At 46.8% G+C, this 72,089-nt stretch overlaps 1 protein-coding gene across 1 annotated transcript; it reads right to left on the reverse strand.

The window, feature by feature from the left end:
* Nucleotides 1–7,147: 7,147 nt before the first annotated feature.
* Nucleotides 7,148–39,394, reverse strand: LOC126518185 (uncharacterized). Its single transcript, XM_072285192.1, has 9 exons — nucleotides 38,350–39,394; nucleotides 31,923–32,310; nucleotides 29,437–29,580; nucleotides 23,635–23,863; nucleotides 20,141–20,339; nucleotides 14,803–15,057; nucleotides 11,825–12,040; nucleotides 9,097–9,331; nucleotides 7,148–7,320 (listed from the first exon to the last, which is right to left on the reverse strand). The coding sequence occupies exons 2-9, from the start codon at nucleotides 32,284–32,286 to the stop codon at nucleotides 7,148–7,150; spliced, it is 1,815 nt and encodes a 604-aa protein (XP_072141293.1). The 5' UTR covers nucleotides 32,287–32,310; nucleotides 38,350–39,394.
* Nucleotides 39,395–72,089: the final 32,695 nt, after the last annotated feature.

Here is a 72,089-nt window from a genome sequence, read left to right on the forward strand (position 1 = left end):
GTGCAATTTATCAACATTTTGCATCTCTGCTCCCGATACATGCAGTAATCTTTTCCAAGCATTTTGTAACTAGTGTGCGCCGCAGGAACTCGGTGGCTACGCAGTGTGATCGAGATACGCGGTTTCTATTCTTAGCCACGGCAGCCGAATTCTTTCAGGCTCGGAATGAAAAACGTTCGTCTACCACACTGTCTATACTCGTTAAGGAACAGCTTTCTGATGCACATGGACGTAGGTTTAATAATTCCCAGAATATTCTATATCTCACTGTCAAAAGATTGTACGCACAAGCCCAAAGTATATTTACAATTACCACTACAGCAAGGAGGCTATGTCAAACGCTGTAGCTAATGAATAGTCCCCAGTAATCTTTCCCGTCTGGCGTAGTATTCACGGACAACCTATTTCATTTTCTATACTTCCCGTTCGTTGTCATTGGTTCCTCGGGCGTGGCTCGAAAAGCCCCGTTATCGTTGGGATTGGGCGCTTTGGACGCATAGGAATACTGGGAGAGGAAAACGAAATGGAACGTCACAAAATACGCGCCCGGGAAGTTGCACCCGAGGCTCATTACATGAGCGTATTCGCATTCGGCTCCCGTCCCAATGCGACTTCCACGGCTGAACTCGCATGCCATTGCCCGTTCCCAACTCCGCCACAACAATGGTTACATATTTTGGTAATTTAATGGTAACGATTGTGACATATTTTCACCCAAGCCTTCCTCATTCGCAAGCCCCCGTCACCAGCTGAGCAACCGCATAGAAGCCGAACTCCTGCGTCACCCTCCTACCATCTGGAGAGAGAGAGGAAAGAGGAAACGCAGGGAGGTTAACCAGAGAAAAAGACCCGGTTTGCTACCCTACGCTGGGGAGAGAGGGGAGGGAGAGGTAAAGTGGTAACAAAGTAGAGATAAGGAAAGAAAGGAGCATAGACACACAATCACAATCGGTCACTTTCACCGAATACTGTCATCGCACAGCACAGTGACACTTGCAGCACTATCAACATCTGTTCAGGCTACAGGCGCTTGTCCAATTCTGTCGCCCTCAATAACCGCAACAGTGCCATCGTCGCCCTCTGCTGCGATGGCTTGTGATGGTGGTATTTTAAATAAAGTTCCTCTGTGAGAGGAACCGTCTAGACACTTCCCATACTTCTCAGCCCTCTTCCAAGACCCTTCTGGCGAAGCGCGGACACACGACAGCAGAAGCATCCGTTAGAGAACCTGACAAAAATGTTTTTAGACCAACCCTCCCTATTCAGAGCAACAGAGTGAGAAATTTCGAAATATTGCTTTTATACACAGAATAGGTCAAGTAACGTGTAAGACAAGTCAAGAACAACATACATGAGTCACCGAGGTGAAGCTCACCTTTCCGAGAAAAAAACTCGCTGTGCTCTGCAGATGAATTCAAGCCTAAAACGGAAGGAACTGCACCTGGGCCGATCGCGTGCCTGCTCGCGTGCTCCCTGTGTTATGCTGTGTACCCACTACGCGGGATTAACCAAGAGGCCAGCGGTTACACGGGTGAAGGGCGAGAAAACGGGAGAGAATATGTATATGTCAATGTAAAGTTGAATTTGTACAATGAATTAAAGTAGACAAACTAACGTTATAGGCTTTTTTTTTCCTCAGGGGAAACCGCGTGCTTTACGAGAATATCGAAAATATGAAAGTAGTAAATACTGATCAAATTCAAATTGGAATGTTGAGCAATAGCTAACTCAGTCAACCAGGTGTCACAAATGAAGTCGAAGACAGCCATGCATACGTTCATGTGGCAAAAACCCAATAGAGATTCCCAAAGTAGAGAATATTTTCGTGTTTACAGCATTGCCTAGTTTTCAGAATTGCATTTCGAATTTTTTTTTTCTCTATGGATTGTGAAGTGGCGGCAGGTTAATAAAAAAAATAAAAATTGCATTATATTCTTTGCAGGTATGGCATAGAGGGAAGCGGGCTAGACCAGACCTGCGTAAAGAAAGATTTTCTGATGGACTACGGGAACGTAATTTTTTGACGGCAATTTCCAATTTACATGTGGGACACCATCGATTCTACCAAGGAAGAAGCAGTTGGTTAAACCCTGTCTGCTATTTGGAATCTCTGCTTTGCAATGTATTTTAAAGGAGAATGATTTCTAAATCTAGCCCTGGTGATAAAAGGAAAGATTAGCAAAACAGCCAACAGAGGTCCATCTATGGATGTGCGCGCCAGTGTGCGCGCCATTTTATTCAGGAACAAACCACGGTGACTTGGTACCCATATGAAAGACTCTAGATCGACGGAATTAATGTTTCCAGTGCATTCAGAACTGTACTGTCTTGGTACAGTTCGGCGTGCTGTGTACATTACAATGAATGGGTCACTAACACAGCTGCCGAAGAATTTCCCGGAATTTCTCCAAGAGCTAAGCAATTGCTAATGATACCGCCTCCAATATGGGTGTAAAATAAGAAGGTAGCAATGAATAAGACCAGGATAGCGACTCCGAAGAAACTGTCTGGAGCCGCTTTCTCCTAACACACTGATGCACCCGTCTCTATTAGATTGTTTGTTTTCAATTGCGCTAAATTATTTTATAATAGGCCGCCGAAATATATATATATATATAGTGGGCAGGAGTTTAGCATTGGAAGAAAATATGTCATTGACTTCAATCTTAATATATTTACGGATGTTTTGGGGAAAATAATCTCGGGTATCTGAACTTTTAATGGTTCTATATGTGCTTGCATAATATGTAGCTGCGGATTGCATAAACGGGACCAAGTTATAGGCGCCTGCATGTGACTCATACCCACAGTGGGGGATTGGCCACGAAGAGGGTGGCTAATTAAGCGAATGAAAACAAGGGAATTGTCAATTTGAATGTTTGAACTTATAAAGTAAAATTTTTGTGATAGTAGTAAAAAAGCAATAAAAATATCATGAGCCATTCCACTCTGTGAAGCTGGTTGACAATCGAAGCTGTTTAGCACACGACACGGAGGTGACACATGATTTTGAACAAAGGTACGAACTCATTGTTTTGGTGGGTGGTCATTATTTTCCTCGCAACTGCAATCACCATTCTTTAATAATGTTAAATTGATGGACATTTCGATTGGGCGGGGTCGGTGTGGCATCGCACAGAATGTCTGCAACACGGAACGCGTAAACCGCTCCCTTTTCGGCACCGACACATGTACATTGAGATCACCGAGAAGGACAACATGTGTCGACAGTTGTGTCATCGCAGATAATTCACTCAAAGTGAGTATCCGTGAGCCGTACAGGGCTGTGTATGCGTGATTAGAAAGAATTTAGGCGCTGTTCTCTTCCCTCTGCTGAGTGCTTGTAGCCTGTGCCTAACGGGCACGGCAAAATTCACTGTATGAATGAGAGTATGAATGCTTTCGGGTCTTTGAGCCATTTTATTTATTTTTTGTGCATGTAGAACAAAAATGCATGGAACCCTAGCCGTATACAGCTTCGCTGTAAAAGGAAAGCTCTCAAGGAGGAGGAATGAACGTTTATTGTGTGAAACAGCGAGAAAGTGTTCTTTCTTCGACCTAGGTAGGCGGCTCTCTTAGTCCAGAAAGCCGTTGGCTAATTCCAACGTCAATACCAACTGTCAACTAAAAAATTATTAATACGTAAATCCCATTTCGTTTACTTCACTTCTTTCGCCACTCCTGTTACCGACTTAAATTTTCTGTTCACTTATTTTGGGGAGCAGACCCCAAAACAATCAGAGGCCGATACAGAGTCCGTAATTGCGAAGCGGCGATTCTTTGTCGTCACTGGTTGGCCCAGCGTCTCATTGGGGCGCACGTAACACAAGGGTGTGGCACTTCGCGAAGCGTCTTTAGCACTCTATTTTGCCAGCGTCACTACTGCCAATGCCAGGATTGTCGCCTGTCACCGACACTGCAACGCGTTTGAAAACAGAATTGCGGCGCTTTCGACCTTAAAATGTGCAAATAGTGGCGAAACTTTAATAACGCAACAATATTTCAAAGAATCAGCAGTACTTCAAAGGAAAAGAAAGTCGATCCAACAAGAGAGTTGAACTGGGGACCTCCAAACCATGAGCGCCATGCTCTTGCACAACGTCATGGAACATATTACGAGAGCTTATTACGAGATCGTGGTCTGGTCCACAGAATGAAGGCAGGGGTTATCCTGCACTCTGGTCAACGGAACAGTCACCACCAAAAATCTGTCAAAATTGTACCCGTGCGTGGTCGTCATGGCAATAACACATACACAGCCGAGGATTTTAATATTTGCACACGGGAGTGCTCAGGGGCACGGGGATTGAGGTTGCGTTCGTGTGCTTCTCGATGGAAAGGGAAGAAAAAGAATCGCTATTTCTTGCTGGGCTAGTTGACCCACACTTGTACTTTATTTCGCATCCTGAGTCATCGTTGGAACTAAAACGACGGGACAGCGTTTTACTCCTAAAAAAACATTTTTTTTTCGGGATAGTATCCGTGGGTGGTTGTCATGGCAACGTGAAGCCGTGCATTTCATATTCACGAACCAAATCAGGCAGGCCAGCGGGGAGGTTACGTCCATGTTCATACCACGAAAAGGACCAAATAAAAAAAATCCGTAGTCGAGCAGGCTTACGACGTTGCAAATGAATAAAACTAAGTAGCCATGATCATGCCCGTGGGTGGTTGTCATGGCAACGTGAAGCCGTGTATCTTACATTTACGCACCCCTCTGCGCAGGCGCACGAGGAGATTATGTCGGTGCGCGTATCGATGAAAAAAATAAAGAAAACACAAAGACAAGGGCCGCTAGCGATCAGGTACGAGTCCAGCCGCATCCTAAGCCGGAGCCGGATCCGCAGCTGGCATTTAAGCGCCTGGTTCTGCCGCGTCGGGCACGGCAAAAAGTCCTCCCGGAACCGGTTCGCCCGCGGCCGGTGCGAGCGCTCCGGGCAGCGGCGGTGATAGTTCGGGCGCTCCTGGTTCAGCAGCGCCTGGTTCAGCCGCTGCTGGTTCAACAGCTGGTGGTTCCTGCAGATAAATGAAACAGAACGGCCACTTTAGAAATCACGCTCTGGATGCAGTAAAAGACCGCAACGGGCTTTGCAAAGAGAATGGTTGCAGTCCGTGGCGGCGATTTCCCTTTTTTTTTTTCGGATGCCAGACTACTACGTCAGCGGTGACAGCTGTAGGAAAAGCGGGACCTCTATAAGAGCGGAGATGTCCATGATGTTACCGGAATTTGGGACAACCCAGTTCGTGTGCTAGTTACGTCCTGCAGACAATAGCATCGAAGCTTCGTTGCACGAAATGGAGTTCATGTTAACTAGACGCTTCATTTTGTTTACTATAGGGCGATGTCTCGATATTCTTTTTTCTTTAATTGTGCGCTTGCCATAGTAGTGTTTCTGTACTTCAATAAGACAGGCACACGTAGTTGGCGTAGGCAAATCTCAAGCGGCTCCACGCACGGTGGGATGCCGGCACACACTGTGCTTACCTTGCTACTGATGAATGCACGTCACCTCGACGAATAAGTGCACCTCAACGTCGCCTCAAGAAGAGTAGCTGCGAATTGATTAGTGGAAATGCGTGCGCTAGTTAACGAAGTCACCAAACGCACGGGTGAATTATTAGGCGCGAGTTAGCGCTGCTCCGCCGATGCAATTCCGCTGCGCACGCCGACGAACTGTCCTTCCCGCTGCAGCTTTCACAATTTCAAGTTCCCTTTGTGTCCTGCTTCGAAAGGTACAAAGCTCAAGTATTACAAACTTTTGGGCATTTCCTTAATGCTACGGAAGAAAGCAGACACGCGATACATATAAAGGTCGAGCAGCGCCGGCGAAGGTGTATCGGCCGTAAAAGATAATCAGGAAAAAAAAAAAAACAATGGAGTACAAAATTCACACGCAAGAGGGGCGACCGGAAACAAACAAAACACGTGGTGCGTGCTAAGTCTGCTCAGACATCATCAAGGTATAATGAGCTCACAAATAGGAAACAAATTTTTCAGCGAGAAATCGAACGACAAAACCGTATGCAGCAGCTAACAGCAATCCTCGCCCTGAGCTACACATCTCTAACTGTTTTCTAAACACTTCCCAAGCAACCATAATGTCGAACGTATGCTCGGGTGAAAAGAATAACTCTGTTCAAGAGTGTACTTGCCGGCCATCATTCCGATAAAACACAGCGTGATTAAGCCCTCTTACAAGCGAAGTCAGAAAAAAATCATTATCAATTGTTTACGAAGCAACTAGCAGCAGTTAAACATGCACAAAGCTACACATGAAATAGATCCAAAAATATGAAGTGCGTAACAAACAGCCGGTGTGACGCTTTAAAGGGCCGCATAAACCTAAAAAGATCAGCCCTCATAAGATTCAGCAGCTTTACCACCCAAAGCAGTCGTGCATCCCATCTAGAGCTACACGATAAAGATGCGGCAAACGGTAGAAGGACAAGTGGAATTCAGAACCTAAACGAAATGCCTTTAAGCAACATGCTGCACTGCGGACAAACCGAAACAAAACAAAAGTAGGCTGTGATCAATTTCGTCGCTTGCCCGTGTAAACGTGATCGAGCACAACAAACATCGGGTGACAAAAGAAAGCCCCCCGTGAGAGCAAGAAATTTCCCTCCGAACAGCGGCGATCCGTTGTAGCTGTTGCACCTACTCATGAAGCTTCGAGGGGAATGATTAGAACCTTGTCGCTGGCAAGTTGTTGCAGGTATTTCAGTGCCCCAGCGCGCGAAAATTCTACTTCAACATGCCGATGAAGCTTTGGCCACCGCACAAGTGGGACGAGTGTTTCTCATCTCGCTCTGAAAACGGGATCCCAACAGAACCACGAGCAACGACGCAGAAAACTACCGCGGGCGGCTGCTTCCTTTCCCGAGGGCACTTAACAACACGGCCACCAGGGGCGCGTTCGTCGGCGCACACTTGAGAGACCCTACGAGCACTATGCGTATACTTTGCCGGGATGCTTTGCAGCAGCAGCGTTGTAGCGCAACTCATGAACAAAATAGGCTCCGTCGGAAGAAGCACTCGTGTCGCGTCTTGCCGTCCTCCCCATTTTTATAGAAGGAAAAAGAAAAAAATTCCTGAAACCGTAGCTCACGAAGATGCCCCCCAAAGATAGCACCTATACAAACCTTATTAGGCGCTTACGTTTCTTGGGTATGCAGACGGCGGGAGGGTCATCCTGTCTCTGGCCTCGTCCATCTCCTTCTTGAGACCAGGGAGCCAGAGGGTGCCGGCAATAATTGAGAAGAGCCCGGACAAGATGAAGACGATCGCGTAGGACTGCGTCTCGCCGTCCAGGAACACCACTGTCGATTCGAAACGACCGCAAGGCTCGCCTTGTAATACACGGCAACGAGGTGCACGTATTTCTGCATTGCGAGAAGCGCCTATACACGAAACCTTCCACTATGCCCAGAATTGAGGGATGCAAGACGCATGGATGGATGGATGTTATGAGCGTCCCCTTTGGAACGGGGCGGTGGGTTGCGCCACCAAGCTCTTGCTATTATACTGCCTAAGGTCATATCCAGGTTAAATAACAGAGAAAGTAACATGAGTGGGCACGACAAATTAGAAATGGGATTTCTCGGAAAAAAAGGCTGTTAACATTAACGTTTTAGTGATATATAAAAAAAATTGCTATTTGGCGAGCAGCTGCAGAAACTTTGAGCAGTGTGGTAATAGGTTTCCGATTAGCCTGATGATTTCGGTGGGACTTCATACTAGCAAATAGCCGAGCTGCCCAGAAGCCTATATTGCCGAAACTTTCCAGAGATGTTCCCAAATAGGTCTTCTTCAAGTATCAACCAACCACTAATTGATGGCAACGTTTTTTTCTCAGACATCTGTCTGTTTGATTTGTTTTGTTTTGTTTTTTTTTTTATTGCGGAGGCCATTCAGTTATGCAGGGCCGAGCGGACGTTCACCGAAAGGGAGCGCCTGGCGTATATCGAGCCTGATGTCCCGCTATTCTCGGCATAGACCGGCTACTGCCACAAGATCGCAGGAGACGCACCGTGATTTTCGTGTTAACGCCCTTACTTAGGAAAATACGCAGCACAAAAGGCCTGCGGTATCCAATGAGGCCAGCTTGTATAGTTAGCTGCCGATCATGTTCGAGTGCTCTCTGTCGGAACCACAATAACAGCACTGACAATTGTGAACAGTAAGAACAACGGGTTGACAGGATGATGCGCCATTGACCCGTTTCCTTATTTTTGTCACACGCGTTTGGCAGGAAGCACGGTGTCGCGACGCTACATCGTTGCGGGTAAGTATGAAGAAGGGAAACGGAGAGGTGCAATACACCCTACGGAAGATCGGTTCATTAAAATAAAGAAGCTTCTCGATATCTGTTGGAAGACCAGCCTACACAGCAGGCCTCACTCAGTCCTTGCAGGCCCTTGCCATTTATCGTGCCCCCTACATTGACCGCCGACTAAACCGAGATACAGCACTCCTAAACAGCGGCTTAGCTCGGCTATGCCAGAATGTACGTAGCGAAAGCTAAGGCATAGCATGGTTAGCCTTGGTTAATCTTGATTGCAAGTCCAGGTTAGTCTGCTTGTCTAGCTATGTTACGGCGTTTAGCTAGTCGTTCGGCGCGCTGTTCGTCTGTTTCCTGGGCGATTCGTTTCCTCTTCATCTCGTTCCGATGTCGATTACAGGCTTCCTCCTCCTTATAAGAATTGTCGCCGTCCATACTGCCGCCTCAACTGTGGTTGCGGCGCACGCGAGCTCTCCTTTTCAAGCCTCCGACATGTTATCAGGCATGCGACGCACCTGGCGAAGCGAGCAGAGGCGAGTGCAACGACGAGGAGCGCGGTGGGACGTCGTGTGCATCTTCGGAGTACGTCCACGGCGAAATCGCAAGTTCGCGGCCAGTAAAGCTTTCGCTTTAAATAGTTGGCGGGAGTGTCGGCTTATGTATCCTACCACCTGCCTCCGCCAAGTAATGTCATCAGCCGCTATCTCACTCCGTGGCTGAACAGAGGTCATCGTCACACTGCCTGCTTCTCTTCCAGAGCTTTTTACAAGCTGAATGCAGTACTGCCCATGCTGTTACGTATATGTACACTCACTGACAAACACCGGTCCGAGCAGGCATCCGATGCCCGAGGCGGCCCGGCATATTCCCAGCTGGCGTTCCACGGCGTCCGGTTCGCTGTAGCGCTGCAGCACCGGCACTGGCAGCAGGTCGAGCGCGCTGCTGATGCCGCCCAGGCCGAAGCCTACCGGGGCCAGCAGGAACACCTCGTTGGTCATCGCCATGAGAAAGAGGACGCCGCCCTGCAGGAACGCCTGCACCGCCATCACCTGCACCGGTGACGGGCGCGTTCACGTTGGACGCGAGCATTTCGGCCATGTATCATCCGTATGTCACTCTGTGCTTTAAGACATTTGTATCGCCTTACAGACGTCGTCACTGGCACCGGCGACGGGTATGGGTTGGACGTTAAAGGTATCTGCCCAGCATTCATATAAGTCGCCTTGTATTCTTTAGTGTGCTCACATTGCCTGAAGCGCAAATACCTGCTGCCAAGGAAGCGCGAACAGGAGGAGGAGGCAACACATGCGCACTCTTTGTCCACGTTTTTCCCCTATCTTTAACGCGACAGCGTTAAGGAGCTCGTGCTGCAGAAAAGCCGGTGTCCGCGGCATGGGCCGTGAGCGAAAAATTCCAGAAGGCAATTCATAAATAAAAACAACTTGCAAGATAGGCTGGGCGGTGGTCGAACCAGGGTCTCAGGAGTGTGAGACGGAGACGCTACTACTCAGCCATGAGTTCCATGATTCAAACCGCGACAAAAGCGCCTCTAGTGAATGCGGTCTTGCCTTAGAAACGTGCCATAGAAAGTTATACTGCGGTGTATATCGGTAATTATGAGCATGTAAATTGCAGATGTCGCAGTTAAACGAGTAGTGAAGTACGTTTCCGCTACATTTCTTCTGCGCTTGACGCACACGCAGAGCCATCTTGCGGCAAACACAAAAGAGCCCCTTCTCGCAGTGTACGGTGCTGCCCTGACAGGTGGCGCGCCACTCGCCCGCTTCTCCCCTTCGTCTCGTCAAGAGCCTGCCGAGAGAATGAGTGGGCGGTGCGAACGGGGTGCCATAACGCTATCGCGTTCCGCTCTTGAAGGCGAAGCTTAAGCGTCCTCCAATTTCATTTTCTTTCCTTTCTTTGTTTGCCTGCAGTATGTCGTACAAACAAGGTCGAATTTCCACCCTTCTCAAGCAACACCTACCCCGCGGTGCAAGGCATGCAAATATTTGCAAGTGAACGTTGGGGCACAGCATCTATGCGTTACTTTGCGCTTTAGCATCGTTACATTGCCTTCGAAACGTCATCACTGGCACCACTGACACTTGTAACAAGCTCTTGTGCGTATATCCATGCCTCACAGCGTCGCGTTGCTTTTATTGACATAAACGCCGTTATTTTTGTTGGAAACAAACGTGTACGTGCTGGACCAGGACAGTCTTGTATGCACACAGTGTCTTCGGACGTATACATTATATTTTGTTCCCAGTGCTTCCCGACTTCTGACATAAAAAAATATGGAGAATGCTTAAGAGTGGAACGCGATACCTTTCAAAGATGCCTGACTGTTTCTCACGCTTCCCGTAAACTACAACTTATGTAACCATAACGTTTACCGGCAAAAGCTGGCGGCGAAAGCTGTGCACGAAGGCGACCTTTCTGGTAGAAACGCGGCCTCTTGCGTGAGCCGATTCCAGAGGTAGTGTACAGTCGCGGCAAAAAGAAAATTAGGTCATTATCCCGTTTCTGTTATTGTTTCGCAGTTTTAATATTTAAATATGAAACGATTTAACATGAAAGCCATGCGCTGTCGGTGTTTTGTTCATGACATTTGTTTGTGGGCTGTCATTTCAGAATTCCAAGGAATAACTTTGTCAAAAATGTTAAGACAAGATATGAGTAACTTTATTGATAGATATGGTGCGGCAATATACCATCCCCATACCGCATGTCACATGCCTAGGTATGGCATGTATACAGATAGCTAAATATACACGGAAATTTTCGCTCACAGAAAACTTCTCCGAAGCCGACACCGGATTTTCTGCCACACTATCACACGAGCATCACGGCCACACGGCCCTGAACGCTAACGTTATTTCCCGTCGTTCTTCCCTTGACGTCCAATTCCGACGCCAAAGGGTAAAACGAAATAATAATGCAGCTGCATTTCTTTTTCTTAAGAAATCCGTATGAGGTTTAAAAATCTTTGTCTTACATTTTCATTCTAGCATACCGTGCTGCTAACCGACTACTCGTGACAGAGTACTGATGCTTGATGACTCGCGCGTATCACTTTCCGCAATTTGCGTTTTCCGAAGACACACAGGCCTTCACAGTTTTTACACCTCAGACACTTCAAGAGGCCCTCACTACAATTGTAAACTTAGCACGACAGCGTTAAGACAGATGCAGCAGACTGACGTAACCTGGTCGTTCGTTTCCGTCACCCTGGGGCGTCACAGCGTGCATTGCAACGAATCGATTGCGAGTCATCATTATCATTTTCGATGCTCGCACGTTGTCCTAACTACTTGTGCTAGCTTTCAAAAAACGGAATGGCATGACGAAGATGACATCATTTAGGCCACCACTCCGACTACGATAAAGAACGGCGACGGCCGCGAATGCAGCAGTTTAAGGCCTCACGTGACTGCTACCGCTGTGTTGCTGGTTCGTTCGCAAACAGTCACTTATGGTACAGACGCGAGCCTCGTCCTCGCCGCCTTCTGCAAGCGTATGCACGGTCGAGTGTTCGTGTTTACCTTGCGGTGCTCGCCGTCGCCAAGAAGGGCCTCGTAACACAAGCGTCCGACCAGGTCGCCAGCGCCGTACGAGAGCAAAGCGAGGGTGGCCGAACGAGAGCGCGCCGGGTCCCCGTCCATGGCGTAGTCGTAGATGAGCGCGCCGGCCGTGACCGACAGCGACGTGAGGGCGCCGTGTGCAGCCAGTGTTTTGGCCACCGCACTGTCCAGAGTGGTCTTCATCATAGATAGATAGATAGATAGATAGATAGATAGATAGATAGATAGATAGATAGATAGATAGATAGATAGATAGATAGATAGATAGATAGATAGATAGATAGATAGATAGATAGATAGATAGATAGATAGATAGATAGATAGATAGATAGATAGATAGATAGATAGATAGATAGATAGATAGATAGATAGATAGATAGATAGATAGATAGATAGATAGATAGATAGATAGATAGATAGATAGATAGATAGATAGATAGATAGATAGATAGATAGATAGATAGATAGATAGATAGATAGATAGATAGATAGATAGATAGATAGATAGATAGATAGATAGATAGATAGATAGATAGATAGATAGATAGATAGATAGATAGATAGATAGATAGATAGATAGATAGATAGATAGATAGATAGATAGATAGATAGATAGATAGATAGATAGATAGATAGATAGATAGATAGATAGATAGATAGATAGATAGATAGATAGATAGATAGATAGATAGATAGATAGATAGATAGATAGATAGATAGATAGATAGATAGATAGATAGATAGATAGATAGATAGATAGATAGATAGATAGATAGATAGATAGATAGATAGATATCGCTCTTTTTATTGGGATGGGGACAAGTGCTGCCTTGACACAATTGAAAATTTCGTGACCTTACGTATTTCTTGCATGTCATGTCAAAACTGTTTATCCCCTTTCTTCGTCGAGTTTATTACTGCGCGTGACGTCGCATACTGCGTCACACTACTCGTGTCACTATCTTGCACCGTCATTCGCGCCATCACTTTCGCTACTCGCTCGCATCACTCGATCGCACGCACTCACTCCAGCAATTTTTAATGCATAAGCATTCCTCGGAGAGTACGCCAGCAAAATCTGTCTGTCACGCTAAAAGTGTAATGCCTTATATCTGCATAAAAATAGTTTACCTTGCGACGTTTAGCCATTTAATCGTTATAATAGTGTTAATGTAGATGATTAGTAGCTCTATAAGCGATAAGGCACAATTTATAGAAAAAAAAGTATTGATCAGAGAAAGAAAAGTTTTCGTCAGGCCGCCTTGAAAGCTTACTTTCCCGTGTTATATGCGTGTGTGCAAAGAAGCCTGCTTTGGGGCAGTTAGGTATAAGTATAACTGATTGGTACATGTGATAATAGTTTAATAGTAATATATTAATAAATAATTGATTGCGGTAAAAAAGGAGCAGGTGATGCTGCCGTCGCCGCGTACACGAGGTAACAAAAAAGTAACAAGAGAAAATAAAATGAAAACATCACGGCGACGCCGATGGCGATGACAGAAATGCGCCTGGAATGTCCATAATTTTCATATAATTATATAATATATATAAGTCCATATAATTGCTATCGCAATAAAATAGCTAGAAGAAATTGGAGGATGCTTAAGCTTCGTCTTTAAGAGTGGTGCGCGATAGCATTCAAAGATGCCCGACTGCTTCTCACGCTTCCCAGCAACTGCAGCTTGTAAACGTTACTTTTACAGGGAAACGCTCGCGGCGAACGCTATGCAAGAAGATGAGCTTTCCGGTAGAAACGCGGCCTCCTCCGTGGGCCAATCCCGAAGTTCTTGCACAGCTGCGCCAAGAACGTTACGTAATTTTCAGGTTTGTGTTATTGGTTCCCGCTTCTATTTCTGTCTGAGAAGACCTAACATAAAAGGCATACAGGTGTCATCTGTTTGTGGGTTGTCATTCTCAAAATGCCGAGGAATAACTTGTGAAAAATGTAGGACTACGTATGAGCAACCTTAGCGATAGAACAATGTCGCAACTCGCATGTACCGCGCGCCACATAGCAAGGCGTGGCATATGCATATAAGTAAATATACACGGGAATATTCAATTACGGTGACGCAGACGCTGGACGCTAACACCGACGCCGGAATTTACGCGACACGGGGCCCTTAAAATAGCTGAGATGAAACCGGTTGTAACGGCGTTCCGGCTCAGTTGATACGATAGCTTGAAAAGGCCTTGCACCTTCCTGGCAACTCATCATCCCACCGTTCAGTACACAGATTTCATTTCTTTGGCACCGGAGAAGCGCCGAGTCGCTCCGCAGTCGTTGACTATGGGACCTCCTAGAGTTACTTCTTCTGTAAAAAATTCCAAGCACATCAATAAACTGAAACTGAAACAAACTAAACATGCGTAAGCTAGGAAAAGCAAGTAAGGAAAAGCGAAGTAACAGCCGAGCGAAAGAATGCCTGCGCATAGACGATTCTCGGAATTTCTGTAGCATTTCTTTTTATAAACCACCTTAGTTGTGGGACGCTCATGGATAACGACGTGTTGTTACACGAGAGGTTTGGGGCGAATGAAAGTCTGGAATCAGTGGCGGTGCGCGCGCTCGTTGAGTTCGCGCTGATGCGAGACGCAGCACGAAGGTCAATTCGCTCGCTGCTGCTGCCGCACTTCTTCCCTCCAGCGTTTTGACAGCCAGTTTCCGCGGTCATCGAGCGAGATGTGTATGTGTTGGCTTGTGCGCGCGTGGCAGCACGCTTGTTAATTTACTTAGTATGCCTATGTTGACGAGTTTATACGGCTGATAAAACTGCTATCCCTAATTCGCATAGCTAGCTGTCGACCAATCTTCCATCGCAGTAGATGCTTCGCCTTTCGGGCGAAATTGCAACTTCTTTTAGTTCCTCCGCACTCCCGTGACTTGGCGCTGCGCCTGCCGCTCTCGGAGGCCACGTAACAAACCATATGCTCACCCCCCCGACTCCGGTATGCGACGCCAGCTTAGGCGGCTCCGCTGCGGCCCCCTCGGGCTGCTGATCGGCGTTGGCTTGGCCTTCGAGCACCGCGGCGGCCTGCTCTCCATCGGCCTGGGCTGCCGAGGTGGCCGCCGTGCCGTCACCTCCGGTTGTACCCATCGTGCCGGGATCGACCGACGTTGCTCCCGAGACGCCGCCCGAAACCAGTCCGGGATTCATCGCGTTCGACAGCTCTTCGGCCGCCACCAACATCTGTTTAATATGCATAGACCAGCGGTTTCTTGAACAAGGGCATATGCCAATTAAGAATGATCGATTCCGCAGTAATGCATTTTATTATTACAATGGCTAACAATGAAATGCCTACTAATAATAGAATACCTACTTTATGACGTGACGTGTGTTATCGATGCACTTCACATTCAGCTAAAGACAACATAGCTGAGTGGTTCAGATTCTGTACATGGAATACCGTGCCCAATATACAAGGAGCGAGGAGAGCGTAATATATCCACTTCATAATAAAGAACGTACAGTACGAAACTGGAGGTATATACCTATGCAAGAACACAGATAGGGAAGTCCTAAGGGTAGCAAAGATCGCATGCAATCCTGTGTGCAATCAGTGTAATGTAACGTAGCTTCAACAATGCACACACATGCAGTGCGTTTAAATCAATGCGGTATGCATATGTTTCGATGTCGGCATGTGCTCTCGCAGCATTTACCAAAATAGGCTAAAGAAGGAAGACAAAGAACGACGACCAGAGGATTTAGTCCGAGGATTAGACGTTTCGTATTACACACGTAAGCCTTGTTCGCTGTGGGCTAATTAGGACTCCTATCCCCGGACTCGTATCTAAATACATGCAAACTGAGAAATCGTTTTTTTCAGCAACCACTGCACTGATTTTTTATGAAGTTCGTTGCATTTAAAAGAAAACGCTAAAATCTGTAGTGACCACAGGAAGCCATATACTGATTTAGGCCGTCAATGTTTTCTAAAAAATTTTTGAAAGCTACAATATGCAAACTATCTATCAAGCTTACAAATATAATTCAGTTACATAAGCATGTCACAATTCTGTAAACTTAACTTTATACATCTAACGCGCACAAAACTGATGTATCATGCAGCGCTCTGAAATATGCGACCAGTTCGGGAACAGACTTTTCAAGCCGCCTGTAAACATTGCAAAAAAAATTTTCGTTATAACTGTAAGTTCCTGCTTCACACTTGTCTCCATTATATATGCTCTAAAAGTTGCAGTTTACAGAAGTGAGACATCCGTTTCTAGTGCAGAGTTCCAGATTTGTAAACTTCGTGCTTTAATGACTTTCTTAAGCTTACTAGTTTGGGATGCTTTCGTAAAACATTCGAAGCTCTAAATAAAAATTCTGCTTACTGAAGTTACTAGAAATTATATTTCTCTTCTCAAATCCAGCAAGTGTTATTCAAATCGGTTCAACAGTTGGTTAACAAAAATTTCTACGTTTTACATCCAGCCTGTCATACCTTTGTATACCTTTATGAATAATCATACGTTTAATAAAATTTATTGACCGATTGATTGATTGATTGATTGATTGAAACATGTATTCGAATAGGGAAATCAGAGTGGGCCCCGAACTAAATCTTCTGCAATTTGTTTCACTATTATATTCAGTTCCCATGCGCAGGCATGCAGCACGATTACCGTCGTCCTGGTTCAGCCTGTATTATAGCAACGCTTTCGTGGCGTACCCCGTGTCCTGCCCAATGGCTCATACGCCAGACAGCACCAGCATATTTACTACCCTTACAGGTACCCTGACTGCTGACTTTGTTTTCTACAGAATTACTCAGCGATAAACCGCATGGGGCGTAACATATCTTCACCGAATCAAGTATACGTCATCAAGAGCCCAATCTTTTTAATAAAGCAAACCTTCCTATAGGCCTACTTTTCTAGGGTTTGTGGTTTGGCAAGTCTGCTGCAGCGGAGAAAAGTGCATTTTGGCTGTTGCACTGTCTCGAGCACCCATCCGCTCTAGTGAGCGGATGCACCCTGGATACAGTGTAACAAAGAGGGCGGATCCCTGAACAGTATAACGCGCAGTCACGTGAGTCACGTGGTTGGGGTCGCCGCGCCTTGCTGTCTTCAATGGCAGGCAGGTAATTGCTATGTGGTGCTTTGTGGCTCAATGATTCAATGCTTTGTGGCTTTAGAGTAAAGGTACGTAATACTATTTTAGAGTTATGGTAGTTATGGGAGTAATGATAATTTTGACACCACACCGTCGCCCATAGCGGTGCTGCAACTACACTGAAATCAGTTGCTAGGCTGGTTATTTTATATATACGAAAGGATACAGTGACGTCACTCCCCACGTCGCAAGCTGCCGTCGCCGGTTCAGCTTGCGCAACAGTAATATTTACCAGGAAACGTATGCGGGGAACGCTACGTCCTTCGCATTGTTATGAGGAGCGCCTTATCATTAATTATGTGGTTTGCATATTTTTTTGTTTGCTCTTTATTAAAACGCATGCCGTTTTTTATCTTATATGCGTGAGTCCAAAGAATGTATGTACCGTTCGCTGCACTTTGCTTAGTGCTTGTAGCATCTGCGTTACGGGGATATGATCCCTTACATTTTTGCTTGCTTATGCTAGTATGAACCGCTGATGAATCTGAGCACTGCTTGTAGCCTGTACCTTACGAGGGTATGAGAGAGAGAGAGAATAAACACTTTTACTGGGTGAATGCAGCTTTGGAGAGGCGTCCTCATTCCAGAATGCCTTGAGCTCGGGCCGCGTCCTGGAGCCTATCAATTAGCCGTTGCTGATCATCGACGTCGGAGCTGGCGAAGGCTCTCTCCCAAAGCTCCTTGGTGGGGTAAGGGTTCGGAGGATTTAATGGTGCCGCTCTGCAGCCCCCTACTATGTGCCTGAGCGACCCAGGCTCTGCGCAGAAGCGGCATTGCGGAGACAATTGTGTAGGGGCTACGAGGTGATTTCTGGTTGGGTGGGGGAATGTATTAACCTGTAGAGCTCGGAGGAATCGCTCCTGCTCTCTAGGTAGTGACTTGTGTGGCGGTGCATATGTTCTGCGGGTTAGCTTGTAGTGTTGCGTGATGTCTTTGCACGAGACTAGAGGGTGCATGCGCTCGGATTCAGATTCCTCGGCGTCGGCTCGGTGGGTCAAATCTCGAGCCACGTGGTTGGCGACCTCCTTGCCAGGAATGCCGTGATGAGCTGACGCCCAGATGATCATGACTGATCTCGTTGGCGGCTTTTGATTGATGATCTGGAGCGTAGTATGAATTCTGCCGGCAGCAAAGTTGCGGCACGCCTGTTGGTAGTCGGTCACTATGACTTCAACCTCTGTTTGGGAGAGGGCGAGGGCTATGGCCGCTTCCTCGGCTTGGAGGAGATTGTTTCATGTGAGCGAAATGCTGCTCCGATGTTCATTGTTGACGACTACGGTGGCTGTTGTGGCAGCGCGTCTGGGATAAGAACCCGCGTTCGTATAGGCTGTAGAGGGAAAGGTCCCGTATCGCTTGTGTATGGCCAGGGCCAGGTCCTCCCTTTGCTCAACGTGGTGCACTGGGTGCATGTTGCGAGGTAGAGGACATACGGTGATGTTCCTCCAGATGGTATGGGGTAAGCTCACATTCTGAGGCGGCGGATGGCTGAGAGGGGCAGAGAGCCCCAGGCGTAAGAGGATGGACCTCCCCGCTTCCGTAACCACCAGCCTTTTCGCTGACTCGATAAATATGCCTCGATCAGCTCCTCGGCCGTGTTCTCCACACCTAGTCGTAGTATGCGTTGTGTGGACGTACTGATCGGCAGGACCATCGCCTGCTTATATGCCTTTCTGGTCATTGTGTTGATTTTACTGAGTTCCGTAGCATTGAGTAATGCGTATGGAATAGCGTAAGTTATTCGAGACACGACGAATACTTGGATAAGCCGAAGTGTGTCCGCCTCCCCCATGCCTCTTGTCTTGGTTGTTATTCGCCGGATCATGTGGGTAACTCGGGCTGTTGTATTCTTAAGCTTGTGAATTAATACTTCATTGGTGCGATCTGACTGGAAAATCATTCCTAATATATTTACGCTCTGAGACGGAACGAGTGTGTGTCTCTCTCCAGTTGTATCTTGATAGTGGGCGAGTCGATGCGTGCTTTTTTCGCGGTGAGTCCAGGAGTAGCTCCGACTTTTGGGGGGGCGCAGCTGAGGCCGCATGACTAAGCATAGTCGCTCACCACGTCTGCAGCTGCCTGCAAGCGGCTCTGCATTTCCCCGATGGACCCTGTGGACGACCAGATGGTAATGTCGTCGGCATATAGGCCATGCCTCATCCCCGGGATGTTATCGAGGAGCCATTGTTATCGAGGGTATGATGTTATCGAGGGTATGAGCCATTGCTCTGCCCTGCACTGCGACCGGCATCGGCCCGCCATTGTTTTCTGGCGACGTTACGCCACGAGGAAATCCCGGGATCCTAGCCATAGACAGCTAGCTTCGGTGTAAAAGCGCAGGTTTCGGAAATCAATCCGAAGGCCGCCCCCTTGCTTCCCTACGGCGTGCTTCATTATCATATCAGCGTTTACACCCGTCAAATACCACATATGTTTGACTAATTTTACCACATTATGCATGCAAACGTTCTCTCTGTGACATTTATGTTGCGAAGGCCGGTAAAACTGAATGACCCCCTCCCCCCCTCCCCTTGCATGCTTCGCAATAAACCGTAGTTCGAAAGCTGTAGCTCGAGATCTTGTGATCGTGCCGTTCTTTGTCTCTTCATTGATTGTTCACTGATACCAGCCACCTAGCAGAGAAAGGTGCACGGGGCGAAATTGACATCGATAGCAAGGTATTGTAATGTTACACGGACTAAGGTTCGTACATCTATAGGCATTGTAAATAACAATGAGCACTCGCTTGCTAAGTTAACATATGTGGTACACGTCACGCGCCCAAGAATGCCGCTGAACAAAGTTCACTCTAATAACAGCGAGCATCCCAGGACTGAGGGCTCCCTAACCTAGCGGCTCCCATTTATTAACGATAAAGTTTTTACTCATTTCATCCACTCATACGCTGCCACAACAGCTTGCATGGGGAGGAGCGCCGGCAACGGGAAGCGCTCGCGCTTCTCCCAAAGCGAACGTTCCCTCCTACAATCAAGCGTACCACACGCCTCCGATACTAAGCATGTCACGTGACCTCCAACACTTGGCACGCGGAAAGGGAAGCACCGCATAGAGGCGCCAGCCTTCGCCCTTGCCGTCACCCTCTCCCCGTCACGCGACACTCGGAGCGCGGGCTCGCGGTCACATGGGCTACGCAAGAGCTGTCACACCCGGGGTCAGCATTGAGACGGGCCGAGCGCGCCTCGAGTGCAATGCAAAGCACCTTGGATGCATCCTGCTTCTCGGAGGCGTCTGCCTTGGTGCCCTGCTCCAATTCGGCCGCAGGCTGGGCATCCGCGTTCTCTGGCCGGTGTATCGATGGCACGGGGTCGCTCGGAGACATCCACGGAGGCCTGTGGAGGGCGGCGCAAGAGAGCAGGGAAAAAAAAGAAAGTTACAGAAGGAAAGTATTTCTCGTGCAGTGCCTAGATTTGTGTCACGTCACCTTAACTGCGCATGGGCCAGTGATGCTCACTGCCGAATTTTAACACAGGGGACCGCGCTCAGTCGAGCTGCAGTGAAGCTGCTTTTCCCCGCCACACACTTGATCTTATTAGATTAATAAACAATTGATTGATTGATTGATTGATTGATTGATTGATTGATTGATTGATTGATTGATTATTTCGCAGTGGGTCTTAGCAAGCGTTCACTGTTCCCACTGAATAACGAAGTACTGACTGATACTATGGAAGTTGCAGAAGCTCTGCCACGCGCTTGTCACGGTAAAAGGATGACACTTTGCAAGTACGAAGGCTGGTATGCACTTATAAGCTACTTTAATTTGACAGGTAAACTGCAGCAAGGTATGTGACCGGGCTGTAGTTGGTGTTCCATCTTGTTAAAGAGTACGAAACCAGAGAAAGGACGCCAAGAAAAAGAGAGGGGACGCAGACAAGCGCTGACTTCCAACTGTGGAAGTCGTCGTATACCGTGCACTCCATCCACGTTAAAGAAAAACCATAGGGGGTCGAAATTCCAGAGTCCCCGAGTACAGCGTTTACATGCCATAATCATGATTATGGCACGTAAAGCCCCCGGATTTAACTTGTTCAACTTTGGAAGTGAAAGTTGCAAGTAAGCGCTTGTCTTCGTCCCCCCCTCCTTTTCTCTTTCTCGTCCTTTGTCTTGTTTGTATAATGACAAAGGACGCAACATGATGGTACTTGAAGTTGTAGGTGTGTCTCAAGATACCCAACCTGGGGTCATTGATAATATCGTGACGTCACAACACAGATTACAAATCTGCTGACGTCGCGAAGCAATAAGGTTAGTTACAAGGGCATTTTTCATTAAAAAAGAATGAACGATAACAAAGCATGTCTTTTCTGCCTGCGCTCAAGTGTAGCAGCCGCTGCGATATCATAAACCGAGCGAGCCAGTGTATCATAAGATTGTGGCTATAGTGTTCTAGAAGGTTTCTAGAACACTAGTCATGACCCGTCGACCTACTGGATACCGAAACAGAAGTACGCTCTTAGAAACGAGTACTCATTTTTTTTTTTCAGCTTGCGCTGACGTTTCCGAGTATTCCTTTCAGGATATGCGTCTTCATTTACCCCAAAATATGGCGAGTTGGAGATATTATGCCGGTACTCTTTAAAGGCTCGCAACAATGATGTTCATCATGCTGGAGCTTGTGGATGCAACCACATGGGGGATGCAATAGCATTGTTTGCAATAAAAAGGTACGTAGCCAGATGTTCGTTCTCTTTTTCTTTTATTGTACTAGTGTTCTCTCAGTCTTTAGTTCCTTACTCCTCGCATGGTCGCACTGAGCGTACTTCAATGTCGCCCGAATATAAGTGGTAGCCGATTACATGCATCGCAATAATCAGAAGGGTTGTTGTTGGGATTTTTCATGGGACAGTAGCCTCAACTTCGGCAGCTATAGAACATTTCTTTTTTCTGATAAAGGTAGCACGTCTGATAAAGGTAGCACGTGGTAACGGGGCATAAACCATTGAGCACGTTGCGCTTGGTGTTTGCGCTGAATTTTTCACTTTAAAATACTATGTACTAACTAGCCCCAACCAATGTTTTGTTCTAGCATTGAGAGGCGGTTGGAAGGTCGGTTTCGCAAAGGGAGTAACAACGCCACGTTGAGGCGACATTAAGTTCTCTTCTACTTTGATTATGATCTCTTTAGCGTTTGAAAGCATTCATATGAATTTAGAAAGCTATAAAAAAATAGTTTCCGTGACACCATCCACAGGGCGGCTCATACCATCGTCATCATCGTCGTCTGTCTCGGCAGTAGACAGCTTTTCTAGTGGCAACAGCCATAAGCGAAAACAACTTCAATGTTGCTTTTTTTTTCTTGGGGAACCAGCACATAACAGTGCCAAGTTTTATATTGAACGATAGGGTCGAAGACTTGTGATCTTGTGATGAATGTTTAGCAAGAATGGCGCAGCGGGAAACGCAACATACTTTGACTTCTTAACATAAGAATGCTACAGGATTGCTGAAAATTGTTTACTAATGCGTAAGCATTCTTTGGTTCGGCTGTTACTTCGATTTGCTAACTTGCTTTTCATAGCTTATGCATGTCTACCCAGCGCTTCTCCGGTGCCAAAGAAATGAAACCCGTGTACTGAAAGGTGTAGAATGAGTTTCCAGGAAGCCGCATGGCCCCTTCAAAGCGTTCGTATCAACTGAGCCGGAACGCCGTCACAAACGGTTTCGCCACAGCTGGTTCTACCTTTTTTTTATAATTTATACTTTTTCTATTTTTTATGTTTTGTTACGACCTTGCCTCGGCGATGGCGACGTCACCAGTTTCTCTAAGCACCACGAATTATTATTATTAATAATAAACTATTATCACATATACCAATCAGTTATATTTATACTCAGCTGCTTCAAAGCGGGCTTCTTTGCACATAACCCCGTACTGCGAAAAAGTAAGCTTTCAAGGCGGCCCGACAAGAATGGTTTTCTCTTTGATCAATATTTGTTTTAAATCGTTCCTTGTCCCTTTTAAAGCTACCAATTATGTACATTTGCAATACTATAATTAATAAATGACTTCACTTAGCAAATTAAAGGTAGAAGGCATTACATATTTAGCGTGACATACGGATTTTGCAGGAGTACTCGCCAAAGAACGCTTACACATTAATATGTCACCGGGTACAGTGTCGCCCTAAAGAGGATAGCAGTATCAACGTACAGCTATCAGTAAACATCGGTTAAAATATGCTGCCAAGTACTCTATATATACATATCGTAAAGGATAGACATGAAGACAGGGGGGGGGGGGGGGGATCAGAAAAGGTTGTAACATCACTCACCACGAAGCCTCCTGGGACCGGCGCCTGCAAACTTCAGGTGAATTCCTCCCCTCTAATCTGGCCCTTTCTTCTCGCATCCTAATGCGCATTCGCGCCTCACGCCGCGCCGAGAAAGGTGACGTCAGAGAGAGAGAGAGAGAGAGTAACTAGCGGCGTTATAGTAGCCGTAGATAATACTAGCGCACTCCCGTAAACGAAGAAAACTGCGAAGCATTCAACTGACATGTGACTTCCGGCACACTTTCTTTTTTGCAACCTCACTTCTTCCTCCTTCCTGCGTCAATCTATATAGCCGACTGGTACGTGCGAATACACCCATCAGCGGCGGAGGTACACCGCGAGGCGACCGTACCTGGCCATGAGGAGGGAGCCGGCCAGGGCGTTGAGCGATATGGCGCCTGTCACGAGCAACGCGCCGTCCAGTCCGTACTCGCTCACGAGCAGCCCGAGCACCAAGGGGTACGCGATGGCCGACAGCGAGAAGGCCGCCCGGTAGATGGACAGGGCCTTGCGACGCTCCGCCTCGAAGTGGAGGTGCACCACCGTCTCGTTGACGACCATCGACACGGCGGCGCCAAGGCCTGCGACGACATACACAAGGCACACACGTCGTGTGCGACCATGCATACAAGCACGCATACGGATAGAATTACGATTCCGTCAAGTGCCGCTCTGATCGCCGCAGCCGGTCACGAAGAGCATTCAACGGGTTCCGCATAGATGTATTCCTAAATTTAGCTTCGATCCGTTTTAAATGCAGGGTGCTTAAGAAAATTGCGGTCGAAATTGCTTGAAACAGAAGATGCCCGTTTGTTTCGTTCCACACTTTGGGAAACAATCTCGAAACTGGTGCTATCCGGGAAATTCATTTAAAGTGGATAAGTCTTGCAAGCTCATCGGCTACATTTTGTATTACATTATGTGCTATGATGTAATTGAGAAGTGAATTAGTGAATTTTTGTAAGTTACTTGAATATGTGTTTCAATTTGGCAGCAGCGGCGTGAACAGCACTGGATGATTCGCATGGATTGACAGCAGTATCTTTTTGCTGCAGGTTCGGCAATCAGTTCACTCTGATCATCCGTCTTCTATCTACGTCCTGGGCCTACCTGCCACGTGCGGTCAAATTTCGCCCTTCGGCCTCTACCCCGAGCAAAGCGCTGACCCCAAAACTATACGTGCGGACTGTTCCTAGCTGCTGGTTCGCTGAAACATTTTGACGTCATCAGCGAAAAGGCTACAAATACCGGGACCTTGTCGGGCACCATCCAAATCACAGCAGTGGCGTGAACAGCACTGGATCATTCGCATGGACTGACAGCAGTATCTTTTTGCTGCAGGTTGGTGAAATCTGTTTACTCCTTTTGTAACTTCTTCACTACACTTGAAATTATGCCACCACACTGCTGCCATACGATAGCATACCAGTGTTTGTTGTAACTTACTGCTGGTCATCATGGCGAAAATAAGCAAAGAATCGGTATGTGCCCTTGAGGACCTGAATAGAGAAATTAGGATCGACCTCAAGAATTTGAAAGATTCTCTGAAACGAGACTTTCGAAATGAACTCAGAGAAATAGAAGCTAATCTAAAGTTTCCTGATGACAAATTTGATGATATGGTAACTAATCTGAAAGCAGTCCTAGAAGAAAATAAACGCTTGCGCACTGAAAATGACAACCTGAAGTCACGTTGTGATCAAATAGGAAGTCAAACGAAATCGAACTAGTTTTGAATCGACTGCGAACAGTACTCGCGAAACGCCAATATAGAAATAAAAGGAATTCTAGTGAATGCTAATGAAAAACTGACGGAAATCATGATGATGTTTGGTGACTGTATTGGGGAATCCATATCACCGTCTGATATTGACGTGTGCCACCGGACTTCAGTACCGGGAAGCCAAACTGGAAAGAGCCTTATTGTCCAGTTTGCACTCCGAAGGAAACGAAATGCTGTGCTGGAGAAAGGAAGACGAAAGCGACTAACGGCTAGTGAACTTGGGTTTTCTAAATCTGTGCCCATTTACGTCAATGAGCACCTGTGTCCTGAAAGGAAGCGCCTCCTTGTGCAGGCCATTACCAAAAAGCGTGAAACGAACTGGAAGTTTGTTTGGGTGCGTGATGGGCCCATTTATGCCCGCAAATCTGAAAACAGTGCCAGACTAAGGATCACTAGGTGGAATGATTTCAATAAAACGAGCTAAAAACATGGATGCCCCCATGAGCTGCCTCGAACTTTCTTCTATCGCAGATCTAGATAGCGTTTACTGTGAAAATAGCATTGCTGTTTTTCCTATGAACTGTCGTTATGTGTGCAACAAGGCTGATGAAATACATAGCCTGTTTACTTCCCTTAAATTTTCTTTCCATGCAATAATGTTTACTGAAACACGGTGCCACTATGATTCAACATAATTTGTGCTAAACAATTATATTCACTTTGCTAATAACAGGCAAACTCGAAGAGGGGGTGTTGTATCCCTGTAAATTGCGAATTCGCTTCCTGCAACAATACTTGAGAAATTCACGTTCTGCCCTCCGGACTGTGAAGTGTCAACCGTTCAGAGTAACAAAAATATATTTTGTGTTGTCTACCGCCCTCCAGACGGAAAACTTGAAAAAAAATTTTTTTCGTTGTTAGAAGCCCCTTTTGATTATGTGTCTATAAATGAGCACGTGCTCTACCTTTCCGGTGATATGAATATTGATATCCGAACTCCGTCACCGGAGCAGACAGAATTTGCTTCTTTATTTGATTATTATGTTCTTGTGAATTTAATTACTGTACCAACGCGCGTAACTTGTTCCACTTCAACTACTTTGGAATAAATTATCACTAACAACGATAAAAGCACTATAACTTCCGGAACTTTGATAACTGATATAAGTGATCATTTTACTGTATTTGCCTTTATTGCTAATACCAACTCTAAACATGCTTCTAAATCACCGGTGTCTTATTATCGCAGCAGTGATTCAACTTCCCTCGACACCTTTCGTAATGAAATATGTACAGCCGACTTCTCCCATATATTGTCGCTACCTGACGCAGATGTTGCGTACGATGCACTAATGATTGTGTTAAACCACATATATCAAAACTACTTTCCTTTAAAATGCTGTCGCAAACGAAAATCGAAGAAACCATGGATATACGAATGCCTTATTGAAAAAAAAAATAGAAAGAAGAACGAAACTATATATGCGCAATTCGTTAAATACAAGGATTCCGTGAAATTGTCTTAATATAAGAAATATCGCAATAACTTGAACACAGAACTACGTCACGCCAAGTATGAATACTTCAGCTATTCGTCCTCAGGTAATTCTAGCACGAACTCTCAGCATCGATGGAATCAACTAGGTTAACTACTTGGACGTCGCTACAACAGTTGTCCAAACTGCATTATGCGCGATGGTGCTGCGCTGACAAGGCAGGATTTCTCAAATGCCTCAAACGATTTCTTTGTAAATAGCACAAATACAGTATGCTCTCCTACTAATTCAAAAAATACGTCAATTCACCAAGCACCAGGAGTCTCGATGTCGATGTTTCTGTCCCCTTTAACCAACAATGAGAATTTCTGTATTCAGAAATCTTAAAAACAGTAGGGCTTTAGATAGTAACGGTTTTCAAATAAAACCTCTAAAGTATGTAATTGATTTGTTAGCCCCAATCTTAACATACATATTTAACCTTTTTCTCAGTAGTGGGGTATTTCCTAACCAGATGCAGATTGCAAAAGTTATCGTGATACACAAAGGAGGCGATACCTCTGAATTGTCAAATTATAGGCCAATTTATATTCTACCGGTAATTTCTAAAGGCGCAGAGAAAATTATTCACACGAGAATAATTTTTCAAATAAGCATTCCGTTTTGTCGAATGATCAGTTTGGGTTTAGACCAAAAAGATCCACTGAGTTGGCACTGCTCAAGCAAAAGGAACTCATCATAAATGCATTTGAAGAGAAGCTCCATGCCCTCGTAATTTATGTTGACTTTTCCAAAGCCTTTGATTTAATCAATCATGACTTGTTAGTAAATAAACTAAACCACTATGGTATAGGAGGGATTCCTAATTATTTGATATGGTCATACGTTCAACATCGTAAACAAACTGTAGCACACAATGATGCTCTGCCTGATGGCCAATACATAAAATCGGGCGTGCCGCAAGGCAGCATCTTAGACCCTTTGTTGTTTTTAGTTTACTTAAATGATATATTTTACACTAAGCTACCGGTGAACCTTACTGCCTACGCTGATGACCTTACGGTGCTCATTACGGGTAGTAGAGAAAATCACTTATCCTCTACAGGTAATGAGCTTTTGCAATACATGTGTCAGTGGTCGCAGGAAAATTACCTAAAGGTGAACACAAGCAAAACTAAAGCCATGGTATTTCGAGCGAAAAACAAAGTTGTAAAAGATATTATGCTTAGGTTTGGGGACAACTATATTGGACTCGTGCGTAGTATCAAATTTCTGGGAGTAACCTTCTCGGAATTGCTTAATAGGGATGCCCAAATTAATAACAGACGATCAAAAACGAACAAAGTGAATGGGGTGCTATGTCATCAACGGTATGTGCTATCAACAAGAATTAAACTATTATTCTACAACGCTTTCTTAGTTCCAATACTTAACTATTGCAACACTGTCTGGGGCACAAGTACGAAACATAATTTATCCAAGATTGTTACACAGAAACGTGCGACAAAATTAATTGCTAACATACCATGGTATGCCCACACAGAAAGCTATTATTCCGAGTTGAACATCATTCAAGTGCCTAATCTTTAAGCCTTCAGATTAATTCTTATGAACAAGAATGCTATTAGAACAAACGACGCAGATATGTTGACACTATTCAACCTTCAAAGCCATGTGCCCATGTACAATGTAAGCCGTTGCACCGCTTGGTCTACACCGTTTTGTCGGACTGTGTACCGATTTCAATAAAGCGCCTATAAACTTCCCTATTACCTTAACACACTCGAACTGAGTAACATCTCACTGGTAGAAATATCGACAAATAAGTTAATTAGTGTTTTGCCGCTTTTGCACTAATGTATGGTGTTTCGTTCTGTTTTTTTGTATGTCGCGCAATTCTCTTACTTCACACAATGTTAACAAATGCACTAAGGCTCTTCTCAATTTTGTACGTATATTTTCTTACTGACCCCTACTGTACTTTTGCCCTTGTACGTTCACAAATTTCGCAATGTATTCCTATGTTTCCAGTATTTCTCTGCGTTTGTCATGACTAAGCTGTTTACTCGTCATACTGTCATGTGGGGCGTAATGGGGTTTTTTCAGGTCGCTGTATGAGCCTTTTACCCTTACGTCCGCTCTCATTCTGTATTTTGTGGAAAGAGAGAAATGAAGATTATTATTATTATTATTATTATTATTATTATTATTATTAATTATTTCTCGTGCTAGTAATGTCCACCTTTTCGAATTATCCAGCTTAAAGAAAGAACTATGCTATCTGCAACAGGCGATTTTTAGAAGTTCCGTAAAACCTAAGTAATCACCCGTATATTTAACACAATCAATTTGTGACCCTCCGTGGTATAGTAGCTCCGTGCATGGCTAAGAGGCGTTGCGCTGCTGTGCACATGGCCGCGGGCTCAATCCCGAAACTTTCGTGTACGGTGTACGGGGGGGACATGATAAAAAGAATACTCAGGAAGCCAAATTTAACCAGGAGCCCTCCTCTACGGCGTCTCTCATAATTAACCCACTGTGTTGTTTGTGCAGATGTTAAACGTATCGTAGATCTGCATAAAGTCAAGTTTAGATGTCAACCGTAACGCTTAATTGTAAACAGTTTACCCCTTAATTAAAAGCCATTATATAGCGTGACCCTAGGCGTATCACAATTTGCGACTTCAGAGGAGATATTAGGACAGATTTAGCGTAGTTCTCCGACCACCTTTGTGGAAGCCGACAAACGTTTCGCCATTAGCTACACGCATATCTGCGGAGAGGCTTCTAGCGAGATGAGTTTCGCGGAATGCTGTATACCCACAAAGTGCTATCCCCAAAGTATTCTTCTCAAAACCGGCTCGCAACCAGATCCGTTCAGCGCGCTCGATCCTGCGAACCGTTTCCGCGATGGACAAAGCCTGCCGAGACGTACCGCAGCAGAGTCCTATCACTGGCACCAGAAGGGCAAGGCTGCCGAGGGCGAAGCACACTATTTGGCCCACGCCGACCAACAGGGCGCCTCCGATGGACAGAACCTTCAGCGGCATGGTCCGGCACTGAACGGTCACAACGGGCGCTGCGAACGTGTGAGGGTGAGAGGTGAGCTATAGGCACGGCGGCCGCCAACCGGAAACTATTTCGCTCAAACTAACGTGATTCACCCTGATTCGGGCAAAGCTATAACATTACTCATTGCTTGGAATAGTGCGCACTTAATAAAGCACGAACTGAGGAAGGAACTTCAGCAAATCGTTTTGCTGGAAACAGCGCACAAGTATATCAATTCTTCGTTTTCTGAAGTGGTACACACTTAAAAAAAAAGGACATCTGTGCCCCCGCCGCTTCTTTGTGGATAGGCAATACGCGACAAGGCAGACATTAGCAACGAGGAAGATTTCCACAATAAGTTCGCTGAATTCCTAAATGTATTTTTTGATCAGATGCTAGAAACCGATAGATGGCTGGAAAGTGGCGCTACACATTCTTAGAATTTCGGCTAAGCACTGCCTCGCCACTGCTCTGCTTCAATTTCGCAATCGCAGTATGCGCCCCAAGGTTAGAGAGCTAATTAGTACTTTATTAGGTAATTATCAAAAGTATTATTAATTCATTCATTTCTTGTTCTTTATTTCCCTTTCTGTCTTTCTGATTTCTTTTATTTTGTTTGTTTGGTTTCTTTTTCTTTTTCTTTATCTTTTTTTTTTTTGTAGCCGCGCATCTATGTTCAAAAACTCTCGCCGCGTTTGATCGTGGCTAAGGTGTAGCGTGCCATTCCAACATCTTCAAGACTGCCGTTTATCACGTGTTTTGTGCCCACTTTTTCTGCGTATTACGGATATTTCATTTGAACATTCTTCTCGGCAATGCCTTCGTCTCTTGACTCTTGAGCGTATGTAAAAAATAAATTCACCGAAGATCACGTTGCAATCCCTAATGCGAAATTTGGGTGCAGCTGTATACGTGTTTTCATTTCTCGATATATTGGCAAACGGAGCGAAGTGTGGGCACGACTGCCTGCTAATCGTGACGCGTGGGCGCGACTAACAGCAGCCGCCGCAGACAGACCTCCGCTCATCCAGCGCTTTTGTTTCTACACAGACGACGCGCGCTACCCTGCCGCCATCTCGTAGCCATCGCCGCAGCAAAGCACGCCTATTGGTTACATCACTCGGCTATCGTGCCCGACGGCAGAGGTTCCATTCCCACATCGGTCACACATTACTTGCTCTTTCTTTAATTGGGCGAGGTGAGACAGCCCCCGCCTTCCGCAAAGTGCCAAGAAAGATAAAACCACATGAATAGATAACCCACATGAATCCTGAAAGGCAACTGCACCGAAATCACAATTCCTTCTTCCACGCAAGTTACTAGTTTATTATGAAGCAATGAGTAATGCAAATCCTGGATGTCAAAAGAAAATGCAGAAAAACTTGTCAGAATTTTCTTTCAAGAAGGCTACAAGTTTTTTGAGCTTTTGGCCAGTGCTTTTTGAGCTTTTCGTCAGCGTTCAGAACTCTTCAGTTTCCTGCGGCGAACGTCGGCGTCAAAGTAACCGAGCGAACGAACAGAGCTAAAGATGAAAGAGTGAAACCGGAGCGCAGCGGGGAAGGAAGGACGCGAGGAGGAAAGGGGAATAGGAGGATGGCGTGGAACCACGAGGCGGAAAGCGGAGGAGGAGGGTATGGCGGAAGGGTGAGACGTGTAGTGCGGTGACGATGGCTACTAGATGGCGTCAGACAAGCGCGCGTTGTCTGGGAGGTCTGTTGGCGGCGGCTGCTGTGAATCGTGCCCACGCGTCGCCCACGCGCTGCCTCTCGCGATCTCCAGGTTAGCGAGGCAGTCGCGCAACACGTCGCTCCTTTTGCAACGTACTGCACGAGACAGATTGTCCGCGCCAGCCAATGTGTCGCGAAATGAAAACAGAGAGTGCTGTGCTCAAATTTCGAATTAGGGAGCAAGGAGTACGGAGTATTTCTTGCAAGAAGGGTGCAATCGTAGCGGGCGTCTCCCTTTTGTCCTTGTCCGCTGGCTCTAAAGATGTTATCGAAGTTAGGGTACCAACATGACCAACGTACAGCTCTGTTACTCTCCTTTTCATAGCAGCAGCAAGAAAGAAATGATGCAACCAAATATCGCTTTGTCTCATCTCAGATGACCTGGAATTCCGGCTAGTTGGTTATTCATGAGCGTCAAATAACAGCGCGTAAAGAACTCACACTGAGGACAGAATAATAAACGCATTTTCGACGTTATTCAGATAACTCGTTTCTATAGATGCTCCCGGGCCCAACGTTTAATATATAATATCGTTACGCCCGGAGGGACGACACTGAGACGGGAAAGCGTGTCGATTTCTACTAAACCGATGGCGCCACGTGATTGTAGGGCATCGATCAACGCTAAGTGATCAGCGCTCACACAGCGTGTATGCCAGGCTGTAGATGAAGGCGTTCATCCAGGCGACCGCGCCTTTGGAGGTGGTGGCGAACGCGTCTCCCACCGCGAGGAACATCACCGGCATGGCGCGACGCAGCAGGGAGCAGCAGAAGACGTTCCACGCCGCTGCGACCGCCACCTGCCAGCTGTGGCGGCCGTCCGGCACGAGCTCTTCTCTCGGCTGCTGCGGCTGTTCACCCGGCGGCGGTGGCGCCTGTTCACCCGGCTGCACCTGGACCTCTTCACCTGGTTGCGGCTGTTGACCATCTAGCTGTGGCTGATTTTCATCCAGTTGCGGCGGTGACATGGACTGTGGAAGGCCCGGTGGCGGTTGCGTTTGATCCATGCTCCGACGACTATACGAGTTTATCTGCAAGGTCCAATTCGTGAATCTGCCATGTCATTACACTGAGGCAACCACTTTCGCGCTAACTTTTTTTATTGCGATAGTAATTATATGGACCCTCCACGCGCATTTCTGCCGTCGCCGTCGCCGTGAGGTTCCGCATGAGTAAAAGCGTGTGAGGGTGAGCAGGCGAACGCGGTTCAATCTCGCGTGCGCGAGCGACGAACGCGGCCCGGATGCGCTCCCTCTCCTGTAGCGCGCGAGGCAGTGTGTTGATGGTGATAGTGATCTAAAGAAAGGAAGGACGCTTGCAGGGTGTTGAGGCGAGGCAGGAGGGACGTTCTTCTCCGGCGTCTGCTACGGTGCATTGATGTCCTCCTCACCCGCCGCTCCGTACAGAGCGGAGACAACCACAGCGTCAACTACGGCGTTGGCCACGCCAATCGCGGACCCCATAGCAGACGCTTTGTGGGACGCGGTAGGGACGCATTGCCGGCACTCGTATGTCTTGAAAGCGGTGTGCGACGTGACTGATGCGAGCACCCGCGTGGACCTCATCTACAAAGCGATCTGCCAATGTTTGCAGAGTGCACTTAATGCCACTAGTTTCGTAGGCACTGTGCATTCGACGTTTCGTACGCGGTGAAGCGACAGATGCACGAAGGACTTGCGGCTGCTGCCACGATTCCTCACTCCAGGGTTTTCACAGGCAGTTTCCGCTGTCATCGAGCCATGTGTGTTCATGCTTACCTGTGCGCGGGTGACAGCATGCTGGTTAATTTAGTTAAAACACGTTGACGGGCTAGTCGGTTTGAATCCGTGATAGAATGTGTAGGCGCGACTGAACGAGGTCGTAGAAAGAAGCAGACAAACAAAGACAACGTTGTCTCCGTGTGTCTGCTTCTACGTCCTCGTTGAGTCACGCTCAATCATTGTTAATTTAGTTAGTAGGCGAATGTTTACAAGCTTATACGGCCAATAAAGCTAGTATCCTTACTTCGCACAGCTATCCAATAATTTGCTATCGCAATCGCTGCCTCGCCGTTCCAGTGGAACTGCGGCTTTTTTTAAAGCGAGTTGATCTTGTTGATGGTTGCGGCAGTTTTCTTGGCGAATTTCTCGACGCAGGATAGCGCACAAGCATTATCGAGTCGGGGTATACACAAAGCAATCTGTACTGCCGCTACAGATGTGCCGGTGACTGGCTCCGTTCGCTTCGGAATTACGCAGTGAAGCAACAAGCGCTACCTAAACATTCTCACTGCATTAAATAGGCGCCTACAAACGCGTCATTCCTTTTTTTATAAACTTAATTTATTTCTTCACTCATCCGATTCATTGATTGGAAGAGCATTTAGCGTCAATCGCAAGAGTACTTCAATCCTTTCAACACAAACTTGGTCTTTAAGACCCACGTACTTTGGCGCGAGAGCTGTGTTGAATCTGAAGGCTTAGATGCTGCGGATCGCCTTCGTCAACCAAAGTGCACTGCCCGTCTTTTACCGGAGCACGCTGTTTCGCCTTGTCGCTTCACCCGCAGATTCACACCCACAGACCAACTCGCACAGTGCGTGCGGTCTGCATTATTATTGCGATAGCAGTTAAAGACTCAGTGTGCATCTCCGCCGTCGGCGTTGCCATGATGTTTCGTAAGCAGTCAATGCCTTTTGGGAGACACTGACTTTTTCAAATGCGTAACTATTTCTATGCCTACCCAACGAGGAAACCTGACCATCCATCAGTCACGTAAGACGATTACTTTCAAGATAGGGCCCGCGGCAGCGAGCGAATTGACCTTCATGGTGCCACTCGTTTCAACGCCAACGAATCGGCGAGAACACAGCGCACACGAAGCTATCAGTACTCGGTGCACTCTGTCCCCATCGCAGATCGCTTTTAAGATTGGGTTCGCGCGGCCGAGCACGATTGATCACGGCCCATAGTGGTTCACCGCGGACAGATAATGCGCAAACTAGCGATAACGGCTCATAATTATTGCAACGTCATTAGCGCAGGTGGCGCCACCACCTGCAGTAGTTTGCTTGCGTAATCAATTCACCTTGCGCTATTTCGTGTCGCCGCAGCGCTGTCGGTTATACTGGTCGGATCAAGTTTCATAACATTGATAATGACACCGGGCTGCGTGGAGGTGAACAAGTGACACAATGCTTACGCATACTTAGACAACTCCCAGAGGAGTTTCTGCGTGAATTTACTTTCTTTTGTCGACGGCAAACAACTAATGCATGAACTGCGCTTAAACTCACAAAGTGCTGATAGAACCATCAAGTCACTGCACGTTACATTCCGGTGTCTCCATATAGCAGCCTCTGGACTACAGGGATGCATGCGAGTACTAATATTCACTGCCGAATCCAATACGTATCGAATAGTGCCAGGGGAGGATCAAATCGAATAATCTTCGAATACCTTTCGAACACTTTACAAATAATGAACAGCCGTTTTCGCCATTTCTATAAAACGATCTTCTCACCTTACAGTACATTCCAAACGCGCACAAGTTTCCATCATCACATTGCAAGTTATGAAGCGTTCTTTATTGAAAGCAAAAATAAATGCGCAACAGGAAAGAATGAACAGCTTAATAATCGCACGCTCGGCGACTCCTTAGAGAATGCAATGACTGGTTTAGCCGGAAAGTCCTAATCCCTGAGGGACGCAGCGAGCTCCACTAAGAACTATTGTTTGAAATGTATCGCACTTTTGCTCTAACTGCATACTTGATGACTCCCTGTTGGGGATTCGAAATATTGGAGAACTTTGAAAAACTTTGAAGTTGAACTTATTCGTGCCTACGATTTGAAGACTATATCTACTTTATTGCGCAATGGCGAAAGCTATATATAGCCGAAAAAACGTTGAAACATAAAAGTTGCCACTGCACATTTCACTTTAGTTGGATGTCAGAGAGTGTAGTGCGTCCCATTGACTCTTGCCGTACCGCGCCCCTTGGGCATCGTTATTCCGCTATCGATGGTTTGAAACGCCGCTTTCGAGACCTTCCGCGCCGCTCACGGACACACTGCGATATCGGACGCGAAAGAGGAGAACTGTATTTTCCTTTTCCAAGCAGTTCGCTTTTTCCCTGCTGGCGTTAATTTTTGAACGCACTCAGATGTTTCGCGATCGTCGAAGCAGAAAGCAAAAATGGCCGCCTCCGAGAGCGGCGCAGCCGCTTCGGAAGATCATAGATATCTCGATGCCGCTGCGTCTGCGGCTGATTTTATCGATGAGGCGAGCGGCAGCGAGTCGGAGGATGCTGTCTTTTCGTCGAACTTTGACTCTGAGGGCGACGACGAAGCAAGTCAACCCCGAACGTCGGCGGCGGCAGCCTGGCACGCCAAACTGTAGGGCTTGCCCTTACATTTTTGTAGTGGATTCCCAGAGATAGTAACTACTAGACAACAGTATTTTTTGTGTATCTCGTAATTTTGTTAAATTCTTTTTTTAGTAAATACAAGCATGCCATTACAAACTTAGTTCACTTTTATCCCACAATCTTGATTCTGGCAATTTATGTCCGTTTTACGACATACATCTCGTGAATAAAACTGCTATGCGCGAAAAGTGCATTTATTCTGCGTTTTGGTTATATATTACATAATATATTTAGTGCAGTATTTCTATCAGAAAAACGTTATCTGGCGTAACCTACAGAAAGACCCTATTTTCCTCATGGTAAGCAAAAAGTTATTATATTGGCCCATTTCGCGCTGTAATTCGCTGTATACGTCGTCATACCGAGGAGCTCGGCTATAAAAACCATATTTTAGAAATAATAGTTTCGTTATTCCAAAGTTCTGAATATTCGCGCACCCCTACACTGGGTGCACGGGAAGACTTGCTCCAAAAGCACTAAGACACGCAGCAAGTGCCCGTAACAGTTAAGAGAGGGATTTACTCTGGCCCCGAAATATCAAAGGATGTGAAAGATATTGAACTTGTAGCAGCTCTCAATCCCGTGTATTTCACCACTTGAAAGGATTACGCTTAGCAGGTGATAAGGTTGAGAAGCGTATTTATCACAACGTCATCGACGTTGTCACGACGTCATTACACAGGTCCGCATGTGCAAAAATTGTGCATGGCACAAATGCTACGTATGACGACCTTGGTTATAACAATGTGAACCCGATAGTTCTACGTGCGTCTCACTTGCCTGCGCTCGCGTATATACCGCAAACCGCAAGTAACAGTGCAAGCCGACGTTTCATGACGTCATTAGTCATCTACTACCTAGGTTCGCAGAACTGGCTCGCAGAAACAAGCTGCGGTGGGGGCTCCGGAACCCAAATGGAGAACTTCTCCGTTATTTCTTTTCGCTATACCAACCCTTTCTCGCTGAGTAAATGCGAATCAAGTCTCGAAGAAAAATCACCTAATGTGTAGTTTACAAACAGACGTCGCATTCGTCGTCTGCTCTGACCATCCGCCATTGCTGGGTGTTTCGTTTATGTGCCACCGTGTGTTCGACGTTCGCTACGACGCATACGCTCCGCAAATCTGTGGTCGTATAAGAGCTTGGCGGGCTTGCGGGACCAACGCGCAATCTCGCTGTGATGAAATAGTCGAACTTTGCGACGGCGTGGACCAAGAAAAAAATTGGCTGAAGGCTTAGCTTGGTTAAGCCTGGAAGATAGCGAAAGCAATACCCTTGGCTGCGCCTTGGTTCGGCTGACGGTGTGGACATGGTTGCCCTTTGTTAAACTTATGGCTATACATCATCCGACATAGCGCAAGGCAGCGCGCCGACCACTGCGAGGAGCCGAGCTGTAGCCCCGTTTATCCTCCTAGCGTGACGCCACACCAGCGAGCGCCCTCTCTCGGTAGCGCCGCAGCAACGGCGCGCAAGGCTTCGCCTCCACCATCGATGCCGCGAGCTGGGGCCCAGTCTCTCGGTCTGGCGTGACGTCACACGGTCACGTGACGCGCAGCTGTGTAAGGAGGCGCCAGGCCACCGATGGGCCGAAAGTGCAAGCAGTATTGCTTTCGCGATAAAATGTGCGTCAGTGCGGATGCCCCTTCAGACACACCGACGTGCTGCCAGCTAAGACGCGCGCGGGTGTGATTATGTAATTACCTAGTGTTGTCCGCGAACTATGTCACTCGGCAAGAAAGAAATTGGTGAACATCCGTAACTCGCTGCGGTTTAACGATTACGTTGGGTGGGAAACATATCAGCAAAGCACCTGGTGGCTGGTCTGATCATACCGCCTTCAGCGAAATAAGAGCGAGTTCCTTCGCGCGTGTTTGGGCATATAACTGCAGCGGCTGTACGTGGGCCAGTTGACCCTAATAAGATTTGGTTCAACATCTAAACATCTAAAAGAAAATTGGCGCATTTGTTTTCGTGCGTCGTCAGGAAGCTGCATTAGGGACTAAAATGAGACAACGAACACGCGCTCGTACTGTTCTTTTTTCTGCGCTGCTCCCACCACGAATCCAATGTTCATATCTGGAAAGGAGTACTTGTCGCACTGAAAATGATTCCGATTTATGCGGGTTCCCTGGCTAGCCACAGGTAATCACTTTTTTATTACCGACTGCAGTGCGTGTTTGGAATGCCCTGTTATCACTTTTGGTGCACGCGGTTCGTAGTCCCATACGTGCCTGGTTCGGAGTAGTTTGGCTGCTTGGCAGTGTTGTTGCTTCTTTGGCGGCAACCGAAAACTGCGCAGGTCGGCACGATCGCGACGCGAGAGAGAACCTCGGATCAATAACAGCAGCAGCACAGAAGCCCGAGCACCTGCGTTGTTACCCTTGGTAAAATGACAGAAGTTAATTATTATTACAATTAGGTCTTGAATTTTTAGATCACTCTGAGCGTCTCGCAGCGCGAAAAAGTCGACGGGAAACTTGGGCAGAAAGGTGACCGGATCGCCATTTTGACTGACTCGTCCTTCGCCTTCTCCCGCTGTAAGATGTCACCTCAGCAAAACGCACTTTAATCATCCCTCTTAGCTTAGCTAGCGACTCGTGACTGTACGGCGTGCTGAAAAAAACGCGAATCGAGGAACATTGTTGCAAGCTCAAGATGCTTACCGCACCGATGAACTGCAGCCGTTCCTGCGAAAGCCTGTTCTTCTTCTGGTGATGCCTGAACGCGCGCGGAGAACGAGGCACGCGCTACGCCGATGCTTAGTCGCTCTTCTTCCTTGTCTTCCCCCGCCTGAAAAACGCGGTACGTGGCTAGCAACTTGTAAAAGACAGAGATAATAAACTTTTATTCCGAGTAAACGCAGTGCCCGCCCTGGGTGTGAAAGAGCACCAGATATTTAATATTTTGCTTTTTCCTCCAGGGCGGAGGCATGCAGTAACACTCAGAAGGCCACAGACTAACTCCTACGTCCACGGGATCTTAAAAATCTAAAAAAAGAATAATGATTGGCTGCTAAACAGACAACAGCAACGAGATACCAAACTAAGTTCAATAGACGCACGCAGAACTGCCGGTTGTAAATGTAGTTGCGCGACGTAAAATGAAATTCCGGGGGTTTACGCGCCAAAAAAAAAAAAATAATAAAGAAAGACCTCGTTACGAGGCACACCGCAATGGGAAACTGCGGGTTAATTCTCAGCAGCCTCGGGCTCTTCACCGTGCACCGAATTCATGGGGCACGAGCGTTTTTAGCATACCACACCCACTGGAATGAGGCAGCGCTGCGGTGGTGATTGGACCCGTGACCTCGTGCTAAGCCGCGCAACGCGATAGCACTGGGCTACTGCGGTATGCGGTCCGCAACGAGAAAGAAACATTATCGTACGCAACTCTGTTATAAGCCCCCTTAGAAACATAAGAAACAAGGATGTCGCAGTTTCGCCCGAAAGGCGAAGGCTCAATAGCCATAGCAATCTATTAAACAACTACACAAAGCAAGGTTCGTACTTTTGTCCGCTGTGTAAGATTGCAGCAAGCATTCGCTTACTAATTAAATTAGCAAGTGTAGGGTCCCGCGTGCACGTGCAAATACGCACAGATCTCACTCGATGACGGCGCGAAACGAGAGGAACGAACTCTTCTGCTGCCTCTTGAACGCGTCTCCGAAACTGGAGTCTCCGAAACACGCTACCTTGGCTCGCCCTCCCTATTGCCTCCGTCCGAGATTACCTCCAAGACAGGGCGAGGGTGGTGGAAGACCGGGCCAGTGCAACGGCCTGACGGGCTGCCTAGGCGGCGCTGCAGAAACGTCGGTCAACAGCGCCCTCCAGTGCCGCGCTTATAGGTTTCGGGTAGTACAAAACACGACGCTCTCCTGGTGAATGCAAGGCGCCACGGTATATCTGCTCGTCTCAGCTGCGCTGAGTTGGGAGTTTCAGAGCATTTCGTGCATCGTAGGCATTGTAGCACCCTTTCTGTCGCCAAGGAAGCAAGGCGCCGTGCCGAATGCGTGCACAGCGCACGAAAAGTCGCAGACACCGTTTCGGTGCGCGGCCGCTTTCAGTGCGTGTGCTGCTCAAGTAGCATGATGCCAAGCTTTAACGGCAGACTGCTGCAATATGTGTCTATTCGCTTAAGCAGCTGCACCAACTCGGAATCGTGGCCTAATAACAATGAATTTGTTCACCAATGAAACGAATATTACGCTGCTGGCATTACCATGCACCGGGACTCAGCTTGAGCGGCTCTGGTATATGTATGCTGCGAAAGCGCATTTCAAGACATGACAATCAGTAAACACTGTGATTGAGTGCCTGTATCCTTATCACTGGCTGACGCGCAGGGGCTCTTCTTTTAAGAGCGTAAGCTCTTACTCATCACATTTCTCGATTTCTTGAGGTCTGCTACCATGCACCTACCTTCGGCGTGAAATTTTCAGTTCAAGGTATTCAAGATGGCGGCCACCATATTAAGTCGATATAGCAACCCAATTGTTAATTGATTGTTGACGTCACTCGTATATCGAATTGGTGACGTCACTGGTATATTCAAGATGGCCGCCAATCGATGACGCCAACAATAAATCGAAGGTGCCACGCCTCCCATAGTAAATCAACAGCAACCAATAGGTGGTTGGTGACGTCACGTAACTGTGACATCATAATCCAAGATGGCGTCGTAGTCTACAAATCTCAAATCCAAGATGGCGGCCAAATTCACGTGCCAATAATGACGTCATAATCCAATGTGGCGGCTAGAAGTGAAACCACATGAGTATGCCGTCATAATTAAAGATGTTGGCATGGTTTAGGAATCTGAAATACAAGATGGCGGCCAAATTTGGGTACCAATGATGACGAAATGGTCTAATGTGGCGGATAGAGGTGGAACCACGTGATTCTGACATCATGGGACGAAATGGCGCCATAGTTTGGGTTTCCCAAATCTAAGGTGGTGGCTTTCGGTTTGACGTCATAGCCAAGACGGCGGCAACTAAAATTAGTTGGCGCTGAGGTCGAAGTGGATTTAAAACCCCTCAATCTCCAAAAGTAGCGCCAACCACTTTCCTAGTCCACCGCTCCATTCCCGGCGAGGCCTCGACCGTAGCGCCGCCCGCGCTGGCCCTGCTGTAGCAGACGCCGGCTAACGCGCTACCGGAGGAACTCTGCGGAAAAAGGTCGTTCGAGCCCTGCGGAGCAGTTTTTGAGGCGAGAGTCTGCTTCGTCAGTCGGTAACTGGCCTTAATAATGTCGTGTTGGCATTGCGCAATATTGCAGAAAAGGACCATTCTTTAAGGCGTAAAGCGCCCGGAAGTTGAGAGTTCGTGTTGCTGAAACACGACGCATGCACCCGCTGTGCTCAAACACGCGCGTAATTCCCTTAGTCTCAGGTTTTCACTCATGCGTATGGGGCTTCGTAGGTTCATTTACGTACCTGCAAGACTTTTGTTCCGCCGGCGATTGAGAGATTCTAACTGTCTGGGGCCAGCAACGCCAACAACAAGTTCGCTTCTCCTCCGCGCCATTTACAGATGTGTGTAGCTTACGCAGGGGTGGTGGTAGCCATGAACAACGTTTTCACACGTATACAGTATCTATAATTTGAACAACGTACTCGCACATGAAATAGTATTTATTTATTTATTTATTTTTGTTTGTTAGTTAGTTAATACAGCGCAAGTGGTTGGAATTTAATAGCAAGAACGAACTTGATGGGACAACTGGACAGAAGTTCCGAAAATAATTATTCCCACCCCTCACTGGCACCGCTAACACTCTTGTTGAAGCGGTAAATTTATTTCTGTATAGAACGTGCGTCTGTATTCTCTTGCGGTTTAAGTTTCAGCAGGGAAGCGGTGTTGCTTTAACTGGTGCACTCCAAGGCACACAAGACAGAGAAAAAAATTATTCTTTGGTTTTACGTGTCGAAACCACGATCTGATTGTAAGGCACGCCGTAATGGGCGACTCCGGATCAATTTTGATCCCCTGGGGTTCCTTAAAGTGGCCCCAATGCACTAGACACCGGCGTCTTTGCCTGTCGCCACCCATCGAAATGCGGCCGAATTGGTCGCCATTTGATCACGCGACCTCCCGCGATCAATCCGTCTGCGCGTACTTTTCTCGCGCTGGGCCGACAATGGCGGTCGGAGCGCGATGGAAAGAAAGAAATTTACAAAAGCACGTCACGTGCTTCCACATGACACAGATTGGCCAATGGAGTAGCAGTGGAGGCTGCGGCGACAGGTTGCGTGTAGGAGGAAACGCCGGGGAGAGCGCGGTGGTGGAAAGGTCTAAGAATTGCACTACTCTTGGAAAATCGAGGGGTTTTATTCAAAACTCCGCCGGGTCAGCCCCATAGCGGAGAAAGGAGGCGAAGCGTCGCGGAGGAGGAAGGTAGGCGGAGGCGCGCTGGGTTGACCTCCTCTGGCAGTTGCTACTGTTGCGACGAGGGAAGTTTTTACCTGTCAAAATAGTAATCTTGGGCAAACAGAAAGCACAGAATAGTTTACAGAGGCCATCTCTTTACCTAATACGTACAGGGTACGCCCACTGCTTGCGGTCGCCACGATGAAGTATACCCCAACTGGCATTTTGCGTAAAAGCTCGACATTCGCTGAGGGCGAACTATGTAAAGTTATAGAGAGTATGTGCATAGCCAAGCAGAGCGTAAAGAATGAAGCCTCAAAGCAGCGATCGCACGGGTTTGCAGTGACTGACTGCGCGTCTTCGTACATGTCCGCGCACATGTGTCGCTTCGTGCCGTGAGCTTTAGGCCGCAGCACGTGAGCATTTTATCAACAGTGCACAAGCAACCAAATTGTTGCGTCGACAATCAGAGCTATTCAAATATAATTTCGTTAGAACTAGGGACATCGACGCCTGCGGAGACTTGCAAAGTGCCGTCGGGACGAGACAATCATTTCTTTTTTTTTTTCGAAATTCTTGGATGCTTCAGTATCATTATTTCTCAGGTTGCGTCGCACTGTGTTTACCTGTTTTCTCAGCGAGCAATTTCCCGCTGCTTCTTTTCCTTAATCCAGCACATTCATTGTTTGGTGCTAATACACACAGGAGCAGATGTCATGCCTTTTTATATTGTATAAATGTATAATGTATAAAAATGTCATGCCTTCTTATAATCTATAAATAGCGGGACAGCGCGAAAAAATTCACCGACAACGTATGAATGTGTGTGAAATCGATATCATGTGGTATGTATCATGTGGCCGCTGGCTGTGTGGCACTCGGTATGTGCTCGATGAGCGAACGGGCATCTGCCACTCTTCAATTAACCTTTCTTGACGTCAGTTTGGGTCATTCGAAGTATCACAACATCAAACCAACACAGTGACGTTCACGTAATGCGATTTTTCTTCCAAATGAGGGTCGATGTCAACGATGCGCTTTTTTCCACCGACTCTCAAAAAATGCATTCTTGCCAAATATTATCTTCAACTTCAGGTTTGTGATCTTTAAGGGCTTTGCTTGGGAGATCTTGAGATAAGAGTCCTTTGCTACAACCGAAGCGATGCAGGAGGATTGTTCTGATTTTCTAGCTGCAATATAAAATGACGAAGTATTTTTCAGAAGACTGCAAACATTCTCAGAATGACTGCTGTGGTTATCAGCGATGACATGTAGGCCTGTGAGTTTATGTTTCTGGCTCCATTCACAGTCGACGTCTGCCAGGAATTCATATTTGCCATACGCCTTTAGGACAACCCAATGTAAATTGGTACTGCGGCTCTAAGAGCACTTCTCCTTAGGTCGCCTTGTACGCGTGATTATTCATTCTTTGTATCGCATTTTGAAAACATGGCGCGTACGAATGTGCGAATAACGTTGAAATGCTTAGTGAGCTGCCTCAAGTTCCACCTGAGGTCGCTGAACGTCTTTGAGTACGACCGTCAGCTTACGAGGTGAGAGCACCATTACCTTCCATGAAGCGTGACTCGGCCCCAGGGCTGGACGGGTTACCCGTAGAGTTTTGTCTAACATTCTGAGAAGATATTGGAGCCACTTTCGTGTCTGTTATCAGCCGCTGCTTTGATAACTTTGAATTCCAGTGTAGTTTTCGCGACGGCCGTATTGTGCTGATAACTAAGCACAATCCATCATCAGTTCGTGCAGAGGAATGGAGGCCAATCACGCTTCTCATTGTTGACTACAAAACGTTCACAGCTATTCTCACGCGCGACGCTTCGGAAGCCTGATGCCTTCCTCAATAGGACACCATCAGGCATGATCAGTCGCTTGCAGACAGATACACAGTCTCTCGTACGTTACGCGTGACATAATGACGTACACGTTGAAGAGGTCAGCACGTGGTCTCCTAGTTTCACTAGATCAAGAAAAGGCATTCGATCTCCTTGAACATAGTTAGATATCTAATCTACTTACCTCGATCGGCTTATCGTGAAATTTTTTCAGCTTATTAGGACTCCCTATTCAAATATCCGAAGTACATTGTTTCTTGATGGTCGTGGAAGTGCACCATTTCCCGTTACTCGTGGTGTTCGTCAAGGGTGTCCTCTATCCAAAGTACTCGTTGTGATCAGCCATAGACCCATGCGTGTGCGGTCTCCCACTGCCTGGTTGCGGTATTATGAAGGTGACAGCCTTCGCCGATAACGTCATATTGTATCTCAGGAATGCAGACAGGTTATCCCGTAGCCTTCGAAATTTGACTGAGTATGGAAATATTTCAGGTGCTGCGCTAAATATTTCAAAATGTCGTTGTTTCTTCATTGGTTCACCACAGATACGCCAAAGTCCGCTTTTCGGTCTTCAAAAGAGCGATTCCCTTCGTATTTTAGGCCTTGATTACACCTATGATGGCATATCAGACTCTGTGTGGCCCTCAATTCTTGAATATGTGAGGCGAAATGTACAATATGTTCAAGTTCATGACTAACCCCTATTAGAAAGAAGGTACTTAGCAGTTTGTATGTTGCGGCTGAGTGTGGTAGGTTTGTCACGTTGTACTGCCACCGTTACAGGTTACTAGGTCCTTGCAGTCCCTTCTTGGTTCCTTCTGGTCGGGCAGTACAGAACTGTTTTGTCACGCGGCGCTTGGGAAACCACGCTCTCGCGGTGGGTTTCCGTTCCCATCCGTGTCTGTCAGCTGCCGGTTACTTGCTCTGCGATTTCCGCTCCGCCTGTTACAGCGTGACAGTGTCCTTCGCGCGAACTCGCCTGCTAATCTCTTGGCACAAAAATTGGTTACATCTTACCAGGCGTGCACTTAAATCACGGACCATAAGTGTTAAACGCACCTGCATTTTACTCTACGGCCATTTTTTATCGCCACATACAGCAGGTATGTATTGACTTTGATGTTCTCTAAAACCGTGTTGCAGCTCCTATGTCAGCCTAGTTCCCCCTTCGCGCCGCGCACGTTCCAATAATGTGTCGTGGGATGCGATAACGGCTTCATTTCTGCGTGGCCCCCTACGCGACTTCGTGTGGCGTCTAGGGTGGCAAGTGCTTCTAACTCGTGACAGGCTAGAGTGGCTGTGTCCCAATTGCCCCCTTCAAGAATCCAATAAACATGTGCTGCTGCCATGCGTCGTTGCGAGGTTATATTATTGGAGGGCCGTCCATGCTGGTTTTCGTGGCCTTGGAGTTAGCCGCTTTATTACATGTGGTCGCTGCTCATGTGGCCGCTTTGCGAGACTTTTAATTGCTGCGGTGGCTTTTTGTCTCTGGCGTAACCGGTGCGAGGCAGTTGCCGCGGGGCATCGTCGCCGCGCTCTGTTTCCACTTCTCGGGAGGCTCTACTTTGAGCTATAGTATACTGTCGTTTCCGTCAGAGGAGTTACTCTTCCTTGGGGAAGGAGAGTTCCGTCGAGAGGGGTCATGGCTTTTGCTGTCAGTGGCAGATAAACGCGTAAGGGTTCATTTTAGACCAGCCTGGTACTTGTAGCCAGGCCATCAGAAGTATTCATTGAATGTGCATAGAATGTAGCTGCCCGTTATTTCTTTGTGTGTGTGCTCTCGCATACATGATCATTTTTGTATATACAGATCTCATAGCATCACTTCAAAATTATGTGAAGTGTGCCTGTCACGTCGTCATTGTACATAGTGATAGTTGTCTTTTTTGTACGCTGCTCATAATTCATGCAGTACAATGCCTTGGACACAAGTACAGCATCTGCGATTTTACAAAGTGACCGCTCGTCGGCCACCCATGATTTCGAGAGTATTCTTTTCACCAGGATTAAAATTTGCGTCTAGGCAAGGCATAACTGTTTCGCCCGCGTGCTGGCTCTGCTGTAATAGTCTTACACTAGCTGAGGATTTGTGGATGTTGACTTGCGAGTATATTTGCCCAGCTATGTGGAGTACATTGTGCAATCTCGGTTAGTTCTTGATTCTAGTCTTTTTTTCCGACGTCGATGTAAGCTGACTCATCAGAAAGCGAGAGGCCAAACTGGCCAAGAAAGTCTGCAGTGTTGTCGAGAGCTTGTTGCATCATTCTTGATTTCTGTATAAGATAGCTTTCCCATAGACTGTAGTACTTTTTGTAGTATCCGTGTGTTGCTGTTGTGGGTGGGCCAAATGTACCTCGAACTCTCAGCTGGAATTTTCTGTCTTTCAAAAAGTTACCGTTGAACTTAACTGCTATACCAGAAATTTTCTAGCTCAACACTCCTCTTATTAGAACTGCATGAGGTGCTGCTGTTAAAAGCCTCTTCACTCACTTCATTCTTTCATAAGCGGTTTTACACAATGCATCGTAGTAAAGGTTCTCCTGCTTATGGCCAACTCGTATCTGCCAGAAGGGACAACTCTTGAAAAAGGTTTTTATTGTGCTGTGTGCCTGCTGTAGTATGAGCATTCATGTCCTGTCATTTATACATCTGAAGAACCAGCTTCCTGACAGAGTATTTTCTATACCTCATTATGCTTATTTGTGCAGTGTTCTTGAACAATACATATTTATGCAATGAATGTTTACACAACCGAAGTATCAGAAAAGGTGCTTGTTTTACAATTGTGCCTTTTGCTATCGATTGGCGTTAGATTTTGCATAAGCATGGTCCCATATACAATATTATTTTGAAGTTTAAGGGTTCAATAAATGATGATGAAATGAATCTAAGTGCAAGAGCTTTTTTTTTTACCTTTGACTCCCATCGAAATGCGGCTGCCATGGCTCGCATTTCAACCCCTCGCCTTGTGTTAGTAGGAGAATGCTATAGCCACAGTGGCAGGTGAATAACTTTAACAATTTTGTTATAAGTCTTTCTTTCTTGCCTGTACATGTATCTAAGCAAAACTTGGAATAAGTTTGCCATTGCAAAAAAACAGTTTGTAGTCCTTTATAGAATAAACCGCATATTGTGTATAGTTGAAATGCGGAAATTTCTTCTAAAACCCCAAGGTAGTATGTTCTTGCAAGTAGCATGGTATTAAAGATAGTAATCATGGCGGATATCGTTATATTGATTTGCACACTAATGTATGTGACCACAAACTTTATAAAAACAGTTACTAGAAACATGTAAGGCATGGATGTTTCTGCACACTTGATCAGCTGTGAACCTGTAAGAACAGTTTGGACTTAAAAGATTCAGTGATTCAGAGGAAGGGATGCAACTGGCTGACTTCACTGCAGAGATTTAATTTGGTTTTCTTTAACGGGTCGTTTTCTACAGTTTCATCTCCAAAAGAACAGGCTGTTAGCCTGCTTTTCGCAGTGTTGCACGAGTTTTACATGATGGTGCAGGAGGGTACGTTGTCACTGTTACACTATAGCATGTGAATAATTTACTTGTTTTACTAACTGTAGCGTTAATTACCGTCCAAATCAAATGTTAATGCAGGTTCAGTAAGAATACAAAATCGGCAACGTATTCAATGTTTTTTGGTTTCTGTGCAAGTAAAAAATATTATCCAGAGAAAAGAAGCAACTTACGTGCATGAAATATTCCAAAACAAATTAACGACGCCGTTTATTCAAGCCACGAAGTTACTGCTATCGTAGAAAATTCATTTCGATAGCCTACACGTTTGCTCTGTGAAATTTAATAAAGAAGTGAGATAAGATAAGCTTTCCAGATGCATCGGGAAATTCATGCTTGAAAACCGATAAGAAAATGCAACTAACTGTAACGCGTTCAGCACAACATTGTAACTTCGGGTACTTTGCTGTTCTGTCATTTGCCCTTGCCGACATCGAAATTATTTCAGCTGCTCCATGCGCTCGATTTTTGTATGCTATTCAACAAAAGAAAATTATGAAGGCTCCAAAAGGCCATGTCGTCTCCTGGCAACTCGCGAAGGTGTACGAAGCAAACATCAAAATGCACTTCATTTGCTGCGTAGGCTGTCAACGAATGCGTAGAAATGGGAGAATAGAATCTGCGGTACAAGTTTTCTATTCTTCCGTCGCGTACGTACCGCATTCGGCAATCCACGTCTCCGCGCATTGCACTTACGGAGCGAGGCGCCATTTCCCAAAACAAACCGGCGAAATAGCTCTCAGCGCAATTTCGACGGAAAATCGCAGCGATCGCTGCGACAGTGCGACTGTGGGACCAACCGGATGATCGCTGCCGAAATTGGGGGGTCGGCACTACGACTGCGATTTTTGTCGCAAACGACGAAAATCGCATCATGTGAAGCAGGCTTAAAGGGAAGCTGAAGAGTCTGTCGAATTCAATAAGACGCTCATATACGGATTCGGGAACCTTATAAACCATGTAAGTAAAATTTGGGGGTTTTTTTTCAATTAGGATCGACGTAATCGTCGGTTGAAATTGCGCTGTAGCTCCGCCCCCCCCCCCCCCCCCCCCCGTCGAATGCCGCGCGCTGCTGCTGACGCTGACGATGCGAGCGGAGACCGGAAACCGCGGTGTTGTGACGTCAACTCTAGTGTTTCGTTCCTTCGCAGCGTCCGCGACCGTGCCTGACCGCGCTTGTTTCTGCGTGCGTGCCATCGTAATCTGCTTCGATCGACCCTGCATTCCTTTGTTGGTGCGTCTGCGTGTATGTAGAGTGGTAGTCAACGTGCGTGGTAGTCAACGTGAGTGGTAATCAACGTGAGTGGTAGTCAACGTGGTAGTCAACAGATGAAGGTCACTACACGTACTGCATGAACCGGGAAGCTTCTTACGCGTTTAAACCGTCTTTGTAGATTGCCGACAGCTTTGGACAGCGCACGAATGCCGACGATCGCATCCCCGCTTATGTTCTACGAGGAGGCATGCAGGAACACAACACTACAGTTGTTTGACCGGAAACGAGCTCACTAGATCGGCGAAAGATTGGCGAGATCACTAGATCGCTTTGCAAAAACATACTCACCAAAGAGCATTTCCAACACGAGGAGATCCCAAGACTTCGCATTCGTTCGCGTCGAAAGCACTGCTCGCACCAGCATCGTTTGCTTGTTCGACAGGCCGGCTCTTCGCAATCGGCTCGTACATGTAGGGAGTAACGCCGAACTCCTCAGAAAAACGCAGTCTCTCTAAATTTTCCATTACCGTCTCAGAAAAACAACACCAAACTACCTGGCACCGCACTTCATGTGTAGCGGCAGTGGTCGGTTACTAGAGTTGACGTCACGAGGCGCCCGACCAATCACAGGCGGAAACGAGACGCGCGAGCTGTTCGTGTCCGCTGCTGCACTTTTCGTCGAAATAAAATATATTTGCGCTTTCTTTCGCTCAATTCCGATACGATATTCGAATTCGGAAGGTTGAAAATCATTATGTACAGATGTTCACTCATTTTTTCTGGAAAACCTTTCAGCTTCCCTTTAAGAATTGCGCTACTTTTGAAAAATTGAGGGGCTTTGAGTGGATTGGGCCGCGTCAAGGTCGCGCCGTTTGCAATAGCTGGCGATACTTCTCTGAAGGGTCAACCGTACTACTTATCGCACTGGCATATGGGTTCAGACCACTCAAACGCTGTTTGCAATTGCATATTGCATGTACTTATGCTTTAGGTATAGATGCATCTCTTCATCATCATCATCAGCCTGCTTACGCCCACTGCAGGGCAAAGGCCTCTCCCATACTTCTCCAACTGCCCCGGTCATGTACTAATTGTGGCCATGTTGACCCTCCAAACTTCCTAATCTCATCTGCCCACCTAACTTTCTGTCGCCCCCTGCTACGCTTCCCTTCCCTCGGAATCCAGTCCGTAACCCTTAATGACCGTCGGTTATCTTTCCTCCTCATTACATGTCCTGCCCATGCCCATTTCTTTTTCTTGATTTCAACTAAGATGTCATTAACGCGCGTTTGTTCCCTCACCCAATCTGCTCTTTTCTTATCCCTTAATGTTACACCTATCATTCTTCTTTCCATAGCTCGTTGCGTCGTCCTCAATTTAAGTAGAACCCTTTTCCTAAGCCTCCAGGTTTCTGCCCCATACGTGAGTGCTGGTAAGACACAGCTGTAATAAACTTTTCTCTTGAGGGATAATGGCAACCTGCTGTTCATGATCTCAGAATGCCTGCCAAACGCACCCCAGCCCATTCTTATTCTGATTATTTCACTCTCATGATCCGGATCAGCAGTCATTACCTGTCCTAAGTAGATGTATTCCCTTACCACTTCCAGTGCCTCGCTACCTATCGTAAACTGCTGTTCCCTTCCGAGACTGTTAAACATTACTTTAGTTTTCTGCAGATAAATTTTTAGTCCCACCCTTCTGCTCTGCCTCTCCAGGTCAGTGAGCATGCATTGCAGTTGGTCTCCTGAGTTACTAAGCAAGGCAATATCATCAGCGAAACGCAAGTTGCCAAGGTATTCTCCGTCAACTTTTATCCCCGATTCTTCCCACTCCAGGTCTCTGAATACCTCCTGTAAACATGCTGTGAATAGCATTGGAGATATCGTATCTCCCTGTCTGACGCCTTTCTTTATTGGGATTTTGTTCCTTTCTTTGTGGAGGATTACGGTGGCTGTAGAACCGCTATAGATATCTTCCAGTATCCTTACATATGGCTCATCTACACCCTGATTCCGTAGTGCCTTCATGACTGCTGAGGTTTCGACTGAATCAAATGCTTTTTCGTAATGAATGAAGGCTATATATAAGGGTTGGTAAGCAAGGCAATATTATCAGCAAATCATCAAATTTAGATGCATCTCTTACTCTTATTTATTTCATTTTTTTTTTTTGATGCCACTAGGACTATTGCCCGTGCTCTGCGGCCACAGTGGCGGCTCTCATTCTAGGTAATCGTGCGGTTCTCGTTGGAGAACAAATATTTTTATTGATCTTCAAGCAGCATGTATCTCTCGTGTGTATTTTCCCGCATATAGTCTTCCATCAGTAGGACTTGCGAAATGCAGACGGAAAGGCACATGTAAATTCCTGCCCTCCCCCCCCCCCCCCTTGCCACTTCAAACAAATAAAACATATCGGCCCCATCCTGCTCCCTGTATTCACTTTAACGGAAATGTTCTTATACATTAAAAAAGAACTGCAGCGTAACATTCCATTCATGTTTCCGTCTTCCTCGCGTAACAGAACGCGGAGTAATTGGTGCGGGTTCTTTTATTGCGGTCGGAATTAACTGGCGCGCAGAAGGCAATTTTAGGTAGCCATTATATATGCTAACCTTTGAACCGTGAGCCGTGTGAAATGTTTTGTCCACTTCGTGCTTAACAACAACAAAAAGAAAGAATGAAAAAAGTGGCGACATAGTGGATGTGGCGTTGCGCTGCTAAACTCCAACTCACGGGCTCACACCACGCTGTGGAATTCGATGGGAACAAAATGGGAAAACACTCATGTATTTCTGTTTAGGTGCACTTTAAAGAGCTCCAGGTGGTGAGAACTGAACATGGGTGCCACATAATCATACCGCAGGACGTAAAACGCCAAAATTTGTTTAATTAAAAAGAAAGAAGGTATCCGCGTCCTTCGGATTTTTCCTACGGGTTTAAACGAAACAAATTGTTCTCGAGTCTGATTTCTGAGAAAAACATGTTATGCTTATCTTATAGATCATAACGAAATGTAATGCCGTTCCCAACTCTACGTCCACTTAACTAAGTAGCTTCTGTATTATAAACTGCTGCTTCCAGTTATCCGGTGCAATATACCACAAGGACAATAACGAAGCAAGTAAAGGAACGGCATGCCTCACATACACGTAAATTGTAGACCTGCTGTGTTCGTTGAAGAATTGAAGTGTGGTTCCACATTGGACGCCTATGCAGTTTTAATGGGTTGGGGAAATGACGAGATTGTAAAAAAAATTTTTTTCCTTGCCTGAATCAAGTTAGGAGATTTACACGCTGCCCCAAAATAGGACATTTTTATTGAATGACAGCTAGGAACATTTAAGCAGAACCGATTATCACTCGTGCGTTAATTCTTTCCGGAACTGGTGCGTCTCTGCGCGACAGCCACGTCTCTGCAGCAGCTCAATCGTTCGGAACGAGAGTCCTCACTTGCATCGGTCCCTCAACTTCCGAGACTTCAAATGTGCTGTTATGCGTTACATTCGAAGGGAAACGGCTATTCGCTATTTTTACAGCGACAGCTGTATATGACTAACCGTCCGTACTTTTCTTGGCTTCCGGCAACAGAAACGGACTTAGCGATTACTAACAAATCTATGCGGGTGCAGTGCGGCGGCGCTGATGTCAAAATGCGGAACCGATTATAACGCTCGCCGTGAACCATAGCGTGACGTAAAGGTTGTCGCAGTATGTGAGCAGGAGAGCTGTATCGGCGCTAAAAACAGCTGCATCATCGATGGGGCGGACACGTGTACTTCGTATACACCCGGACAACAACATGCGTGTTGTTGCTTCCGCCGGCATATCGGGGCCAAACATTGCGAGTGGTGTACGCAGACGCCACCTTTCGCGCCTTCTGTCTAGCGTAGTTCCGTGTTCTCGATGCCGCATTATGTGCCTTCGGATGCGCCACGCATGAAACTGACGGCAAGCGACTTTTCCGGATTCCATCTGCGAAGCGAGACGCGGCGCGGAGGAAGGTCTGGCTTCAAAGAATCAGCCGGGCTGATTTGAACCCAACACAATGGTTCCGGCTCTATGAGGTAAGCGAGAGATTCTTCACTCATCGCTAATCTCATATGCTGCCACTTGTATGTGGCTCCGTTAGTTTTTCGCTCTAAGTGCCGCATGTTCGCGCTGCGTTTATTTGAAATTTTCTTGGCCGACTTGAATCAAGTCGTCGTCAAACGCACGTGCTTTTCGTCGACTGAGTCTTCCATTCCCTGGCGCTGTCTTTTTTTGCCTCAATGTATGCGAACAGCACTTTTCTTTAGTGTATCGCCATACGTTACGAAGCGGTGACGCTGCTGCCACCGTACCTTTAAAGCGATCTGCGATGCCGACAGAGAGTGCCGACTGCTGACATACCTTCGCGTTTTGTGTTCTCGACGCTTGCTTAGCGTTGAAAAGAGACGCGCGGGCCCGTATCTTGAAATGCGATCTGCGAAAGTGGCCGAGTGCGGCGTTCCTGAGACGCTGCTGAAATGGCGTGTTATCGCTGCTTCCTTCGCGTTCAAACGATAGAGGCAGAACGAATGAGCCAACCAAGCGCATCGGCGTTCAGACGTCCTTTCTTGATTTTTTGGGAGCCAGTCACGATATAACAAAAAAAAAAATCCGGCCAAAAGCCAACGTCCGAATCTCCTGAGAGGCAATACGACTCCTATATTTAGCTTATAACCACGACGACAGTGTCGATCTCAGCTGGACATCCGCTCACGCACTACTACGCTCACTACTACACGGTAGCAATGAGGCGGCGCACCGCATGGCTCGAGAAATTACGGATCGAGCCTCGGTTAGCCTCGCCTCACCTACTACCGACGACTGGTAGCGGGAAGATCGAATGACCATATTACACGGAACTACACAACACCTTAGAATCAGCCTGTCAAATAGCGGCAGTTACAAACCAGGTCGTATCAAAGTCCAGAAAACATGCACCTAATACACCCAGATTTATACACGACTGACAAGTGCAGTCAATGCGGCTCTAGAGCCACCCTACAGCATGTCTTACGGGAATGTACGGGTATGATGTAAACTAGCGGTGATGCAACCATAGAATAAAGAACAAACTTAGAGAAGGGAAACTGTACCTTCCACCGTGGTTCGAAAATAAGCAGCGGCAGCGCATGGAACTTACTTTGGCGGACGCCAGATGAAGTTGCTCAATCCGGAAGCGGAAGTGGAAATATTTTTTTTTAGAGCAAAATTCAATATGGCTGTTTTTTGCCGGTCGCGTACGCTGGTACGCGCCGTGCTTGCCCTGCAGGCTATGCGGCATGCCTCAATGCCTTCGCTGCCGCGTAGGTGGTGCGTTCTAATTACCAAGAGCCTCTACTGACGCCCATACAAACAAGCCACAAGTGAGTGAACAGAACGCGCGACTTTATTGGCAGAAGACAAGCAGTGTACATTCTCGTGCAATAGCAGAAATAAAATTTGCATGTCGAGATACGCTACAATCATTGACGCGAGCTCGTAAACGGCTCGCCGTCGTCGTCGCACGTGTTGGTCAGGTTAACGAGCAACAACCAGCAGCGGAAACATATTGGACAGAGTGTGCCACTTTTTTGCAGCGACAGTCGCCGTTAAAAATGCCCAAATTGCATTGCGAAGCAATCGGGAAACGCAGGCATCTGCTGCCGCAGCCTACCCAGCGACATGGGCTAGCCCAGATTTTAGCCGTTCACTCCTTTCCAACCTGAACGTTTCTTTTCTTTCGGGGGCCGCTAATGTGTGGCTCACACTTGGTGTCTCACATTGTCTCACTATGGACAAGTCGCTCTCGTGGGCATCGCCTCCATCAGCTACTTTTGCGGGCCTTTCCAACCATCTGGCTATCAACTTCATACGCATCGGACTATGTAAGCACGTATGCTGGTCTCCGTTCATGCCTAATCGCGGCCGAGAAAGGCCAGAGGCACAATATGCCCATTGCTGCAGCAGGAAAGCGCGAACGGGGAGCACGAATCACGGTGCATGAAAATTGGGAGTCTATGTCGCTGTGCAGGCTGCAGGAGCGAATGCTTACTTCGAGAGACTGCTTCCCAGTGCAACCGACCAGGCCGCAATATTCTAAAAACATAACACTGCGACCATAACCAAGTGACATAACAGCAAAATTAAACAGCAATCAGTCACCGCATGAGGTTCAGACAATACATTATACATTGGCGACGAACCATATGGCAACAGTGAGCATTCACATACACGGGTCTCTTAGGGTACATTGAGCTGCCTACCTACAGGCGTAGTGCCTGCCTTCGTCGCACGTGGTGGTCTACTAACAAGCAACAACCAGCAGCAGAAACAGATTGGAAAGAGTGTCCCACCTGTTTGCGGCGACAGTCGCTGTTAAAGATGAGCAACTTGCAGTGCAAAGCAATCAAGTGACGCAGGCATCTGCTGCCGCAGCCTACACAGCGACATGGACTACCCATCATTTTAGCATTGACTCCTTTCCAGCCTGCATGTTTCTTTTCTTTTGGAGGCCGCTAATGTGTGGCTCACACTTGGTGTCCCACATTGTCTCAATATGGACAAGTCGCTTTCGTGGGCATCACCTTCATCAGCCACTTTTACGGGCCTTTCCACCCAACTTCATACACGTCCGACCATGTAAGCACTTATGCTGGTCTCCGTTCATGCCTAATCGCGGCCGAGAAAGGCCAGAGGCACAATTTGCCCATGGCTGCAGCAGGCCAGAACGAACGGGGCGCACCAGTTACGGTGTGTGTATACTGCGAGTCTATGTCGCTTTGCGGACTGCAGGAGCAAATGCTTACCTCGAGGGACTGCTTACCAATGCAACTGACCAGGCCCCCACATCTGAGAAACGTAACACAGTTACCACAACCAAGTGTGGCAGCAAAACCAGATTCTGCAGACAATCACTTCACTGTAGCTTGCACAAAGACCCAGGTTATCAAGGAAGAGGAGCAATCATCAACGATACTAGGAATATGGAAAATGAGAAAGCTTGCATTCAAGAGAGAAGCCACTCTGCTCTGCAAGCATTGAAGGCTAAACACATCAAGAAAAGTAAAATGGTGCATAGCACATGTGCATAGGTTAATGCAAGACACATGCCGATGCTGCATCCGCTATTTCAGGAGAGGAATTGCGCATGACAACATACACTAGAAGATATTGCTACAGATATGTTAGGCTGCTAGACAGTGACTGGTATTAAGTATCAGCGAAAAATCGGTTGACCTTTATATTTGGATGAGGATGAATGACCTCTAACAAAAATGGGCAATGAGAAAGCTTGCATTTATAGAAGAAAAATTACACTTGGCACAAACGGAATTAACATGGCTAGGAAGCTGATTAAGGGCAAACTGATGGAACTCAATCTTTTGGCCAGCGTCGTCCGTGCTTTCCTTGAGACGAAGAATTCCTAGAAAGTCCTTTTTGAGTTACCTGGATGACTCAGCCAAATGTCCGTGCTGGTGGAATGGTGGCTGAAGCTCTTTTCAGTCTTGACACAGTCCTCTGCGGACTTGATATCTCATTGATATTCTTCTGCATGTGCTTATTTGTTCTTGGTGTAAAAGCCTTGCAAATTCGGCTCCAGCCCCTTCCTGTTGGCGCAGATAGGAGCTCATGTGATGACCAAGATGTGCTTGGCATAGACTCTGTTGGGGCAAAACGGTGACACATGAGATACAGCACAGATTAGCCAAATTTATGTGTGTTTTATATGTTCGAACCAATTATACTGAACCATAAATATGAACAAACATTCATATCTGCTGCAACCAGCAAGCCAATACAGCATATATCAAACATATTTATTTCTGAACCATGTGTTGTTTACCTTGTAGTAGTAGCCAATGTCCACCCAATGACCTTGTTGTAGCAGGCAGCAGCTTCTGTTTAGTGCGTGGAGTGTGTTGCTTTATACTGGTGCCGTCCTCATTACTGCATGTCTGGAACAGAAATTTTGACTGAATCAGAAATTGAAAATGCAAAGTTTTGCAATATGAAATGCAAAAAGTTGTGACATATATGTTGTAATGATTTGCGACTACAGAACACATGCAAATGTACACTGTCTGTTCTAGGGTGCTTAAGCAGCATGTTAAATAAATATTGCCATTGTCCATAAAATTGATGTCTGCCTAACTACAATGCATGTCAACAGCGCAAGTACTATTAAGATCACAAATGAGAACATTTGTGGGTTCATTTATACACTAGAAGTGATCACACTGCTAGTTCCACAAGCAAATGCATGAAAGTCATGAAGCTATTAGAACTGATGCATTATTTTTCTGCACGAACGTGATGCACCGCTTCACTACTGCAAAAATAAATGCCCTACGGTAAACCAATCTGAACAGGAAAAACGTTTGGAACCAACAAGTACGAAATATGGGTGAATTATCATGCTTGCAACTGTTTAATACATTAAATTCTGTACTTTCACTTCATTTTACCAAAGGATTATTCGGTTTTGTGGATGAAAGACGTTGCCGGCCGACTCGAAAAAAAAGTTTAATATGTATATTGATAAGGCCTACAACCACGGCTACAATAACATGAAAAATGAGACGCGCGTTCCGATATCGCTCTTTCATTCCTGGTTGGGTGTGTAAACCAAACGACAGCCTCGCAAGTAAAGGTTTATTTAGGAAACAGCAACTGAGATCCTCACTGCCCATATGTAATGCAGGATCTAGTTCGTTAAATTGTGCCCGCCTGGAAGGTAATGAGACGGATATTATATAACGATTCAAGCAGCGGTGTTAAACGACTCTCCGTTATTGCCCTTGTCAGCCGCAGCAAAATCCAGCTCTCGTTTCGATGCAGACCTGTTCCGAATGGCTCACGACCGAAACCCAACTGCCGGGCTTACATGTCCGCTTGCAAACACGTAACTTCACCCCAAGTTAAATAACGAGAGACATCGAAGCGCAAGAAACTAGTCTTAGAAACAAAGAAGCAACCAGTCTTGAGTGTACGAACGAATGAATCCGTGCCGCCGTGCACTCGGAAATGCCGGTAAAAATTTTAAATCCAGGCCAGAGGTCACGTGAAAGATCGATGATGCTGAACGCTATTTGCGTTTATAATGGCGAAGAAACAATAAACTTACTAACAAAGAGTACAATATCTAATTAGCAATGATAATTTTGCCCTGTTTTTATTTAAAAGAAAATGCTTCGGTAATTGTAAGAGAAAGTTTGTGAGATCAAATTGCGCTTATTACGACGCCTCTACCGGGAAATGTTGGAACTAACGAACGCATCCCGAAGTGATGCTACTACGTCGGCTTTGTTAGCAGCGGCGCGCGGTCGATTTTTTCGCCCTCTGTGGCCATTTGTTGAACTTGAGAGTGTGCTACCCCTGACGCAACCACTGGACAGAAGCTCTGACGCGCGCCGAAGCTCGCTCCTCGGATGCGGCGCACTGTTGCTGGACTATTCTGCCTTCATCCGTCAAAGTGCGGCCTAAAACAGCCTGCTGTAAACTAAGCTTGAAACAATAAGTTAGCGATCTGTATGCGCTTTTAGATATATGAAACACGTTTGAATAATGAATATACGCCTGCCGCAACAGTTTGTTCTTATTTTTGAAGTACCAATAGTGCACAAATACCGACATCAGCGCTCGCGCGTCGTCTGTCTGCAAGATCGCTTTGCAAACACCTGCACGACGATGCCACATCATATCAAAAACTGTTGTACCATTTCATGTTTTGATAGCTCATTGCACAGCCAACTAAAAAATCTGTGTTGGAAATATTGCCACGTAGTAGTGATGGTAAATAAATAGTGCCGACTCAATCGCAACGATAGCGGCGAGCAATGTCGGAAATCGTCGAAAATCTCATATGCGGGACAAGCGCGTCGGTTCGCACACATCAGTCGTCGAAAGTTACAGCCCATTCGCTGGTGCCCGCGCGCCTTCCACAAACTACTACACAATTCGTGTCACGTACGCAATAAGATTAACAAGGTCCGTCGACAACAGACAGAACCACCGCTAACATTCGCTAAACGTTCGATACGTTCAGGCGTATCCTGCACCGAGCGAAAACGTTTAAAATTTTTTAGCTGGTGAAATACGGTAACCGGATACAGATAAAGCATCCCTGTCAATATAATCATGCTTGTTGGTGCATGAAAGAAACGTGAAAAAGTGGGTTCTGAGAAAATCAGCAAACTGAATTGAAACACCTGTAGCACTCACAAAAAAAACTAGAATAGCTAAAATTTACGTAATTCGTAGCTTGTCTCCCGCCGATTCTTGATTCTGTCAAATCTAGCCTATGGAGCACATTCACTATTCTAGGTTGTTTTGATGCATCATCACCTCATCGGGAGGCCTTCACTTTGAGTATATTGCTAAAAAACATTTTCACACTGTAAGGGCCATGTTCTATCTTATCTGGTTTTCACATGTCAAGTTTGTCTTTCTTTACATTAATGAAATGACATACCGTCAGATAATACAAGCTTGAGAATTGGAGGGCTTTAATAGGGGTCTTTCGTTGTCCTTTGCCAAGTCGTACTATTGAAGCGCTTACTCGAATGTATGGGAGCAGCTCATTTGCATAGTATAAGAAATGTATAAACAGGTTATTTTCACAATTTATACACTCCGTCAACAAAAAAAAATTTCAGTTTATTGTTTTCAGTTTGCTATGAGGTTTTCACTGAGAAAGATATATTCAATTTGTTCTGCGATGCACGCAATGATTGCTGTGACATATTATTTTATTGCACAACACCGGATAAAGTAGCCAGCCATTATTAAAACTCAGAAGAAATTAATAGCACAATGCATATGATAAGACATTGCATATTATTATTGCACTTTCCTAATTCATGCCCTTTTTTTTAATTGCACGAAAACTGCTGCACTGAAATAGTATACTAGTACATACTTAAAAAGCACGATATTACACTGTAATAATCAATGTTTATAGTAGCGCCCAGGAACAGCTAGGGAGCCGTTATATTGGCGCACTTAACGAGCACTATGTGAGATAAAATGTACAGAAAACATGAATGTGCTAGACAAAAAAATGCAAGATGGAGAAACAAATAGGGGTAAAGGAAACGAGGAAAAATAAAAGGGAGTTAATCCTACGTGATTATCTACTGATATGTAATGCGAAAACAAGGATAGACAGTTGGGCGAGTTGGTACGGTAATAAGATTTTGGCTTCTAGCGCGAAGTGAAACACGGACACAGAAAGGAGCAGACAGGACGAGCGGACAGGCAGCGCTCGTCCTGTTTGCTCCTTTCTTTGTCCGTGTTTCACTTCGCGCTAGAAGCTAAAGTCATATCTACAGATACACAAAACACAGGAAATGAACTCTGAAGTATGTTTTGGAGTCGAGGCTTACATAGCACAATCTTGGAACAAGGCCAGGCAACGAATGTGGAATGCTACCTGGTATACCGTTGCGGCACGAACAACTGCATATGATTAATAAGCTTTGCGGAATGTATAATGTAATGGACCACTTTGTACAGGAACAAATCATCATCATCATCAGCCTGGTTACGCCCACTGCAGGGCAAAGGCCTCTCCCATGCTTCTCCAAAAGGTGTGATTAATTAAGTCTTGAATGTAGAGGTGCAAGTTGAAGTATATATGAAAAGGCGCAACTGTGGTCGCCAGAATCGCAAAAGTGGTGCTTTCAGATAGATATCAATTTCTTCTGGATGTGTTCAATGAGGTCAGAATTAGATTTGCTCGTTGCACCCTCTCCCACAGAGGCATACTCTAGTAGTTGGAGGCACACAGCAGAATTTCAGAAACACAACAGGTGAGTGGAAATCATGCAATACGCGGCATGCAATTCCAAGAGCGTGAAGGGCATCTTGTGTAATTATCTATGTGAAGAGAAGCTTAACATTTTGTCGAAGTACACACCAAGATATTTCATTTCATCCACCCTAAGGGGTGGAGCATCACGTAGGGTGTATCAAAATTTCACTTGGGGCGTTTTCTGCATATAACTTAATGCCATAGTATTAGAAGAATTTAAGAGTACCTATAGTTTCTCCACCAGTTTGAAAGTGAAAAAATGTCTTTCTGGAAGTCGATGCAGTGGTGAACACTGTCGACAGTCTCAAATAGTTTTAAGTTATCGGCACACAATGTCATGCTGTTCATTTATTAAAATGCTCTTAGCACTAACAGAGAGCAAGGAATCCAATGTCGATTCAAACACTTTGCACGCACTGCAGAGGATAGAAATAGGTAGACAGTGAGTAACTGCACATCTAGCACCTGATTTATGCATGGGCAATGTCCATGCTACCTCCCGAGTGCTAGAAAAGGTACTAGACTTTAGGGAACCATTGAAGATGCTTGTGAAAACAGGGAACAAGTATGCTTCCATGCGTCTTAACCCTCGCAGACACAGCTTTATCCCGTTGATTGAAAAGTCGGTTTCACCACATCTCTTGCATATTCAGAATCGTACAAAGTGTACAGCGGCAGAAAATATTAAGAATTTTTAATTGTTTAGCGAGTTTAGTCAAGTTTACAAAATTTCGACTCCATGCGAAAACACACTACAGGAACACAAAATATGAGAACATGTACTATTTCGTGTTTTGAAAAGCTTGAAAAGCACTTATCCAGCCACTTGAATATTATGCCTCGTGCACGACATTGTAAAAAACAATGAAAGAAGTGAACCCACAACATACAACATACTGACACAGATTAAGAACACCCAGCCGTCTACCTTCCCACTCATTTTGCTAAAACATTCTGCCCGTTATTCAAAATTACAGCACAATTTGACCCCGCGACCTCCCTCGATCAATCCGTCTGCGCTTACTTTTGTCACACTGCGCCGACAATGGCGGTCGGAGCGAGATGGAACGAAAAAAATACACAAAAGCGCGTCGCGTGCTTCCACGTGGCACAGATTGGCCAATGGAGGAGCGGAGGAGGCTGGGGCGACAGGATGCGTGGAGGAGGAAACGCCGGGGAGAGCGGGGTGGCGGAAAGATCTTAGAAGCGCTACTTTTGGAAAATCGAGGGGTTTTATTAAAAACTCCACCGGGTCAGCCCCATTGCGGAGAAAGGAGGCGAAGCGTCGCGGAGGAGGAAGGCTGGCTGAGGCGCGCTGGGTTGACCTCCTCTTGCAGTTGCTACGGTTGCCTCGAGGGAAGTTTTTAACTGTCAAAATAGTAATTTTGGGCAAACAGAAAGCACAGAATGGTTTACAGACGCCATCTCTTTACCTAATACGTACAGGGTACGCTGTTAGGAATGGCCTGCCGAGGTGCCGACATGTCATGATCTCTGACAGCTGCATTAGCAGCGTTGGCGTTTTCTACGAACCGACCATCTTTCTCTAGCCGGACGGCGCCACTAGGTCTATTGTGTGAGGAGGACAATACGCCGCGTCAGTGACTCTCCATCGCGGGAAAGCCGAGACGAGTTCGACGAACCAGGCTTTGTTAATGAGGGTGGCTTGTTGGGCTAGTTGGTACATGGTTATGCTAGGAGAATGCCAGCAAACTTGAGAGTAGGAAAAAAAATTGAGAGGCAGACATAGACAAAGAGCCACCTTCCTGTCTCTTTGTCTATGTCTGCCTCTCGATTTTTTTTCCTACTCTCAAGTTTGCTGGCATTTTCCTAGCAGGCCTTGTTACTGAACTCGCCACCACCGATCTGGTCTGCCGTGAGCGGGGGAGTTCCCTAGGGAAGGTATTGGCCGCACCTTCCCACGCGCCTTTCAAGACGTAATCCTCGAGTTCTGGGAACCCCGTCTCACGTCGGTGTGGGCAGTGAAACCAGTGCGTACATATTTCTGTGACCCTCCTCCTCCACAAAGGCGGGTCAACTACGCTGACGTTGGACGCTACCAACTATCGGTGAACTGACGTTTTCCCTCTCCTAGGGATCTAGGGAGGACATTGTGTATATAAGCAGCTGTTGTCGGCTGCTAGAGTGTGCTCGGGTGCTCGTGACCGTGCTCGTGAGCAGTGTGCTCGTGCTCGAGAAGCAGAGTGTTTGGAGCTTCCTGCTCGTATACTGTATGCTTCGTCTTGCGTGCTCCATTTGGGAGCCACCAAGACTGTGGAATGTATCCCCTGGTCGAATGTAAAAACATTTTTAAATAAATCCTGTACGCCTAGTTCCTCCCAAGTTCCTCCCTACGACCTACAACCCTTAGAAATTGACTTCAGCGGCGAGATCGTCCTACAACCCCGACAACGCCTACTGCGCGCGGTCGCCACGATGGATTACCCCCCACCGGCCTTTTGCGTAAAAGGTCGACATTCGCTGAGGGCGAACTGTGTAAAATTCTATGGAACATGTGTATAACCAAACAGAGCATAAAGATTGAAGGCTCAAAACCTGCGATCGCACGGATTGGCAGCAATTGACTGCGCGCCTTCGTAGATGTCCGAACACAATGTGTCGCTTCGTGCCGTGAGCTTTAGGCCGCAGCACGTGAGCATTTTATCAACAGTACACAATCAACCAAATTGTTGCGTGGACTATCAGAGCTGTTCAAAAATAATTTCGTTAGAACTAAATACATCGACGCCTGCGAAGACTTGCGATGTGCCGTCAGGATGATACAATCATTCGATTTCTTCGAAATTCTTGGACGCTTCCCTATCATTATTTCTCAGGTTGCGTCGCACTGTGTGTTTACCTGCCTTCTCAGCGAACAATTTCCCGCTTCATATTTTTCTTAATCCAGCACATCCATTGCTTGGTGCTAATACAAACATGAGCAGATGTCATGCCTTTTTATAATCTATAAATAGCGGAACAGCCCGAAAAATTTACCGACTATGGTTGATAGTGTGTGAAATCAATATCATTGGGTACGTACCATGTGGCCGCTGGCTATGTGGCACTCGGTATGTGCTCCATGAGCCAACGGACATCTGCCACTCTTCAAATAACCTTTCTTGACGACAGTTTGGGTCATTGCAAGTATCACAACATCACACCAACACGGTGACGTTCACGTAATGCGATTTTTCTTCCAAATGAGGTCGGCGTCGATGATGCTCTTTTTTCCACCGACTCTCAAAAAGCGCGTTTTTGCCAACTATTATCTTCAACATCACATTTATGATCTTTGTTGGCTTTGCCTTGGGGATATTGAGCTAAGAGGCCTTTGCTACTGCCGAAGCCATAAAGAGGATTGTTCTGATTTTATCATTTTCACATACGCTGATGGAGTATTTTTCAGACGACTACAGAGGTTCCCAGAAAAACTGTGGTGGTTATCAGCGATGACTTATTTGCATGTGAGGGTATAGTTCTGGCTCCATCGAGAAAGTCGCTGCCTGGCTTGATTCCATTTGCAATGCGCTTTTAAGACAGCCCAATGTAATGTGGTTCTGCGGCCCTCAGAACACTTCCCCTTATGTCGCCTATAGTACGCGTGATTATTCACGCTTTGTATTGCATTTTGAAAACATGGCGCCTACGAATATGCGAATAATGTTGACATGCCTAGTGAGCTGCCTAAATTTCCACAAGAGGTCGCTGAGGTGAAAACACCATTACCTTCCATGAAGCGTGACTCGGCCCCAGGGCTGGACGGGTTACCCGTAGAGTTTTGCCTAACATTCTGAGAAGATATTGGCGCCACTTTCGTGTCTGTTATCAGCCGCTACATTGAGAACTTTCAACTCCCGTGTAGTTTTCGCGACGGCCGTATTGTGCTGATACCTAATCACGATACATCGTCAGTTCGTGCACAGGAATGGAGGCCAATCACGCTTCTCATCGTTGACTACAAAACCTTCACAGCTATTCTGACGCGACCCTTCGGAAGCCTGATGACTTCCTTAATAGGACACCATCAGGCATGATCAGTCCTTGCCAGAGACATACACAGTCTCTCATTCGTTACGCGTGACATAATGACGTACACGTTGACAAGGTCAGCACGTGTTCTCTTAGCTTCACTAGATCAAGAAAAGGCATTCGACCTCCTTGGACATAGCTAGATATTTAATCTAAATAACCTCGATCGGCTTTTCGTGAAATTTTTTGAACTTATTAGGACTGCCTATTCAAATATCCGAAGTACATTGTTTCTTGATGGTCGTGGAAGTGCACCATTTCCCGTTACTCGTGGTGTTCGTCAAGGGTGTCGTCTATCCCAAGTACTCGTTGTGATCAGCCATAGACCCATACGTGTGCGGTCTCCCACTGCCTGGTTCCGGTGTTATGAAGGTGACAGCCTTCACCGATAACGTATTATTGTATCTCAGGAATGCAGACAGGTTATCCCGTAGCCTTCGAATTTTCACTCAGTACGCAAATATTTCAGGTGCTGCGCTAAATATTTCAAAATGTCGTTGTTTCTTCATTGGTTCATCACAGATACGCCCAAATCCCCTTTTCCGTCTTCAAAAGAGCGATTCTCTTCGTATTTTAGGCCTTGGTTACACCTATGATGGCATATCAGACTCTGTGTGGTCCTCAATGCTTGAATAAGTGAGGCGAAATATTCAAGATGTTCAAGCTCATGACTAACCCCTATTATAAAGAAGGTACTTAGCACAGTCTGTATTTTGCGGCCGAGTGTGGTAGGTTTGTCACGTTGTACTGCCACCGTTACAGATTACTAGGTCCTTGCAGTCCCTTCTTGGTTCTTTCTGGTCGGGCAGTACAGAACTGTTCTGTCGCGCTGCGCTTGGGCAACCACGCTCTCGCGGTGGGTTCCCGTTCCCATCCGTGTCTGTCAGCTGCCGGTTACTTGCTCTGCGATTTCCGCTCCGCCTGTTACAGCGTGACGGTGTCCTTCGCGCGAACTCGCCTGCTAATCCCTTGGCACAACAATTAGTTACATGTTACCGGGCGTGCACTTAAATCAAGGACCATAAGCGTTAAACGCACCTGCATTTTACTCTACGGCCATAGCATTTCATCGCCACATTCAGCAGGTATGTATTGATGTAGACGTTCTCTAAAACCATGTTGCAGCTGCTATGTCAGCCTTACTGCTTCCTCTAGTTCCCTCTGCGCGCCGCGCACGTTCCAATAATGTGTCGTGGGATGCGATAACTGCTTCATTTCTGCCTGGCCCCCACGCGACTTCGTGTGGCGTCTAGGGTGGCAAGTGCTTCTAACTCGTCACAGGCTAGAGTGGTGGTGCGTAGTCCCATCTTCGCTGTGTCCCAATTGCCCCCTTCAAGAATCCAATAAACATGCGCTGCTGCAATGCGTCGTTGCCAGGTTATTTTATTGGAGGGCCGTCCATGCTGATTTTCGTGGCCTTGGAGTTAGCCGCTTTATTACATGTGGTCGCTGCTCACGTGGCCGCTTTGCGAGACTTTTAATTGCTGCGGCGGCTTTTTGTCTCTGGCGTATCGGGTGCGAGGCAGTTGCCACAGGGCATCGTCGCCGCGCTCTGTTTCCACTTCTCCGGAGGCTCTACTTTGAGCTATAGTATACTGTCTTTTCCGTCAGAGGAGTTACTCTTCCGTAAGAAGAGTTCCGTCGAGAGGGGTCATGGCTTTTGCTGTCAGTGGCAGATAAACGCGTAAGGCTTCATTTTAGACCAGCCTGGTACTTGTAGCCAGGCCATCAGAAGTATTCATTGAATGTGCATAGAATGTAGCTGCCCGTGATTCCTTTGTGTGTGTGCTCTCGTATACATGATCATTTTTGTATATAGAGATCTTATAGCATCACTTCAAAATTATGTGAAGTGTGCCTGTCACGTCGTCATTGTACATAGTGATAGTTGTCTTTTTTGTACGCTGCTGATAATTCATGCAATACAATGCCTTGGACACATGTACAGCATCTGCGATTTTACAAAGTAACCGCTCGTCGGCCACCCATGATTTCGAGAGTATTCTTTTCACCAGGATTAAAATTTGCCTCTAGGCAAGGCATAATTGTTTCGCCCGTGTGCTGGCTCTGTCGTAATGGTCTTACACTAGCTGAGGATTTGTGGATGTTGACTTGCGAGTATATTTACCCGGCTATGTGGAGTACATTGTGAAATCTCGGTTAGGTCTTGATTCTAGTCTTTTTTTCCGACGTTGATGTAAGCTGACTTATCAGAAAGCGAGAGGCCAAACTGGCGAAGAAAGTCTGCAGTGTTGTCGACAGCTTGTTGCATCATTCTTGATTTCTGTATAAGATAGCTTTCCCATAGACTGTAGTACTTTTTGTAGTATCCATGTGTTGCTGTTGCGGGTGGGCCAAATGTACCTCGAACTCTCACGTGGAATTTTCTGTCTTTCAAAAAGTTACCGTTGAACTTAAGTGCTCTACCAGAAATTTTCTAGCTCAACGTTCCTCTTATTAGAGTAGCATGAGGTGCTGCTGTGAAAAGCCTCTTCACTCACTTCATTCTTTCATAAGCGGTATTACACAATGCCCTGTAGTAAAGTTTCTGCTGCTTATGGCCAACTCGTATCTGCCAGAAGGGACAACTCTTGAAAAGGTTTTTATTGTGCTGAGCGCCTGATGTAGTATGAGTATTCATGTCCTGTCATTTATACATCTGTAGAACCAGCTTCCTGTCAGAGTATTTTTTATACCTGATTAGGCTTATTTGTGCAGTGCTGTTGAACAATACATATTGATGCAATGAATGTTTACACGATCGAAGTATCAGAAAAGATGTTTGTTTTACAATTGTGCCCTTTGCCTTCGATTGGCGTTAGATTTTGCATAAGCATGCTCCCCTATGCAATAGTATTTTGAAGTTTAAGGGTTCAATAAATGATGATGAAATAAATCTAAGTGCAAGAGCTTTTTTTTTACCTTTGACTCCGATCGAAATGCGACTGCCATGGCTCGCATTTCAACCCCTCGCCTTGTGTTAGTAGGAGAATGCTATAGCCACATTGGCAGGTGAATAACTTTAACAATTTTGTTGTCTACAAAAATGTTTTTCTTTCTTGCCTGTGCATGTATGTAAGCAAATTTGGAATAAGTTTGTCGAAAACGCAGTTTGTAGTCCTTTATTGAATAAACCGCATATGGATGGAAACAACTTTATTTTGAATCCGGCAGATTTGACGACCCGGGCTCAGGTCTCCCATGAGGGGACTTCGAGGCCTTGCCTCGTCGCCGCCTCTCGGGCTTGTTGGACAGCCCACTCTTGTGTCTTGAGGTTGGAGCTGCGCAGAGCGGCGGCCCACTTCGACGCAAGAGCCTCCGGAGCTACTGCCATTGTAGCTGATGTAACCCGACACTCCCACAACATGTGTGACAGCGTCGCTTTACTTTCCTGACATAATTTGCAAAGAGCAGTCGGGTATTGCGCGGGGAAAATGTGCTGCAATCGCACCGGACTGGGGAATGTTTGTGCTTGCAATTGTCGCCAGATGACTGCCTGGCGACGTTTCAGCATAGGGTGAGGTGGGGGCAGCAACCGCCTGCCTAGGTGGTAGTGCTTGATGATGTCATTGTACCCGTCCAGGCGTTCTCGCGTGTTTTGAACCAGGAATTCCGAACTCGAAGAGGCGGTCTCCGATTCTGCGCGGCGGGTCAGTTCTCGCGCAGAGCGCTGTGCTACCTCGTTCAAGTTAATGAGGCCCTCATCGGGGAGGGGGGGGGGGGTGGCGACGTGCGCTGGAAACCATATGATTGCGGTGTTATCGAAGTGCTGTCGACCAGCTTTCCTTAGAATCTGGAGAGCTTCGGAGGAAATGCGCCCCCGCGCGTAGTTGCGAACTGCGGATTGTGAGTCACTAAAAACTACCTCGCAGAGGGGTTCGGTAAGCGCAAGCGCAATCGCTACCTCTTCCGCTGTTTCGGGGCATTCCGTTGCGACAGTACACGCGTGCGTAAGCCGGGAGCTAACGTCTACGACTACCGCCGTGAACCGGTGTTAGCGTGTGTATTCTGCGGCGTCTACAAAGCGCGTAGTCCTCTTTTCACCCAAGGAGCGCAGCAGTTTCTTGGCACGGGGCTGGCGTCGGTCCCGATTAAATTCGGGGTGCATGTTTCGAGGTATAGGGGCGACAATCAGTGTGTCTTTGAGGTCGGGTGGAATGACCTGTTTCTGACCGTGTTGGACGTGGTAGCTGAAGCAGAGTTTCTGCAGGATGTACCGGCCCGTGGCTGTCGGAGACATGCGTTCGAGTTGAAAGGTTCTTTGCGCATCCTCGATTTCCTCAATTGTGTTGTATACCCCCAGCTGTAGCAGACGAGCAGTGCTTGTGGACTCCGGTAGGCCAAGGGCAATCTTGTAAGTCCTGCGTATAAGGGTGTTGATTTTCTCCCTTTCAGTGACATTCCAGTTGTGGAAGTAGCCAGATAAGTGATGTGACTGATTGAGAAAGAGTGTATGAGGCGCATGACACTGTCCTCCTTCATGCCCGTGTGCTTGTTTGTAATGCGTTTGATCAGGCGGGCAGCCGCTGTAACCTCGCCTTCGGTTTTGCGAATAGCTTCTATGTTTGACCCGTTGGCTGTTATATGCATGCCTAGGATGCGTATCTTCGGGACTCGGGGAATGCAGAAGCCGTCTTGCGTATAGAGGCTTATGTCGTCACATTGGCGCGATTCGGCTGTAGGCTTGGGCCGGCGGCGCGGGCGGTAGACGAGCAGCTCCGATTTCAGTGGAGATAGTCGGAGACCTGTGTCTTGGAGGTAGGTTTTGACTGCAGAGACCGCTGCATGTAAGGTGCATTCTATCTGACCGTCACTGCCCTTGTTGACCCACAGGGTGATGTCATCTGCATACAAGGCGTGATGGAGGCCACCGATCTCGTCGAGGTAGGCCGGGAGACCCAGCATCACGAGGTTGAAAAGGAGCGGGGATATGACCGATCCTTGAGGAGTGCCGGTGCTTCCTAGTGTATGTTCGTCGGATGTCATGCTGCCGACCGCGAGGGTGACTGTGCGGCGCGACAGGAAGTCTCTGACGTAGTTGTAGCTTCGCTCACCTAAGTTGAGCTTGTTTATGCGGCTCAGGATTGTGGCATGTGCTACATTGTCAAATGCCTTTTCCAGATCAAGGCCGAGGATGGCCCGGTTGCCACTAGTTGGGTCATTGATAATCTGGTGGTAGAGCTGGAGCATGACGTCTTGAGCGGAGAGGTGTGACCGGAAGCCCACCATAGTGGGTGGGTAGGCTCCAGTGTCCTCGAGGTGGTGGTTGATGCGGGAGACGAACGCGTGCTCCATCACCTTGCCAACGTAGGATGTGAGGGATGATGATGATGATGAAAAACGTTTATTTGCTCTATTTTGCAGTGATTTTTGCGGCTTCAGATGGAGTCTTCCATCTTCTCTCCAGGGTCGGTTCCCCTAGTCCAGGGCTCCGCTGTGAGGGAAATGGGCCGCAAGTGATCGAGGTTGGACGGCTTTCCTGGCTTCGGTATCAGGACTGCTTTAGAGCGTTTCCACGCCTCTGGGATGCGACCTGCTCGCCAGCATTTGTTGATGTATGCCGTAAGAGCGGTTATCGAGGCATCATCGAGGTTTCTTAGAGTCTTGTTCGTAACCTTGTCGGCACCAGGTGCTGATTTGCCATTAAGGTAGTGGAGAGCTGCGCGGATCTCTGGCTCGTGAAATTCTTCATCGAGTATCACATTTGTCTCTCCAGTGTAATCTCCGTGTTCAACATCGGGCCGTTGAGGGAACTACTTGGCTAGCAGGCGTGTCACGAGCTGGTGGTCACTCGTGGTAGCCTGTTCGTTCTGCAAAAGGCGTTGCAGGTTTGCTCGCTGAGCAGACTTGCTCTGCGTTTCCCCCAAGAGGTGACGAAGGAGACGCCATGTGCTTCCATTGTGGAGCTGCCCATCGACCGCATTGCAGATGTCATAACACTGTTGGCGGCTTAAGGTCCGGCAATGTTCTTCCAGCTGGCGATTGATATGTGCTATCTTCTTACGAAGCTTTCGGTTGTGCCTTTGCTTCTTCCATCTTGCGTTTAGTGATGTCTGGGCTTCCCAGAGGTGGGCTAGTCGGCTGTCGATCTTGTCAACCTGAACTTCGGGTGCGAGCGTCTGCGTCGCCTTTTTCATGTCGTCGTTGAGCGCCTCCATCCATGCCTCGATGTCATCGATGTTCTCCTCACCTCTCTGTTCAACTCGCTGCTTTCGGAATTTTTCCCAGTCCGTCCATTTGAATAGCTTAGGAAAAGGGGGTGTACCCACCTGAGGAATTCGTGTTTCTATTATCATGTGGTCACTACCGAAATCTTCAAAGGTATTGCGCCACATTGCTTGAGGGATGTTACGGCCCGCCGTCAGGTCTGGTGTCGCGTCCCGTGCCGTAGAGGTGCCCGTAGTGTAGTGTAGTGTAGCCATAGCCTCAGGCCTCGTTCGGGGCGTTAAAATCTCCCCCCACCAGAAACGGGTTTGCGCCCGCCAAGGCAAGCGCCCCTTGGAACAGAGAGAGGAAACGAGCCCGTGAGTTAGCCGGATTACTATGTACGTTGAGGAGAAGTACACTGTGGTTGCATGTTCTATTGGGAAGGAGCTCTACAAGCATGTTTTCCGCATGTGTGCCGCTTACGCTGTGTTCTTGCACTACCATCCCTTTACGAAATAAAATGAAAGTCCGCGATCAACGGGAATCGGCGAGGCATTCGCAGTGTAACCTGGAATCTCTGATACGGTACCTACTGTTTCTTGTATCATTATGATGTCGGGTTTCGGTTAGCGTGTCGGACGTATTGTTCCAGCAGTGGTTGCTTCTTAGTGAAGCCCCGACAGTTCCACTGCCACACCACGAGCTCGTTAGTGGGGCTAGCCATCGTGGTGCTGTACTTGTGCGTTACCTGAAATAACGCTAGGGTGAATGACTGTAGGGCCCACGGTGGGCATCATTTCCATGCCTGGGCGAAGGCCTATGTGAGTCTCGATTTTGTCGATATGGGTTTCAACCCTGTCTGTTCGAGCAGTGAGGTTATTGACCGCAACGCCGATGTTGCGGATCCCGGTTTGAATTTCTGAAAGCAGCTTCCTCATTTCTTCTTGTTCTTTCCGCCAGTCATTTATCGTGACATGTGCTTTGCGCCAATCACTTACTGCTGATTCGAGGTTCTCGAGCTGTTGAGACTCGGAACTGGCTGCCGCGCGTTTCTTTGTGGGCGGCGCCACACTGTCGTTACCATTCGTGACGGGAGTCGGGACTAAAGCAGGTTTAGGTATAGATGTCTGCGCCATCAACTGTTTAATTTCTCGAATTTCTTGGGTTAATTGTAGCACGACCGTCCATAACTGTGCGTTTTCGCGCTGCATTGCTTCTAATGCCACATCCCTAGGGTCCCTTTTATTATTGGGTTCTGAGACAGTACCTCCCTGACCCTTGCGTCTCAGTGAGCGCTTAACCGCATCTGCCCAGCTCACCTTGTCAGGTAGATCCGAATCTTGCTGGCCGGCTTGCTTCGGACGCCCAGAGCTCGAACGGCCATGGCTCGGCCCGGGGGTTTTGCTGCGTGCCCGGCTCCGAGACCTGCTTTGC

The sequence above is a fragment of the Dermacentor andersoni genome, chromosome 11, assembly GCF_023375885.2.
Source record: "Dermacentor andersoni chromosome 11, qqDerAnde1_hic_scaffold, whole genome shotgun sequence".
Taxonomy (NCBI): Eukaryota; Metazoa; Arthropoda; class Arachnida; order Ixodida; family Ixodidae; genus Dermacentor; species Dermacentor andersoni.

Excerpts from the sequence above, each read along its gene's own strand:
- LOC126518185 (XM_072285192.1), bottom strand. The coding sequence starts at position 32,286 with ATGGATCAAACGCAACCGCCACCGGGCCTTCCACAGTCCATGTCACCG. Across the intron at positions 23,864-29,436 it reads AGTGATAGGACTCTGCTGCG|GCCTTGGCGCCGCCGTGTCG; the intron begins GTACGTCTCGGC and ends ATGTCGTCGCAG. Across the intron at positions 9,332-11,824 it reads GCGACGGCGAGCACCGCAAG|GTGATGGCGGTGCAGGCGTT; the intron begins GTAAACACGAAC and ends TCACCGGTGCAG.